The sequence below is a fragment of the Urocitellus parryii genome, chromosome 3 (genome assembly GCF_045843805.1).
Source record: "Urocitellus parryii isolate mUroPar1 chromosome 3, mUroPar1.hap1, whole genome shotgun sequence".
NCBI classification, from domain to species: Eukaryota; Metazoa; Chordata; class Mammalia; order Rodentia; family Sciuridae; genus Urocitellus; species Urocitellus parryii.
In genome coordinates, this window is record NC_135533.1 from 216425605 (window position 1) to 216476177 (window position 50573).

The 50573-nt window shown below is 51.9% G+C and overlaps 4 protein-coding genes across 4 annotated transcripts; 2 read left to right on the forward strand and 2 right to left on the reverse strand.

Annotated features, from left to right (window-relative positions):
• Positions 1-1586: 1586 nt before the first annotated feature.
• Pspn (persephin) lies at positions 1587-2147 on the forward strand. The gene is made up of 2 exons (XM_026404245.1): positions 1587-1743; positions 1828-2147. Exons 1-2 carry the CDS (start codon positions 1587-1589, stop codon positions 2145-2147), a joined length of 477 nt encoding a protein of 158 aa, XP_026260030.1.
• Positions 2148-2411: 264 nt separating this feature from the next.
• On the reverse strand, positions 2412-4122 carry Alkbh7 (alkB homolog 7). Its single transcript, XM_026404372.2, has 4 exons — positions 3839-4122; positions 3000-3173; positions 2787-2911; positions 2412-2628 (listed from the first exon to the last, which is right to left on the reverse strand). Exons 1-4 carry the CDS (start codon positions 4040-4042, stop codon positions 2466-2468), a joined length of 666 nt encoding a protein of 221 aa, XP_026260157.1. The 5' UTR covers positions 4043-4122; the 3' UTR covers positions 2412-2465.
• Positions 4123-9353: 5231 nt separating this feature from the next.
• Positions 9354-14297, reverse strand: Clpp (caseinolytic mitochondrial matrix peptidase proteolytic subunit). Its single transcript, XM_026404354.2, has 6 exons — positions 14067-14297; positions 13909-13980; positions 13341-13437; positions 12288-12475; positions 11041-11146; positions 9354-9712 (listed from the first exon to the last, which is right to left on the reverse strand). The coding sequence occupies exons 1-6, from the start codon at positions 14250-14252 to the stop codon at positions 9543-9545; spliced, it is 819 nt and encodes a 272-aa protein (XP_026260139.1). The 5' UTR covers positions 14253-14297; the 3' UTR covers positions 9354-9542.
• Positions 14298-31409: 17112 nt separating this feature from the next.
• Positions 31410-50326, forward strand: Acer1 (alkaline ceramidase 1). The gene is made up of 6 exons (XM_026404450.1): positions 31410-31502; positions 45545-45659; positions 45746-45887; positions 46702-46839; positions 49794-49931; positions 50158-50326. The coding sequence occupies exons 1-6, from the start codon at positions 31410-31412 to the stop codon at positions 50324-50326; spliced, it is 795 nt and encodes a 264-aa protein (XP_026260235.1).
• The last annotated feature ends 247 nt before the right edge of the window (positions 50327-50573 follow it).

A 50573-nucleotide genomic window follows, 5' to 3' on the forward strand; every position in this document is an offset into this window, starting at 1 on the left:
CCTCGCGGGACGCAACCCCACCACATCACAACATGGAATGACCTGGCTGAAGGCAGAGGTCAGGCCTCGGTCCTACCCTCAGCTGGAAACTGCAGGTGGAAAACTGCCCCACCCCGTTCTGCAGGCCCCTGGCTGCCTCGAGGGATGCCTGAGATAGCAGGCTAATTCCCAGGAATCCCCCGTGTGGTCCAACTTTCCTCCCGTCCTTCTGCCAGGGTTTTGGGCCTCAGGAGAGCAGCACTCACTCCCTACCCGGGAGGTTCCACCCCTGTCGTTCCTGCTGTGTGTATTCTGACCCAGGGTCCACCTCAGGCCAGGAAGCATCTGAGGGAGGCAGTGTCACCTTTGGTCAGGCTAGAAGCCTGGCATTCTGGGGACCTGGGGCTCAAATCCCAGGTGTAGTTCTGGATGACTTAAGTGACTTTTTTTTTTTTTTTCCTGAAAGTAACATAAATATGTACTGCAACAAGAACAACCACAACAATCATGGACGCAGGTCCCTGCGGACCCATGGCTTCCTGTAACCAAGGTGCAGCTAGTATCCCTGGGCTTACAGCTTAGTTCCCAGGTGGAGGAACTCCTGAAGGAGGTTTCCTCAGGTGCTCATGCAAAGAGCTACCAATTTACGCTCCCAATGGTGGGGTGCAGCATCTCCAAGCTTTAACCTCTCCTCTGTGTGGGACCAGGCACCTCCTCACACACAGTGAAGCTATTTGTAATCTCCTGCCTCAAAAGCTCTGGGCAGAGGGCTGGGACTGGGGCTCAGCGGTAGAGGCTCGCTAGCACGGGTGGGACCTGGGTTCCATCCTCAGCACCGCATAAAAATAAAGGGATTGCGTGTGTCCATCTACACCTAAAAAATAAGTATTAAAAAAAAAAAAAAAGCTTTGGGCACCTCCACAGCACTAAACACCGAACACTCACACCAGGTCCCCTGGGTGCGAAGGCCCCAGAACCCATGCCTCGCCATGACTTCCTGCTGGCTTCACCTTGGACCTGGAAGTCTAGCTCCCCTTGGCTGATGCTCTCAGGTCCCAGGACAGGGCTGCAGTTGGGCCCTCAGGTTTCCTTCCAAGACAGGAATCCCTGCCCCGTGTCCCATGCTTGGCCATCCCCAGCCTCTCCCTTTTCCTGTTTTGATGCTGGCTGAGCCAGGCCCGGAGACAGGGGCATGATGTCTTAATCCTTCAGGAGGAAGCCATGCTGGAAGATTCCCCTTGACCTGACCACCTGCCAAGCCGCCTTCCCAGCACTCAACATGGGGGTTCCTGAACTAGACAGCAGGGGCAGCAGGGACACTGGTTGTCCACACTGGGCTCGGGCCTGGCTTCCAGCATGACTCGTAAATCAGGGGGCGACGGGGGTGTTGGAAATGGGTCTGTGGAATGTCTGGATGGGGTGGGGTGGGGGTGCGCCCTTAACTCTTAGAAGGACGGGTGTGGGGCAGAGGGAACTGACGCCTAGAGCTGAGGACTGGGGGACCAGCTGTGCAGGACGCAGGCGAGGAAGAGGTTATTTCCCTGCCTGGCAGGCAAGGGATAAATTCGAGGCACAGGGCTCCCCAGCCTCAGGACCCGCCTGACACAATGGCCACGGGGAGAGTCCTGCTTGGCTTTCTGCTGCTCCTATCACTACAGCTGGGCATCAGCCAGAGCCCTGACACTCAGGGGGCTCCTGTGGCAGAGAAAGAGTTCTTGTCTGAGCGGACAAGAGATGCTGGAGGGACCTGCAGGCCGACACTGGGTAAGAAACCCCAGGGACCCCAGGTGACTTCCCAGCTCCTTCAGGCTGAGAACTGGCCCTAAACCATGCCCCTTTTTTCCCTAGACACTCACCACCCCCATGCCCGCTTACGCCGAGCCCCAGCCAGCCCCTGCCAACTGTGGAGCCTGACCCTACCCGTGGCGGAGCTGGGCCTGGGCTATGCCTCCGAGGAGAAGATCACCTTTCGCTACTGTGCTGGCAGCTGCCCCCGCGGAGCCCGTACCCAGCACGGCCTGACGCTGGCCCGACTGCGGGGCCAGGGCCGAGCCTTTGGTGGGCCCTGCTGCCGGCCTACCCGCTATGCTGATGTGGCCTTCATTGATGACCATCACCGCTGGCAGAGGCTGCCCCAGCTCTCAGCAGCTGCCTGCAGCTGTGGGTGAGAGTGCCCAGCCCAGAGCTCCGGTTCCCTGTGCATGGAGCTCTGGAGGAGCTGGGTTCATTTATTTATAGGAGCCTGGAAGCAAGAAGACAAGAAGGGGTGGTGGGCTGGGTGCTGGCAAAGAGCACAATAAAGAATCTGCTTTCCTGGCCTGGTGACTGTGTGCTAAGCCGGCATGCTCCTAACTGCCACCCTGGCAGCCCTGAGCTTCCCCTGCAGGGGCCAGTCTCAGGAGACAGCAGAGCAAGGAGGCTGCTGTCCCTTCTCCAACTTTATTCACAAATCTAGAGTCTGGGTAAAACAGGAATGGACCTGAGGGTCAGCAGGCTGGCGGTGGCTGTCCAGGTTGCCCTGGTCCCAGCCCCTCAGGGAGAGAGCGGCAGATCACAGAGATGCGTCGGCTCCGTGGAATCCGCCGATCCCCAAAAAATGACTCTTCATCCCGAAGAATCTCATGAGAGAAGTCATAACGGGCTGAGCCCCTGCAAGAGAAAAGAAGGCTATGAGTTCTAGGTAGACCAGGGTTCCAGTCCCCCTGCAGCCCTCAGGCCCGCCCTGGGGTAATGGCAGTCCCTCCTGTGAAGGCCAATGAGAGAAGGGGCAGTACGCTGGTGGGGTGGGGCTCTTTGGCTGGATGCACCTTAGGATATAGAGGGAACCAGGCTCCAGCAACAGTTCCAGCCACTGCCCTGGCTCCTGGGTGTGCACAAGCCGCATGACACTGGGAGACAGTAGGGACAGGCCAGCGATGGTGGCTCCACAGAACTGAAAGAGGCAGCATGGTGGTGGGTCAGACTCTGGCCTGGCCTGTCCACCCCAAGCTGGGAACTCCCAGGTGCTGGCTTCTGCCCACCTTGACACTGTCGACATGGGGCTTGATGTAGCCCTGAGGTTCCAGGTCTAGCACATGCACCCGGGACAGCAGGGTCTGGCCAGGGTCAAAGGCAGCTGACTGCACACGCTGCAGGATGGCCTGGCTGGCCTCTGACCAGCGCGACTTCTCTGTCTCCCGGAAGCCGTGGATGGCCTGCACAGAAGAGCTCCCAGAGAAAATAAGGAAACTGAGGCACAGAGGGACAGAGTCCAGAGCTAAGGACTGGTTTTTCCCAGCATGACCTTTATCCCTGCCCTCCACTCACAATCCCATCCCTAACCTGGCCCCTGCCTCAATGAAGGCCTTAGCTGGGTCTCACTGATACTGGAACCCTCTAACCCAGGCCCCATCTAGATCTGACCTCAGGCTCCAATGCCAGGTCCCCAATGCCGACAGCCCCATCCCAATATCCATTGTTTCTGTCTCCACCCTCAACCTGATCCCACCCAAGACCCTAGTCTGTCCCCAAAAACTGACCCTCCCTCACCTCCTCCATATCCATTTCTGACCCTTGGTCCCAAATACCCCTTAGCTCCCGATCTAGTGAGGACCCGGCTCTCATTTTCAAAGAGCTCTTGCTGTTCCCAGGTTCCCATTCCCCAGGTTCCCATTCCCCAGGTCCCACCCCTCTGCAGAAATTCTCACCCCCGCCCACCCCTCGCATCTCGGCCCCAGAGCCTCAGACCCCAAACCTGTTCTAGGCCCGCCCCCAGCTGATCCCGGGCATTCGAGTGGCTTCCCTGTCCCCGCCCCTTATCCTCAGCCCCGCCCAGATATGGCCCCGCCCCCGACGCGGACCCGGGCCCCGCCCGCCTCACCGCGTCCCAGTGATCATATTCGTAGCGGCGGCGGCGCAGCTCAGGCTCCAGCTCGCGGCTCAGCGTCTCCTCCTCGTCCTTGCTCAAGAAGCCGGGCTGCACCACGGCCGAGTCCTGCAGGCGTCTCAGCACCGCCGGGCCCGAGCCCCGCACCCAGCCCGACCCCGGCAGCGTCCGCAGCGCCAACCTCCCACTCCCGGCCATGGTCCTGGAGCCGGGTCACGGAGGAAGCCGGAGTTCAGGGCAACGCCCTCGCCCTAGAGCCATTGGCTGTGTCCTCTCCAGTCTCCTGCAGCGATTGGCTTTCCCCACGGCCCCGCCTCTTGCTCAAGGCTATTGGTTGCCGCTGCCTCGCCCTGTCCAGCTATTGGCTCTCCTGAGCGCGCCTCCTCTCCACCGCCGTCGGCCCGGCGACCTCGGTAGCTCGGGTTGTATTGGCTGCACCGCGAGTCCGTCTGCCGCCGCTTCTCGGCCCCGCCTCTTTCATTGGCCATGGGAAAAGGTCCAACTGAGCTGGTTCTTGGCCGGGATCTCGTAGGAAGGTCCAGAGAGGTTCTGGCCTGGCTTTCAAGGTAGGAGGATTGAGCCAAGGTCGAGGTTATGGAGATAGGCAGGCACAGGGGTTAAGTGCAGGGGTGAGAGGAAGGGTCAAGAGTATAGGAATCTAGCAGGCTCGGTGACGCACGCCGGTAATCCCCTCAGCTCCGGAGGCTGAGGCAGGAGGATCGCGAGTTCAAAGCCAGCCTCAGCAACATCAAGGTACCCAGCAACTGAGTGAGACGCTGTCTAAATAAAATACAAAATAGGGCTGGGGATGTGTCTCAGTGGTCGAGTGCCCCGAGTTCAATCCCCAGCAAACCCCCCCCCCCCAAAAAAAAAAGTGTTTATGGGATGGGGCCAAGTTTGCGGTTAGGGAGTTGTGAAAGGTCAAAACCAGATGTCATTCATTTCCCCTTGAGAAGTACTGATTTTTGTTTAGGTTTGAATGTAGCAGTGTAGTTGTTTTTCAAAGATTCCTTCGATTATCACGACCCTCTAGATTTTAAAAAACAACCCTGTTTCTCCCTCCAGCTACATACCCTGGACTCTGTTCCCTTTACGCTAAAATCCCTGTAAGACACCTATTGCTGTTTTCCTCTCATTTTTCCTGGATCCACTGTAGCCTGGCTTTTGGTCCCCACAGCATCTAAAGTGCTCTGATTTATGGCCACCAGCAACATCCCCAGTGCCAAATCCACAGCCAGCTCTCAGTCGGGCACCTACTTCATCTGTACACTGATGGCTTCTACATCATTTCAACCCTGACCCTGGGATGCAGAGGCAAATCAGATACCAACCATAACACATTTCCTGCTGCTCCCTCAGCTTCCCACCTCAGTTAACAGATCTCCCCTTTTGGAACTGCTTTGGGCCAGTAGCTTGGTTTGCAGACTGCTCTCACTTCTCTCTGGTGAGCTCTGCCTTTAAATCCTATCTAGAGTCTGACTACATCCTGCCACCCCATTGGAGCCACCATTAATCTCCATCTGGATTATACCAAATCCTAAATGGGTTCCAGAGTTTTGTTTTGCTTTTCCGCAGCACTGAGCTTCAGGCATACGCTACTGCTCAGCCACACCCCAGCCCAAGTTTCTGTTGTTGCTAAGCTCTACCCATGGCTCCTGGGGGTCAGCCATCCTTTTCATCCCTCTTCTCAAACCTTCCATCACTCCCCATCCTTTTTTTTTGGGGGGGGTGGGTAGTGTTGGGGATAAAACCCAGAGCCTCACACATGCTAGACAAGTTCTCAACCACTGAGCTACATCCCCAGCTCTTTTTATCTTCTGAGATAGGTCTTTCTAAATTGCAGAGGCTGGGCTTCAATTTGTGACCCTCCTGCCTCAGACTCCCAAGTTGCTAGGACTAAAGGTCTGCAACACCATGCTTGGCTTATCTCCACTTCTTTATTTGGTGGGCAGGTACTGGGCCCTTGACCACTGAGTCACATCCCCAGCCTATTTTATTTTATTTTTTGCCTTTATACATGTACTTTTTTTTTTTTGCATTACAATTCTTATTGCATTACAATTTGAACCCAGTGCCTCACACATGCTAGGCAAGCGCTCTACCACTGAGCCCCAGCCCAGCCCTAAACACATTTTTTTTTAAAAGTAGTTGATTTCTTTTTTGGAGTTGTCAATAGACCTTTATTTAATTCATTTTATATATACCACAATTTTTGAGTTGCGTGGCGCCTTGCTGTTGCTGAGGCTGGCTTTGAATTTGTGATCCTCCTGCCTCAGCCTCCCCAGCCGCTGGGATTACAGGCGTGTGCCACCAAGCTGGCTCATTTAACATTCTTAACACCCTGAGACAGTAACTGCTTTTTCTTCTGATTGTAATAAGGAAACAGACGGTCAGGACTAAAGCAACTCACCCCAGGTCAGATATCTAGAAAGGGACAGAAGGAGGCAAGCCACGTCGCCTCTGAGCCTGCTTCTCGCCTGTGAAATGGGGCAGTGCTTGTTGCTCCTTCCCAGGATCCTTGTGAACATGCAGTGGCCAGCTGCGGTGCTTCTCCAGCAAGAGAACTTGGCCACACAGGGCAGCGCATGCAGCTGCGTGGCAGGCAGGGACTCCTTCGGAACTCTCCCTCATTGCAGGGCTGCCTCAGAGCTGCTGACTGATGCTGCAATTTTTTTTGGGGGGGGTGTTGAAGCCAGGGATTGAACTCAGGGGCACTTGACCACTGAGCCACACCCCAGCCCTGTTTTGTATCTTAGAGACAGGGTCTCACTGAGTTGCTTAGGGCCTCCATATTGCTGAGGCTGGCTTTGAACTCATGATCCTCCTGCCTCAGCCTCCTGAGCCACTGGGATGACAGGCGTCACCACCGCGCCTGGCTTGTCCGATGCTTCTGGACACAGTCTCTCTGTTGGACCAGCTAGACTGTGCCACAGGAGGTGCCTCCTCTGGCCTCACCCTTTACACAGGCGGCCCTTCCCAGCAGATGGCGTCTCCTTCCCCTTTGCTGGAGGCTTCCAAAGTTTCCCTGGTTAAATAAAAGTATTAAGCCTCATAATTGTGGTGTTGGTTACACAAACCTGTACGCGTGATGAAATCACATCTACACCCTCAGCCAGGCTTGCAGAGCTGTTGAAATCTGAATGCAGGCTCCAGATCATACCAGTCCAACGTCCTGGTTTTGAAATGATATTGTTCTGTCACATGTCACCACTGGAGAAGCCGCTCACAGGGTACTGGGACTGCTCTGCTCTACTTTTTTTTTTTTTTCTTTTTGGTGCTGGGGATCGAACCCAGGCCCCACCAGCACTAAGCACGTGCTGTACCACTGAGTGGCACCCCAGCTCCCGCACTATCATCACACCTTCCTGCAAGACTGTCATTATTCCAAAATAAAAAGATTTTTTTTTTGGAGTTGTCAATAGACCTTGATTTTATTTATTTTTATATGTGGTGCCGAGGGTCGAACCCAGGGCCTCACACATGCTAGGCAAACGCTCTACCACTGAGCCCCAGCCCAACCCTAAACAGATTTTTTAAAAGTAGTTGATTTGGGGCTGGGGGCGTGGCTGGGTGGTAGAGCCCTATGTCAATCATGCTTGAGGCCCTGGGTTCAGAAAAAAGGTTGATTTACATTCCCTTCCTTCTTTCTGTACTGGGATTGAACTCGGCAACACTACCACTGAGCCATATCCCCAGCCCCACTTTTTAATATTTATTTTTTAGTTATAGGTGGACACAGGATCTTCATTTTTTTTTTTTTTTAGAGAGTGAGAGAGAGAGGGGGACAGAGAGAGAGAGAGAATTTTAAAATTTATTTACTTTTTCTTAGTTCTCGGCGCACACAACATCTTCATTTGTATGTGGTGCTGAGGATCGAACCCGGGCCGCACGCATGCCAGGCGAGTGCGCTACCGCTTGAGCCACATCCCCAGCCCAGTATCTTCATTTTTTATATGGTGCTGAGATCAAACCCAGGGTCTCACGACATACTAGGTAAGTGCTGTACCTCTGAGCCCCAGCCCCAGCCCCAGCCCCTTTTATTTTATCTTGAGGCAGGGTCTTGCTGAGTCGCTGGGCTGACCTTGACTTACCATCCTCCTGCCTCCTGAGTCTCTGGATGACAAGCATGGATGTTTTTAGTCAACGTGGGAATGGAGAAACGAAATGTCACCTCTTTGCACAATGGAACATTACTCAGCCTTTACAATCAGGACAAAAATCCTGGCACCTGTCCCAACAGAAGAACCTTGAGAACATTATGCTATAATGCTGTGTTTTCATGTTTGGAAATTTGAACGATTCGAATGAAAATAACAGTACACGCAACTGGTCATGTGAACAGGGACCACACATGAGCAGAGGACTCCAGAATGTCACCAGCTGAGCAGCCCTGGCAACTGCAAGCACTTCCTTGTCCAGAAAGGAGGACTGAGGACAGGAAGGACCAAGGCTGTCTCTGGCCCAGTGTGGGGCCCGCGCCAGTCCTCCCAGCTGCTCAGGAGGCTGAGGCAGGAGGACCGTGTGACCCAGGCGTTTGAGGCCAGCCTGGCAAGGCCGCTCAAGAGGGAAAAATGTGCAATCCAGGATCTCCAGTGAGTCTAGAAGATTCGATCTGGACACACCTCTGATTGCAGCCACATGTGGATTGGGTCAGGACAGGTGACCTCAAACTTCCAAGAAATCCCTCACATGGGCTTCTAATGTGGGTTAACTCCGCAGCTGATCTGGAAAAGTTTTGCCTGATAAAATACAGGACACCCAGTTGGATTTGAATTTCAGTTAAGTTCCATGATGAGTGACTATTTTAAAAGGATGTTTTGAAATTACTGTTTAATTTTTTATGTGGTGCTGATTGATTCTAGTGCCTCACACATCTGAGACAAGCACTCTACCACTGAGCCACATCCCAACCCTATTCTGTATTTTATTTATAGACAGGGTCTCACTGAAATGCTTAGCACCTCACTTTTACTGAGGCTGGCTTTCAACTCACTATCCCGCCTCAGCCTCCTGAGCTGATGGGATTACAGGTGTGCACCACTGCACCTGAGATACCTCCATGTCTTGTCTCATCTCTTCACTCTCCTTCAGCCACTGGCATCCTTGAGGTTCCTCCCCCATGCCAGGCACAGAACTACCACAGGGCCTTTGCACTGGCTGTGCTCTCTGCCTGGACTTCTTTCCCAGGATATCAATGCTTCCCTTGATTCCTTCAGGTCTTGGCTCAAATGTCACCTTCTTGGCAAGGCCTTCTGGGACCATCCCATGTAGAAATCTACACACCTCCTTCTCTCCTTTTAATTGTCTATCTTTCCTCCAAGAATGTGAGTTCATTGATGCTGGCTTTTTGAGTTTTCTTCACAGCCTGGAATGTAGGTTGTGCTCAGGAGTTTGCTGAAGAAAGGGCTGGTCAGAGACTGGGGTCGGGAAAAGGAAGAAGAGGCCTGGTGACATGCACACGGAAGCCCAACATCATGTGGCAGTGAGCAAAGGTGCCCCAGACACAGGACAAAGTACGGAAAGATTTAATTTAAAATCACAGTGTCGCAGCCAGACTGCCCTGCCTGTCAAGGCACCCCCAAATCCAAAGTTCCTCAAGGGGCTCCTCCAGGCTCAGCAGTCAGAGGTGAGCGGGGTGCAGCCTTAGGGTCTGGCTGGCCCAGGCCCTTGGTGCTGCCCTGGAGGGGAGCCCTGGCTTTCAGGTGCTTGCTGGGGCGGGAGGGTCTGTCGGCGTCGCCGCAGGCTCTTTCTGCACCAGCTCTGGCTCATCCTCACCATCCTGCGGGGGGTGGACCAGTACCTTGTCTAGGATGCCAAACTCCTGGGCCTCCATGGGGCTCATGTAGCGGTCCCTCTCCATGGCAGATTCTGGCCAGGAACAGGATGCAGGACACAGTTAGTAAGAACAGAGACCTGGGCCACGGTTGGGCCTCCTCAAATTCAAGTCAAAGTCTCAACCCCCAGGGGACGCGGTCTGAAGTTGGGGTCTGGGAGGTGAGGGAGTTAGTGACCCCAGAGGGAGGGGCTCCCAGGAGGGGAGCAGTGCCTTTATAGACGAGGACGACGCTCCCAGAGGGCAGAGGGAGGACCAGGTGAGAACACAGGGAGAGGGCGGCCTCTGCGGCCCAAGAGAACCCTGCCCAGGAATCCACCATGCTGGACCTTGACCTTGGACTTTCAACCTCCAGAACCCCGAGAAATAAATCTCTGCTGTTGAAGCCACCCGGCCCATAGCATTTGGTTATGGCCGCCTGGGCTAAGACAGGGCCTCGTTCGCCAGTTCCCTGGGTGACCTTGGCCTTCCTGTTCTTTGTGCCTCTGTCTTCCCATCAGTAAATACTTATTTCAAATCTTTTTTTTTTTTTTTACCTTTTTATTGATGATGCATAATATACTTCCAAGAAGGGGCACCTACTGTCAATGGGCAGTGTGATGAATTTCAGACTGAATGGACTCACCTGACTAGCACCCAGATGAAAAAGCACTGCCAGCACCCCCAAACCCTGCGGGGTCCACCTCCGTCCCCCATCCTCCTCACCCCCGTCCCACACCCAAAGCAGCCCGTCCTAACAGCTCAGTGCAGCTGGGCCTGTGCGTGCTGGGGAGTGGTGGTGGTGACTGCTCCCCTCCACAAGACGGCCGAGGCGTCCACAAGTGCGGGGCTTACACAGGACCACCACCAGCATCCCTGTGCCACCATGGTTCACGGCCACACACTGAGTGGGACGCGGTCCTTTCGCGTGTTCAGCTTTAGCTCCTGGTCTGCACAGCTCTGCGGAGGGGCAGACGTCTCCACCCCCACTCGGGGGGATCTCCCCTGCGCTCCACATCCTCTCAGCCTTTGGGTCGTGTTTTATGTCTTAGCCATTCTAGCATCGACGCGGCATCTCACCGGGAGTTTAGCCTGCCTCTCTACTACGCTGTTATTTGCAGGGCGGGGGACAGAGCCCAGGGCCTGGCACATGCTAGACAAATGCCCTGCCACTGAGCCACAGCCAGCCCTTAGAGACGTTCTTGGTTGTCATAAGGGAAGGAGACGATGGGCAAGGATGGGTGGAGGCTGGGGATGCTGCTCCGTACCCCACGGTGCCCAGGATGAAGGCCCACAAGGCCGAGGTGGGAGAGCCCTGGCTTAGCACCAGGCCCACCACGCGGTGTGTGACATAGGGAGTGGCCAGCCCGCCCTGGGCGCTCACCGATCACTTGCAGGCTCTGCTTGGTGTGCTTGGCGTAGATGTTGTACAGCTGTTTCTTGAGCTTTATGATCTCCTCTGCCTGTATGGCGATGTCTGTGGCTTGGCCCTGAGGGATGGCCCAAGGGGAGTGAGAGGGTGGAGGCCAGAATTAGAGTCCACCCCTCCTGGGGAGACTGGAGGCAGGGAGAGCACCCGCCCTGAGGTTTCCAGTTTCCAGGCAAGCCCCCCCCCCCCCAGCACCCCACTGCATTCTGACACCACCAGCAAGGCCTCTCGAGGGTACTGGCTCTTTTTCTTTATTGTTGTTCTTTTAATATTTACTACTTTAGTTTTAGGTGGACACAATATTTTTATTTTACATTTATGTGGTGCTGAGGATCAAACCCAGTGCCTCATGCATGCTAGGTGAGACTACCACTGAGTCACTGGGAGACTTGACCACTGAGCCACAGTCCCAGCCCTATTTGTATTACTTATTGTTTGCATTTTTGCCACGCTGGGATGGAATCCAGGGCCTGCTGCATGGTAAGCACACCTACTACCTCAGAGCTACACTTCCAGCTTAATCTTCTCACCTTTTTTTTTTTTTCTTTTTCTGCTGTTAACTATATTTTCTTATTTTCTGCATCCGGGGCCTTGTAAACAGGTAGGAACAGCCTCCCCCGGGGTGAGATGGCAAACAGCTCACCTTTGAGTGCAGCTTCAGATGGAAACCTACCAATTCAGGGCCCACACTCCAACAGTCCCCCTTGCTGGGCTTTCACTCTCCCAGCCACTGTCACCCTTTCCTAATCACCCCAGGGCCAGGTACCAAACCCCCAGGGATGGCCCCCTGCCAGAGCCCACTGAGCTGATTCCAGCTAGCCAGTGCTGAGCCTGCTGACCCTGCCTGGCCCGTCCCTTCCCACAGACACCACCATGGCCTCCCCCACACTCTGGTGCCTCCTGGATGGCATGTGTGCTGTGCCCTCTTCTCCTGGAGTAACAAGCTCTCAGTTCAGTGACAGCTGTCTCCTGGTCTGTTGGCCTCACCATACCCGAATCATGATGAGATTAAAACACTGCTGCGAGCTGAGGCAGCTCAGGGTGGAGCTCTAGCACGGCATGCGCAGGGCCCGGGGGTTCAGGCCCCAGCACCACCAAAACATGAAAAATAAATAACACCCACACACCTGATTTCTGCCCAGTCATTCCTGTCTAAACCTCCATCTGCATCCCAAGGGTGGCTTGTAGGGGCTGGCACTCACCCGGGCGCCCCCCGAGGGCTGGTGGATCATAATGCGGGAGTTGGGGAGTGAGTGGCGCATGCCGGGGCTGCCGGCGGCCAGCAGCAGGGATCCCATGCTGGCAGCCTGACCCACGCACCACGTGCAGATGGGGTTCAGAATGTACTGCATCGTGTCATAGATGGCCAGGCCCGCGGTCACCACACCACCTGCAGACAGGAGCACAAGTGAGGGGCTGTATCACCCCCCCTTCTCTCAATCACCCGTAGCACTGCAGAGGGCTAAGAGGCAGCCCTTTAAAGCAAGGGCACAAATGAAAATGTCCCCAGGGGTCGGGAGGTGACAAAAAAAGGTGAAGCAGACCTGAAGAAAGGAGAGTCAGTGTCTGCTGTGACATGCACAGGTGGGCTCAAGGGGGCAGATCGACCAAATTTTTAAGAGAAACTAGAAAATGGAAGAGCGCAGTGGTTAAGAGAAAGGCCCCCTTCCCTGGCTGGACAGGTCACCTCTCGGTCTTCAGTAAGTTACTCAGTCTCTTCTCCTAGGTAGAGAGTACTAAATAGTAGCCGCCATGTAGGGCTGTGGTGAGGAGAGGAATGATCTCCAGAGCGTCAGTATGCGTCAAGTACTTCACAAAAGACTGGCATAGTAAGTGCTCATCCAAATGGCTATTCTTTTTTTGTTGGGAAGAGACAAAATCTACAAATTCTAAACTGTGGACCAGATCAAGTTGGTAAAACTGTGTGGAACTAAAAAGGCCACAAACGAGGGGCGACCGGCAGTGGCTGGCTGGTGATCCTAAACTTAAAAGCAAGCAACAGGCAACTTTTGGCGGTGTCGGGGCATGTTTGGGATTCCAAAGAAAGCTCTGTACCTTTTCCCCACAGAAAGGACATCCTGGTAGGGGCTGGGGATATAGCCTAGTTGGTAGAGTGCTTGCCTTGCATGCACAAGGCCCTGGATTCAATCCCCAGTACCAAAAAAAAAAAGGACATCCTGGGCCACAGATGTTGTCCCAAATCACCGAATGTCTCCAGAGGAGTGACCCCAGCACCCAGGGCAAGCCCTGCTCACCAGGGCTATTGATGTACATGTGGATGGGCTTCTTGTTGCTCTCAGATTGCAGGAAGAGCAGCTGAGCGATTACCAGGCTGGCCACACTGTCATCAATCTGCAGGTGGAGAGGGCAGGGGTGTCCCCAGATTGGGGTGGGAGACAATTTTAAGGGAGAGAGTTGGCGGGGACACTGGGTATGGGTCAGAGAACCAGGGAGGAAGGTCAAAGCCCAAATAAGAGGGCTCAGGAAGAACTTAGCACCCAGGAGAGGATGGGAGTGGTAGGACCCCAGGGAGTTTGGAAGAAGGGAGGGGATTGTCAGGGGGCTCAGGACACGGTAAGGGAAGAGGTTAGCATGGTTGGGGACAGGGACTAGAGCCTGGGAATGAAGAGTGGACTCAAAGCTGTCAAGGAGGTCTTCGGAGAGCCGGAGGGGAGGAGCTGAGGGCTGCAGGAATGGGCGGGAGCAGGCGGAGCTGAGGACCGGAGGGGCTCCCGGGGAGGCGGGGAAGGGACGGGGAAGGGACGGGGCGGAGCCGCGGAGGAAAGGCCGGGGGAGGTGGGGGCTGCGAGGGAGGGCGCTCACCGGGCCCATGACGCACACGATGCGCTCCCGCAGGAGCCGCGAGTAGATGTCGTAGGCGCGCTCGCCGCGACCCTGGGAGAGAAGGACGGGGTGAGGGGTCAGGCGGCCGGCGACCCCACCCCCGGCCCCGGGGCCGTGTCCCCGCCGGGCCGCGGTACCGTCTGCTCCACCACGATGGGGATGAGCGGGACAGCCCGGGCCGCCGTCGCGTGCAAGCTCCGCCGCAGGGCCAGGCCGCTCCCGGGGGTCCGCTGCGCGGGAAAGCGAGCGGCGAGGCGAGGCCCCAGCGCCCGGCACTTGCCTGCCGCCACCCAGGCCTCCACCGCCAGCATTCGGGGCCACATGCCGCCGCAGTCCTCCTCGGCTTCCGTTCTCCAGCGGAACTACGACTCCCGGCGTGCTCTGCGCCCGCGGCGCATGCTCACCAGGCCCCGACTTCCGGGAGGCTGGGCGGACGTCGTGGGGCGGGGCCCAAGGGGAGGAGCCGGCGGAGGGAGTGGAAGTTCTCCAGCTGCGGTGTCCCGACCAGTTCGTCAGTTCTGTGCTCTTATGTTTAAAAAATCAGCTCCAGCGTGCTCACAGCTCATCTTGGAAGTGGCGTCCTAGAGAGGACTCAGCCTGGGCTGGGGCCTGGGAGACTTCCAGCCTGGTAGGGTCAACTCTCCTGAGATAACCCCATCTATTTTTTAAAAAATATTTTTTAGTTGTAGATGGACACATTATCTTAATTGTATTTATATTTTTGTGCTGAGGGTCGAACCCAGCGGCACACAAATTCGAGGCAAATCCTCTACCACTGAGCTACAACCCCAGCCCCTCCCCATCCATTTTTGGTAACCTGTGAGATAGAGGGAGGAACCCCACGTGGTGGGAGTCATCTGCGCATGTTGTGGACTCTGCCTGGAGAACCACCTGCAAAGCTTCGTACGAAGTGTAGGTGTGGGCTTCCAGATCCAAGGTGGCACATTTCCAGCCCCAGAGAAGGATGGAGGGTGCACGCCAGCCAGCTGTAGGGTTGGGCTTCAAAGCATGAGTAGGAGTTCATTCGCTGGGAAGTTATTCATATCGGAAGAGAATGGGCAAAGGGAAGAAGTAGGCAGTCCCTGGTGAGGTTTCAGGCCCTTGTTTTCTCCAGATTTTTTCAAGGTGGATTCTTTTTCATCTTTTAATTCTAATGTCACCTTCTGAGAATTGTCCTGTACTTCGCATGCAGAGCCTAGAAAAGTGCCTGATTAAATCACAATTCACACTGAGCCAAGAGACAACGATGTGATAGGGAGGAAGTTTGAGAGCAGAGGGCTTTCCCCGTTGTGGCAGCAAATGCCTGTCATCTCAGCAAATCAGGAGGTTGAGGCAAGAGGATGGCAAGTTAGATGGCAGCCTCAGCAACTTAGCAAGACCCTATCTAAAAAAATAAACAGGGCTGGAGATGGGGTTCAGTGGTAAAGCACTCCTGGGTTTAGTCCCCATTACCAAAAATAATTAGATCAATCGTTCTCAGCTCAAATGTCAACCTCTTGGAGAAGTCTCCCTGGACCACATTTGTCTTGTTGACATCTTCTGTGTGGCACCACTGTCCAGGACAATTCCATTAATTTGTTTGTTTTCTCCTTTGTTGACTGTAAAACTGAGCTGACTGGAGCCAAAGTTTCTGCTGTCTTATTCATCTCTATGATTCTCAGGAAGTATTAATCAGACCTTTTTGATTAGGAATCAGAATAAAATGCATCTTTATTTTATTTTTTATTTTTTTGTAATTCTGGGACAGAACCCAGCACCTTGAATGCACTATCCAAATGCTCTACTGCTGAGCTGTGCCCCCAGCCCACAGAACCACTGACTTAAATCAAAGTGGGTAGTGGACTGAAATCTTTAAAAAGGAGAAGAAGGAATTTTAGAATAGTGCTTGGCACATTGTATTTACTCCAGAAATACTTAAAAGCATTTTGAGCCTGGTGTGATGGTACATACCTGTAATCCCAATGATGCAGAAAGCTAAGGCAAGGAGGATCGCAAGTTCGAGGCCAGACTCAGTAACTTAGTGAGACCCTGTCTCAAAAAGGGCTGGGGATGTAGCTCAGTGGTAAAGTGCCCCTGGGTCCCATCTCTACTACTGCAAAAATAAATAAAGTGTGTTTTGTTGCTTTAAACTTAGTTGGGCTCAGTAAACTCTGAACAAATAAATATTTTGGCTCTCCGCTGCAAATCAGCCTGTTCCACCATTTAAAAAAATTTTTTTTAGTTGTCAATGGACCTTTATTTTATTTATTCATATGTGGTTCTGAGAACCACAATTTCCTAGCAGTGCCTCACACATGCTAGGCAAGTGCTCTACCACTGAGCCACCACCCCAGACCCTGTCCCACCAATTTTAAGTTATCACTTATGGTGGGAGAGGAGCTCTGATTGCTGTTATCTTTGGGGGAGATGAATGCAAACAGGCCTGCTGCATTGATAGAATTGAAAATTAAAGAAGAAAAGGAAATAGTGCCAGAGAGGCAGTAAACAGATACTCTGATGCATGGACAGTGCTACAGCTTTTCTGGGAATTATGTTGACCCCAGATTTGAAAGTTGCATAGTTAGCAAAGAATTGGAAATAAACCAGTGAGGGAGGACTCATAAAATAATTTACATTTAAAACTTTTAAAAAATCCAGTATCGATACGGGGGAATATAACTCATTAAGCGACTGCTGCGGTCTCTACTAGTTAAGCATCCTGTGAGGGCGGAGGCACGGGTGACTAGCTAAGAAGGGAAGTCTTTCTCTTCAGGTAACATGGCATCCAGGGGGAGTGAGGCGGCTTTGTCACACAAACTCCAGGGACCTCCTCTCAGCTCTCACCTCAGTCACCCAGAGAAGGATGGAGGGTGCATGCCAGCCAGCTGTCCCAGAGGGAAGCTGCCACCCCCTCCTCTTATATGCCATTGGCCAGAAACTAGCCACAGGACCTTGCTGCTCAGGTATTGGACAGTGCATTTATTCACTCAGCTGCTACTTGCTGAAGCCTCCGTGCCCTGGAGTAGAGCAGGAATACAGCTCGGACCAGCCCCTGCCTTTCTGGAACTTACCTTGCATGACCTAGTCCTCTTTTGAAGACTTGCAGCCCAGCTGAGGGAACAGTGGTCCCCCAAAGCCTCCAGTTTGCAGCTTTGTGGTCACCTTCAGCTGTAGAGATGCCCCATCCTCCCCCAGGAAGCCGCCCTCAGGGACTCAGCCAAGAGGAGGAACCAAGGTCCGGACATCCTGACTTGACAGGGGTCGCTGATGGGCCATGGGAGACTGGCAGTGGGCTAAGGCCTCTCCCCCGGCCAGCACTTTTATTTATTTATTTTTAGGTATTGAAATGCTTTCTCATTTTATTTATTTACATATTTCTTAGTGGTTTTTCCTAATTAGTTATGCACGATAGCAGAATGCATTTTGATTCATGGTTCATTTCTCTGGTTGTACACAATGGAGAGTCGCACCACATGGACCTATTGTCACTTTCTTCCACAGCTGTTAATCCCCGACAGGCATCTCTCACCCGGGCTCCCCTCGGTGCAGTAGGCTCTGCGGATCCAAGGGTTCCCCAAGATCAACTGCAGATCGGTGGGTTTTCTTTTAAATTTCGTCGGTACTGAGCAGGTACAGGTTTCTCTTTGTCACTGTTTGCTTCACAACACAGTGTAACAGCCCTTATGTGGCACTCACATTGTCTTAGCCTAGAGGTGATTCAAAGTCCCCAAGAGGACTTTAGCACGACACCATTTTATAGAAGGGAATTGAGCCCCTGAGGATTTTGGCACCTATCCTGGAACCGGTCCCCCATAGGTGCCCAGGAAAAACTGAATCTTGCAGAGAACCCAGATGTGACAAGAGTTTCATTACCTTTTCTTAAAACGTGTGTGCCACTCCATGACAGGAAGACCCGTCAATTATCTAGGCTCAGCCTTGATCCTCCGCTCCCTCACCTCCGCCTTCCCGCATTGGTGACCTGCCTCAGGCCCTCTGCCTTCTTGTCTCCAAGCTCTGTCTTCCACCTACGTGTCTCTGCGGCTCCAGACTGTCCTCATATCTTCCCTCAAAGGCCTAGAATCAACCCTCAAATTAATGCATCTGAGACTGCTCCTATCTCCAGGCCCCACTCATCCTCCTCCAGACGCCCCTGCCCTGCGGAAAGCGTGGAGTCGCCCTGGGTTTGTCTCTTCTCGGCTCCGCGGGTCCACTCCACTGGCAGCTCCGGCTCAGCCTTCCACGCTTACCTGGAACCCAGCGCCTTCTCTCCCCACTCCACTGGCTGCTTCCCTGACCCAAGCTGTCACCACCGGGCCACTGTGTCACCTCCTCCCTTTTGTCACAGCATCTACTCCTGCCTCCAAAAGCTATTCTCTCCGTAGCAGCTGGAAGGGGGATCCTTTTAAAACTTGGATGAGCTCATGTCATCCTTCTGAGAACCCTCTGTGGCTCCCTGCCACCCAGCATCCTAATGAGACTCCGCCATGTTCTACTCGATCGACAGCCTCTCCTGCCTGCCGCAGCCACTGATGGCACCTCCCTGCACCCTCTCCCTGGCTCACCCACTGCTGCCCCGCTGGCCTCCGCCCTGTCCTCCAGCTCACCGTCCTGCGCCTGCCTCAGAACTCTTGCCCTGTTTCCACTGCCTGGAATGCTCTTTCTCTATAATCTCCATGGCTCCCTCTTCCCCTCCTGCAAGTTGACACCCTGATTTAAAATCGCAGCCCCTGCTGGGTTCAGTGGTGCACAGGCCCCTAGTCCCAGGAAACTTGGAATGCTGAGGCAAGAAGATCACTTGAGCCGATGAGCTCAAGGCCGGCCTGGGCAGCACAGAGACCATGTCTCTAACAAAATAAATAAATAATAATAAAAATAAAATAAAATTGCAACCCCCAGTGCACGTTATTCCTTTTTCCTACCTTGGTTTTCTTTAGCGGAATTATGAGCATACTATTTTCCTACTCAAAATATACTTTATAGACCAGTCACTGAGATCTAATGCCCCTGAGATCCCGATAGACATACAGACACTTGAAGCTGGGAGCAGTGGTACCTTCCCATAATCTTAGTGACTCTGGAGGCTGAGGCAGGAGGATCTCAAATTAAGGTCAGCCTCAGTCATTTAGCAAGACCCTCAACAACTTAGGAAAACCTGTCTTTAACAAAAAAGGGCTGGAGATGTAGCTCAGTGGTAGAATACTCTTAGGTTCAATTCTCAGTACCCCCACCAAAAAACCCACAAAACCAGAAATATGGACTCTTGGGCTAGGGGTACAGCTCAGTGGCAGAGCGCCTGGCTAGCACCCCAACAAATAAAAGGGACTCTCAACCTCCACCCAGAGCTGCTGAATCCAAATCTGCATTTTGTTTAACAAGACTGCTGAGCCAGTGCCACGTACCTGTGATCCCAGCAATCTGGGAGGCTCAGGCAGGGGGACTGCAAGTTTAAGATTAGCCTCAGTGATCTAGCAAGGCCCTAATCAATTCAGTGAGACCCTAAGCCACTTAGTGAGACCCTGTCTCAAAATAAAAAATAAAGATATGGGCTGGGGATATGGCTCAGTGTTTAAGTGAGTTCAATCACCAGTACCAAAAAAAAAAAACAAAAACAAAAAACAAAGACCTTCAACAAATTCACGTACACAGCGAAGTCTGAGGAGCCTCCCTATGATACCTTGGCTGCTGCTCTTGTTGCTGTCTCCCCTACTGAAATGGAAGCCCGGGGAGCACGGACTTTTCTCTGTTTCACTGCACGTCAGCAGCCGTGACAGTGTTTGACACTCAGTGAAGAAATGGCCAAGAACATGTGCCCGTCGGCTTTGTTGGTTGGAAGCCACAGAAACTGTCTCAAGCAGAAAGAGAATCCTTTGTGCACTCAGGTACCCCAGCACAGGCGGGAATCGAGAAGGTGCCCACGGGCACAGGCAGAGTGTTCAGACAAGCACCGGGGACCGGAGTGTGCACCGACTTGGGCAGCTGAGGGGGCCCCGGAGCCCAGCCCCTAGGAATAGAGCGGAGAGGGGACCACAGTGTGGGGCCTAACCACGGTAGGCTTACCGTCCCACTGTCCTGAGGGCGGCTTGCCCCAGACCACAGTGTCACAGGGCGCCTTGGCGACCTGCCTCAGGCCCTCTGCCTTCTTGTCTCCATCAGCCCCGTTCCTCTTCCTCCTGACCGTCCCTGCCCTTCCCTCTGTCTTCCACCTACGTGTCTCCGCGGCTCCAGACTGTCCTCATATCTTCCCTCAAAGGCCTAGAATTAACCCTCAAATTAAGGCATCTGAGACGGCTCCGATCTCAAAGGGGAATCGACCGAGGGGATCCCTCCCCCTCTTCTGGCTCCTGGCGCTCTTTCTTTGCCGTGGCTTGTATTCGAGATGCTTCGCTCAATCCTGTGTCTGCACTTGACTTCTTCCCGTGTCTCTGTGCCTGTCTGAGCCCCAACGTCTCCTTTGTAGACCGAGGCCAGTCATATTGAATTAGAGCCTGCCCTGGGCTCTTGTTTCCACATCAGGTCCCTTTGTGTTCTCCGACACATCTTTTTGGGGAATGCAATCCAAGTTAAGCCAGAAGGCCCCCCCCCCTTCTCCTTTCCCGTTCTGGGGCTCAGCTTTCTAGAAGAAAGGAGGGGAGCACAGCTGCCATCAGAAGTACAGTGACACACCTAACAGTCCAAACCTGCAGCCTGCAGAATCCCCACTAGCGATGCCTGACCGCCAGCTGCCCTGATCCCCTGCCAAGGGTGAGACAAAAGGGCACCCGGGGCCTGGGGCGTGAGCTCAGTGGCAGAGCACTGGCCCAGCACGTGCAAAGCCTGGGCTCAGTTCTAGGCCCTGAAAAAAGGTTGACCTCATGATAACAACTTGGGGCTTCTGGATTTTGGAAGAGGCAGAAACAGGGAATAACACGGTGCCATTTCATGGCAGCTGTGGTGAACAAACAAACTTACTTTCTTTCTTTTGAAATTGAATCTAGGAGTGCTTTACCATTGAGCTACATCCCCAATCCCTTTTATTTTTAATTTTGAGGCAGGACCTCCCTAAGTTGTTGAGGATCTTGCTCAGTTGCCCAGATTGGCCTTAAACTTGCCATCCTCCTGCCTCAGCCTCCTGAGTTGATGGAATTACAGGAATTCACCACTTGTCCAGGCTGGCACTCTTTTTTGGAGAGAAGAATGGGTCAGGGGCTCAGTTAAAAAGAGGCAGTGGTCCCTGGGTATCCACAGGGAATTGGTACCAGGACCTAACCCCGCTCCATGGATACCAAAATACTGGAGTTCAAGTCGCTTATGAAATGGCATAATCTTTGCATAAATCCTACACATATTCCATTGGACACTTTAAATGGTCTCTAGATGACTTGTAATACCTACGACACACCAGGCATGGTGACGCACGCCTGTAATCCCAGTGGCTCTGGAGGCTGAGACAGGAGGATCGTGAGTTCAAAGCCAGCCTCAGCAATGGCAAGGAGCTAAGCAACCCAGTGAGACTCTGTCTCTAAATAAAATACAAAATAGGGCTGGGGGTGTGACTCAGTGGTCTAGTGCCCCTGAGTTCAATCCCTGGTACCCCCCCAAAAAAAAAAGAAAAAAGAAAAAGAAACAAATACCTAAGGCAATGTGCATGCTGTGCAAATTGATGTTTTACTGTATGGTTTAAGAAAAATGTCTGTACAACTTTTCTTCTGAATGTTTTGAGCCACAGTTGTTGAACCTGCAGGTGTGGAACTGAGGAGACACTTCCCAATTAGGCACCACAGTGTTATCAAATAAAAACACAGGCAACCTATTTAAGAAAAACAAGGAATCATTTTTTTAGTCCAAGTTGGGCCCATGCAACATATAGGGATACATTTATGTCAAAAAGTTACTCATCGCTCAGCTTATCTGAAACTGAAATTTATCTGGGCATCCTGTATTTTATCTGGCAAAACCTTTCCAGATTAGAGCAGAGGACAGCGACCCCAGCCGGACAGCTGTGTGGAAGAAGGAGGAGCAGAAGACAGCGGTCCTGGCCTTCCATCCAGTAGGAGGAGAGTGACCGTGCATGTGTGGCCAGAGGAGAGCAACTGCACTGCGCATCTACCAAAGCGTGGGGTGGCTTTGCTCGTCAACTTCCATCTAGTGACAACAGCCAGGATCACAAGGCCATCATCCAAGTCCCAGCAGACAAGGTGTTGGTGACCTGCAGGGACACTACAAGATTCTACGGTAGAAACTGCAATACCTCGAACCCACACTTCTAGAGAAGAAGACCTGTGGATACCATGAAGAAACATGGGAAGGAATTGCCCAAAACACACCAGCTGATACCCTAAAAGATCCACTGACAGCACCGTGGATGAAATGTCAGAGAAGGAGTTCAGAATGTACTTAATTAAAATGATCTGCAAAGCAAAGAGTGAATTCGAGAGCAAAAGATTACTTCAAGAAAGAGATAGAGACTCTGAAAAAAAAAAAAAGAAAATAATAAACTAAATAAAAATTCAATAGAAAGTATCACCAATAGACTAGATCACCCGAAAGACAGAATGTCAGATAATGAAGACAAAATATACAATTTTGAAAATAAAGTTGACCACACAGTGAAGATGGTGAGAAACCATGAACAGAACTTCCAAGAATTATGAGACAACATGAAAAGACCAAATCTAAGAATTATTGGGATAGAGGAAGGCACAGAGATACAAACCAAAGGAATGCACAATCTCTTCAATTAAATAATATCAGAAAATTTCCCACATATGAAGAATGATTGGAAAATCAAATACAAGAGGCTTACAGGACACCAATTTACAATACTGCAACAGATCCACACCAAGGCGTATTATCATGAAAAAGCCTAGCATACAGAATAAGGATAGAGGGCTGGGGATGTGGCTCAACCGGTAGCGCGCTCGTCTGGCGTGCGGCCCGGGTTCGATCCTCAGCACCACATACCAACAAAGATGTTGTGTCTGCCGAGAACTAAAATAAATAAATAAATTCTCTCTCTCTCTCTCTCTCTCTCTCTCTCTCTCCCCCTCTCCTCTCTCTGAAAAAAAAAAAAAACAGAATAAGGATAGAATTTTAAAAGTTGCAAGAGAGGGCTGGGGATGTGGCTCAAGCGGTGGCGCGCTCGCCTGGCATGCGTGCGGCCCGGGTTCGATCCTCAGCACCACATACCAACAGAGATGTTGTGTCCGCCGAGAACTAAAAAATGAATATTAAAAATTCTCTCTCTCTCTCTCTCTCTCTCTCTCTCTCCTCTCTCACTCTCTCTTTAAAAAAAAAAATTTAAAAGTTGCAAGAGAAAAGTTTCAGATTACAATATGGGGGAAACCAATTCAGATCTCAAATCTCAACCCAGATCCTCAAAGCCAGGAGATCCTGGAACACTATATATCAAGCTCTGGAAAAAAAAAAAATGGATGCCAACCAAGAATCTTGCATCCAGCAAAATTAAGCATCACACTTGATGATGACATAAAAACCTGCCATGATAAACAAAAATTGAAAGAATTTACAACGCAAAAGCCTGCACTGCAGAAAATTCTCAGCAAAATATTCCATGAGGAGGAAATGAAAAACAACAATGAAAATCAACAAAGGGAGGAACTACACTAAAGGAAAATCCAATCAAGGGAAAAACCAAGTCAAGTTAAAAACCAAAAATAGGGCTGGGGATGTGGCTCAAGCGGTAGCGCGCTCGCCTGGCATGCGTGCGGCCCGGGTTCGATCCTCAGCACCACATACCAACAAAGATGTTGTGTCCGCCGAGAACTAAAAAATAAATATTAAAAAAAGAAACTATAGAACTCAATAATACAATTAATGATTTAGACTTAACAGACATATATAGAGTATTTCACCCATCATCAAGCGAGCACACCTTCTTAGCAACACATGGATCCTTCTGTAAAATAGATCATCTATTATGCCACAAAGCACCTCTCAGCAAATACAAAAAATAGAGATATACCCTGTATTCTATCAGATTATAATGGAATGAAACTAGAAATCAATAATAAAATTTTAAAAAGAAGCTACTTGAGACTAAATAATATGATATTGAATGAGCAGTGGATAGCAGAAGACATCAGGGAGGAGATAAAAAATTCTTAGAGGAAAGTGAGAGCACAGATACAACATATCAAAATCTCTGGGACACTGTGAAGGTAGGGCTAAGAGGAAAGTTCACTGCATTGAGCTCATTCATTAAAAGCATAAAAAAATAAATGACCTAACATTACATCGAAAAGGCCTAGAAAAAGAACAAATCAACACAAAAGTAGTAGAAGACAAGAAATAATTAAGGTCAGAGCTGAAATCAATGAAGTTGAAACAAAAGAAATAATTCAAAAGTTCAAAAAATGAAATGTTGGTTCTTTGAAAAAATAAATAAAACTGATAAACCTAACATAGTCACAGTAATAAAGAGAAGGAGAGAGAAACTGAAATTACTAAAAATTTGTGATGAAAAAGGAAATATCACAACAGACACGATTGAAATACAGAAGATAATTAGAAACTATTTTAAAAATTTGTACTCTGATAAAATAGAAAATCTCAATGACACTGACAAATTTCTAAAATACATGATCTACTCAAACTGAATCAGGAGGATGTACACAATTTAAACAGATCAATTTCAAGAAAGGAAATAGAAGACACCATCAAAAGCCTACCAACCAAGAACATCCCAGGACCAGATGGATTCTCAGCCAAGTTCTATAAGACCTTCCAAAAAGAATTAATACCAATACTCTTCAAATGATTTCATGAAATAGAAAAGGAGAGAACCCTTCCAAACTCATTCTATGAGGTTAGCATCACCCTGATACCAAAACCAGACAAACAATAATCAAGGAAAGAAAACTTTAGACCAATAATCCTGATGAATGTAGATGCAACATTCTCAATAAAATCTTGGCCAATTGCATACAAAAACATATTAAAAAGATGGTGCACCATGATCAGGTGGCGTTCATCCCAGGGATGCAAGCTTGGTTCAATATACAAAAATGAATAAACGTAATACATCGCTTCAATAGACTTAAAGAGAAAAATCATGATTATCTCAATAGATGCTAAAAAAGTATTCAATAAAATACAATACCTCTGGGCTGGGGTTGTGGCTCAGTGGTAGAGCACTTTCCTAGAATGTGTGAGGCCCTGGGTTCTATCCTCAGCACTGCATAAAAATAAATGAATACAATAAAGGCCCATCAACATCTAAAAAATATTTTAAAAAATGCAGCACCTCTTCATGTTCAAAACACTAGAAAAACTAGGAGTAGTAGGATTGTATCTCAACATTGTGAAAGCTATCTATGCTAAGCCCAAGGCCAACATCATTCTAAATGGAGAAAAATTGGAAGCATTCCCTCTAAAAACTGGAGCAAGACAGGGTGCCCTCTTTCACTACTTCTATTCAACATAGTCCTTGAAATTCTAGCCAGAGTAATCAGACAGGTGAAAGAAATTAAAGGGATACAAATAGGAAAAGAAGAAATCAAACTATCATTATTTGCTGATGACATAATTCTATATTTAGAAGACCCCCAAAATTCCACCAGAATAATACGATTATGAATTCTGCAGTGTAGTAGTATATAAAATCAATATCCATAAATTAAATGTATTTATATACATAAGTGATGAATCCACTGAAAGAAAAATTAGGAAAACTACCCCATTCAAAATAGCCTCAAAGAAAATAAAACACTTGGGAGTTGATCTAACAAAAGAGGTGAAAGACTTCTACAATGAAAAAACTACAGAACACTAAAGAAGGAAATTGAAGAAGACCTTAGAAGATGAAAAGACTCTTGGATAGGCAGAGTTAATATTTTTTGTCTAAATGGCCATACTACCAAAACTGTTTTAATTGCATTAAAACAGATTTAATGCAATTTCTATTAAAATCCCAATGACATTCTTCATAGAACTAGAAAAAGCAATCATGAAGTTCATTTGGAAAAATGAAAGGCCCAGAATAGCCAAAGCAATTCTTAGCAAGAAAAGTGAAGCAGGAGGCATCAGAATACCAGACCTTAAACTGTATTACAGAGCTATAGTAACAAAAACAGCATGGTATTGGCACCAAAATAAACATGCAGACCAATGGTACCGAATAGAAGACACAGAGACCAACCCACATAAATACAGTTATCTCATACTAACAAAGGTGCCAAAAACATACATTGGAAGGGATAGCCTCTTCAACAAATGGTGCTGGGAAAACTGGAAATCTATATGTAGCAAAATGAAATTAAACCCCTATCTCTCACCCTGCACAAAGCACAACTCAAAGTGGATCAAGGACCTAGGAATAAAACCAGAGACCCTGCGCCGCATAGAGGAAAAAGTAGGCCCAAATCTTTTTTTTTTTTTTTTTTTTTTTTTTTTTTTTTTAAAGAGAGAGTGAGAGAGGGGAGAGAGAGAGAGAGAGAGAATTTTTAATATTTATTTTTTAGTTCTCGGCGGACACAACATCTTTGTTGGTATGTGGTGCTGAGGATCGAACCCGGGCCGCACGCATGCCAGGCGAGCGCGCTACCGCTTGAGCCACATCCCCAGCCCCAGGCCCAAATCTTTATCATGTCAGATTAGGCCCCGGCTTCCTTAACAAGACTCCTAAAGTGCAAGAAATAAAATCAAGAATCAGTAAATGGGATGGGTTAAAACTAAAATGCTTCTCCTCAATAAGAGAAACAATCACGGAGGTAAAGAGAGAGCCTACAGCACGGGAGCACATTTTTACCACCTGCACATCAGATAGAGCACTAATCTCTGGGGTATACGAAAAACTCAAAAAACTTAATACCCCAAACCAAACAACCTAATCAATAAATGGGCTAAGGAACTGAACATATACTTCTCAGAAGAAGATATACATGTGATCAAAAAATATATGAAAAAAAATGTTTAACATCTTTAGTAATTAGAGAAATACACATCAAAACTACTCTCAGATTTCCTCTCACCCCAGTCAGAACACCAGTTACCGAGAATACAAGCAATAGGGGCTGGGGTTGTGGCTCAGTGGTGGGGCATTTGCCTAGCACGTGTAGGCCCTGGGTTTGATTCTCAGCACCACATAAAGATAAATAAATTAAAAAAGATATTGTATCCATCTTCAACTACAAAAAATAATTTTAAAAAGAATACAAGCAATGTAAGTGTTGGAGAGGATGTAGGGAGAAAGGCACGCTCATACATTGCTGAGGGGACGGCAAACTGGTACAACCAATCTGGAAAGCAGTATGGAGATTCCTTAGAACACTTGGAATGGAACCACAATTTGACCCAGCTATCCCACTCCTCAGCCTATACCCAAATGACTCAAAATCAGCATACCATAGTAACGCAGCTATGTCGATGTTTATGGCAGCGGAATTCACAATAGCTAAACTGTAGAAGCAACCTAGATGCCCTTCAATAGATGAATGGATAAAGAAACTGGTAAAATATACACAGAGGAATATTACTCAGCAGGAAAAGAGAATAAAATTATGGCATTTGCAGGTAAATGGATGGAGTTGGAGAATATCATGCTAAGCAAAGTAAGCCAATCTCCCAAAACCAAAGGCCCAAAGTTTTCTCTGCTTAGTGGATGCTGATCTATAATGGGGGAGGGGCGCAGGAAGAACAGAGGATCTTTGAATTGGGCAAAGGGGAGGGAGGGGAGAGGTTATGAGGGTAGGAAAGATGGTGGTATGAGATGGACATCATTACCCTAGGTACATGTATGACTGCACGAATCATGCGTCTCTACACCGTGTTCAATCAGAGAATTGAAATGTTGAGCTCCATTTGTGTATGATGAATTGAAATGCATTCTGCTGTCATGTACAACTAAGTAGAACAAATAAGAATGAATAAATATAATTAAACAAAACTTTTCCAGATCAGCCACGGAGTTAACCCACATTAGAAGCCCATGTGAGGGATTTCTTGGAAGTTTGAGGTCACCTGTCCTGACCACATGTGGCTGCAATCAGAGGTGTGGCCAGATCAAATCTTCTAGACTCACTGGAGATCTTGGATTGCACATTTTCCCTCTTGAGCGGCCTTGCCAGGTTGTCCAGGCTGGCCTCAAACGCCTGGGTCACACGGTCCTCCTGCCTCAGCCTCCTGAGCAGCTGGGAGGACTGGCGCGGGCCCCACACTGGGCTAGAGACAGCCTTGGTCCTTCCTGTCCTCAGTCCTCCTTTCTGGACAAGGAAGTGCTTGCAGTTGCCAGGGCTGCTCAGCTGGTGACATTCTCAAGTCCTCTGCTCATGTGTGGTCCCTGTTCACATGACCAGTTGCGTGTACCGTTATTTTCATTCGAATCGTTCAAATTTCCAAACATGAAAATACAGCATTATAGCATAATGTTCTCAAGGTTCTTCTGTTGGGACAGGTGCCAGGATTTTTGTCCTGATTGTAAAGGCTGAGTAATGTTCCATTGTGCAAAGAGGTGACATTTCGTTTCTCCATTCCCACGTTGACTAAAAACATCCATGCTTGTCATCCAGAGACTCAGGAGGCAGGAGGATGGTAAGTCAAGGTCAGCCCAGCAACTCAGCAAGACCCTGCCTCAAGATAAAATAAAAGGGGCTGGGGCTGGGGCTGGGGCTGGGGCTCAGAGGTGCAGCACTTACCTAGTATGTGTGAGGCCCTGGGTTTGATCTCAGCACCATATAAAAAATGAAGATACTGTGTCCACCTATAACTAAAAAATAAATATTAAAAAGTGGGGCTGGGGATATGGCTCAGTGGTAGTGTTGCCGAGTTCAATCCCAGTACAGAAAGAAGGAAGGGAATGTAAATCAACCTTTTTTCTGAGCCCAGGGCCTCAAGCATGATTGACATAGGGCTCTACCACCCAGCCACGCCCCAAATCAACTACTTTTAAAAAATCTGTTTAGGGTTGGGCTGGGGCTCAGTGGTAGAGCGTTTGCCTAGCATGTGTGAGGCCCTGGGTTCGACCCTCGGCACCACATATAAAAATAAATAAAATCAAGGTCTATTGACAACTCCAAAAAAAAAATCTTTTTATTTTGGAATAATGACAGTCTTGCAGGAAGGTGTGATGATAGTGCGGGAGCTGGGGTGCCACTCGGTGGTACAGCACATGCTTAGTGCGGGTGGGGCCTGGGTTCAATCCCCAGCACCAAAAAGAAAAAAAAAGTAGAGCAGAGCAGTCCCAGTACCCTGTGTGCGGCTTCTCCAGTGGTGACATGTGACAGAACAATATCATTTCAAAACCAGGACGTTGGACTGATATGATCTGGAGCCTGCATTCAGATTTCAACAGCTCTGCAAGCCTGGCTGAGGGTGTAGATGTGATTTCATCACGCGTACAGGTTTGTGTAACCAACACCACAATTATGAGGCTTAATACTTTTATTTAACCAGGGAAACTTTGGAAGCCTCCAGCAAAGGGGAAGGAGACGCCATCTGCTGGGAAGGGCCGCCTGTGTAAAGGGTGAGGCCAGAGGAGGCACCTCCTGTGGCACAGTCTAGCTGGTCCAACAGAGAGACTGTGTCCAGAAGCATCGGACAAGCCAGGCGCGGTGGTGACGCCTGTCATCCCAGTGGCTCAGGAGGCTGAGGCAGGAGGATCATGAGTTCAAAGCCAGCCTCAGCAATATGGAGGCCCTAAGCAACTCAGTGAGACCCTGTCTCTAAGATACAAAATAGGGCTGGGGTGTGGCTCAGTGGTCAAGTGCCCCTGAGTTCAATCCCTGGCTTCAACCCCCCCCAAAAAAAATTGCAGCATCAGTCAGCAGCTCTGAGGCAGCCCTGCAATGAGGGAGAGTTCCGAAGGAGTCCCTGCCTGCCACGCAGCTGCATGCGCTGCCCTGTGTGGCCAAGTTCTCTTGCTGGAGAAGCACCGCAGCTGGCCACTGCATGTTCACAAGGATCCTGGGAAGGAGCAACAAGCACTGCCCCATTTCATGGTGAGAAGCAGGCTCAGAGGCAACGTGGCTTGCCTCCTTCTGTCCCTTTCTAGATATCTGACCTGGGGTGAGTTGCTTTAGTCCTGATCGTCTGTTTCCTTATTACAATCAGAAGAAAAAGCAGTTACTGTCTCAGGGTGTTAAGAATGTTAAATGAGCCAGCTTGGTGGCACACGCCTGTAATCCCAGCGGCTGGGGAGGCTGAGGCAGGAGGATCACAAATTCAAAGCCAGCCTCAGCAACAGCAAGGCGCCACGCAACTCTGTGCAACCCTTTCTCTAAAAAAAATACAAAAAAGGGCTGAGGATGTGGCTCGGTGGTTGAATGCCCCTGAGTGCAATCCCTGGTACCTCCTGCAAGGAAAAGAACATTAAATGAGATAATACTGAATGCTGAACACCTAGAAAAGAGCCTGGTGGAGGTATGAAGTTGGTAAGGGAGTGCCAGTCCTCATCACCATCAAGATCACCATCCCATAGGCTTGCCTTAAAGCTCAAGGTCACCTGTAGTATGAAACACCATTATCATTTAAAAAATTTTTTTAGTTGTAGATGAACACAATACCTTTGTTTTATTTATTTTCATGTGGTGCTGAGAGTCAAACCCAGTGCTTCACCCGTGGGAGGCGAGTGCTCTGCCAGAGCCCCAGCCTCAGCCCACCATTATCATTTTCTTGCTCTTCTGATCCCAACAGGGAGCTTAGCCCTGGACCTGCTGTCTCTGTAACAATCGCATCCATGAACGTCACCTTCCTGTCCCAGGGGCAAGCTGGGGATCAGAGAGCAGCACCCCCCACCACTCCGCTTTCTGTGATTGTAAGACCAGTGAGATCGAGGCTGCTCAGGCTGGCCTCAAACTTGCAATCCTTCTGCCTCTTCTCCTCGGAGTGGGGACTGCAGGTGCGGGCCACCACCCAGTGCGCATGAGGCCTTGACCACCAGGAGAAATGGCTTCCATCCCGCCCAACTTCCCACAGCACAGACGGGAAAACAGAGCTCCTGGAGGGGAGATGGTAGGATGGCGTCTCCTAACCAAGGGCTCTGTCCCTCTGAGCCGAGCCCATTGGAGGGGGTGTCCAGCCGCTGCCCCCGTGCAGGGCTTCGAATGGCACCCAGGCAGTAAAGTCTAATGGTTAGGGGCCTGAGGTTCAGCCTGGTTTTTGCCACCCAGTGGCTTCTCCCTCCGCCTCAGCTTGCTCATCTGTGAAACGGAGAGTGTGGCGCACCCACCGCGGTGAACTCTCGTCCTTATTTCCGTTCTAGAACAGCCATGGCCCCCAAATTCTGCTCCTTAGGAGCCGGGATGGGAGGCCTGCTCCCTGCTCACCTGCACCCCCCCCCCCCAGCAGCAGCTCTGTGGCTGGTGCCCAAGGCCACCACTGTCTCTGCGCAGCATCCGCCAGGCTGCCCTGGCGCAACCGGGGAGCTGCCCAGCAGGTTTTTCCTCTTGGCCTGCCGCGGGGCACGGAGCCGTCCTCTCCCGCCTCACCTGGGCCGGGCCCTCCCGGGCTCCTGGCTCTGCCGCCCGTGGGTGCCAGGCGCAGTGAGCAGGTGGCCGTGGCTGGTCAGGATGCCCAGCATCTTGGCGTACCAGAGCTCTGAGGTGGACTGGTGTGAGAGCAACTTCCAGTACTCGCAGCTGGTGGCCGAGTTCTACAACACGGTGAGGACCGGGCGGGAGGGAGCCTCCTGGGGTGCGAGTTCAAAACCCGGCTTCTCCACATCCTCTCTGGGGAATCTGGCTGGAGCAGTTCGCCTGTCGTGGCTCCGTCTTCTCATCACTTAGGCTGGGAGTGTCGGCTGTCATTCATTGATTCTGTCTTTATTTGGCATCAACCTCCGTGATAGGAAACGCAGCAGAGCCAGGCAGGGAGCAGGCCTCTGCTCTGAGCTGAGAGTACCGAGATGACTTCAGGTGTCTGCCACCCAGGAGGATGGTGCTGTGATGGGGGGCACAGAGGCAGCTGTGAGGATACCCAGAGGAGGCCTCTGAGTCCGTCAAGGTGGATCAGGGAAGGCTTCCTGCAGGAGGTGACTGTGGCTGGCTGGTTCTCATGGCTCTTCCAGCTCAGACACATCATTTGTCTTCCTGGGATTATCCTAGTTTTAGCACTGAAAGCTTCACCTTCCAGAAACCCCCTCGGTTCTGGGCATAGTGAGTTGTTCAGTCACCGGCCCCACACACTGTGCTGTGGCACAACGTTGGAAGTGCTTAAGAATCACGGATGGGTAAATGACCATGACATTGAACCAAAGCTTGCGAGACGGGAGCAGTGGTGGAAAGACTGTGCTGAGCTCTTCCTGAGCAGGGCCTGGGGCCGAGGGGGCCGGGCGCTCTGGAGCCTGGCTGCTGCCGCTGGGCTGGTGGGCAGGCAGGCGGTGCTCGGCTCTGCGCCCTGTGAACACGGGCTTCACCGGGCGCTTGCTGTGAGCCAGAGCTGTCTGGGGTGACACGCACAGGACGGGGGCTAGCCTGGCGTTCACCCCACCTTCCCCGAGGAAGCGCTGCTCAGAGGCTCACGGCCTGCTTGGGCTCGGTGGCTCTTACAGCCGGGTGAGCCTGGACTTGGCAACTCTAGGAGACTTTGGGGACTAAAAAACGCGGGGCGCTCCGTTTAGGCTGCCCAGGCTGGTTCTGACCGTGTTAGCTTCCGACGAGTGGCTTCCAGGAGGCGGAGGCGAGACCCGGGGCTCCTCCTGGCCTCCCGAGCTCGCTCCCCCAGGGCTGGGGAGGCCCTTCTGGTCCTCAGTTGTCCCATCGGTATCCTGGGAAGGGGACCAATGTGCCGCTCATCAGAGGCGAGGGAGAGGAGTGGGGTTCTGGGGCCCTCCTGTCTGCGTCTCCTGGAAGGCCCCAAATGTTCTCTGAGGGGCCCATCCCCACAGGGTGCCCCCCGAGTGGGGAGGGTGGAGCCTTGCACTCCTCCTCTAGCCCACCCATGGACACCCCGAAGGCCAGGGCAGGTCTCCAGCGTTCCCACGTCATGACAGAGACTGGGAAAGAGTCTTGTCTGGGACCTGCACCTCTAGGAACTTCCTTCTCTGTTTCCTGGTGCAAATGTCCTTGGGTCTCTTCTGTGCAGGGCTTGGAGACCACTGTGAAGGTGCCCGGGAGGCCTCACGGTGGGGGCGGGCGTTAAGAAATTCTTCCCAGAGGAGAAGAGTGTCTGCCCAGCCCAGGGTGACCAACTTATCTCGGTTTTCCTGGGATCAACCCTGTTTTTGATACTGAAAGGTCAAAAGAGTTAGCAGTCGAGGAGTGGAATCTCAGCTGGGTTAGAGGGGTTTCCTCCTTGGGCTCAGTGGGGCACACTGGTCATCCTAGTGACTCTGGAGGCTGAGGCAGGAGGATCACAAGCTTGAGGCCAGTTTCAGCAACTAAGCAAACCTCAACATAAAATAAAAGGGGCTGGGGGTGTAGCTCAGTGGTAGAGCATGTGCCTAGCATGTGTGAGGCCCTGGGCTCCATCCCCAGCACGCACGCGCGCACACACACACACACACACACACACACACACACACAAGTGTTTCTTCACAGTTTTCTCCTCCCGGACACAGCTGAGTGATCATCATATCATTCAAGGTGGGCTGGGGCGGAGTGACAAACTTGTCCTGCACAGACCTATTTACAGCTAGTAAATACCTTCAGCCGTATGACACATGGGGTTCATGTCCCAACTCTTCAGCTTTGCTAAAGGTTTCAAAGCCTCCTGGGTGATCTGTAAGTCACTGGGTGACAGTGTTCCAATAAAGCTTTATTTATCGATGCTGCAATACGGATTTCCTATGATTTTCACGTGTTGCAAAATAATCTTCACCATTTGGAAAGGGAAGCGATCTTTCGTAGCTTGCCAGTCCCATGATACAAGGCAAGGGGCTCAATGAGGCTCATGGTCAGGGTTTGCCCACCCCGGACACACTTATGTCAGAAAACCCATTCCAGTGGAGGACAGTAAGATGATGGTATTCTTTGCTCTGAATTTACCGATGAAGATTGAGTATAAGAGGGTTGGGGTGCAGCTCAGTGGTGGAGCGCTTACCTAGCACGTGGAAGGCACTGGTTTGCACCCTCAGCATCACATAAAAATAAACAAATAAAGGTATAAAAATACAATAATTTAAAAAAATAAGTAAGGAGTTTAACTCAGGAGTGGTGACTTTGTGGTCCCAGCTCCTCAGAAGGCTGAGGAGGGAGGATCTCTTGAGCCCAGGAGTTCAAGGCCAGCCTGGACCACAAGTGAGGCCCTGTTCAAAACAACAAAATACACTAAGATAGAATCAAAGGAACAAGTTCTTCCTCGTGATGTGGCCCACCCTCTTGCTGCTATTCCCTGGGTGCGCTTTGGTGACTTGTGCCCAGGGATGAATTTACAAATGATGCCTGTTCCGACCTAGTCATTGCAACTCGGGGAATTTGTACCAAAGAAATCATCCCAGAAGACAACAAGATTTATCCACAGAGTCATCCCCGAGTCATTTGTGACTGTGACAAGTGAAGACACCCAGTGGAGCTGCAGCCGTGGGGCCTGTCTGTGGGGCTGAAGGCTTCCCGGTGACATTCTGTGCAGCTGTCCCAGAGCCTGCTTTTGATCCGGGGATGTAAGTGAAAGACTAAGCCTGCAGCAGAAAGCATTTAAGAAATCTGTTCCCGTTGCTCTCATCGCGACCTGCTTAGGAGTCACGATTCATGTTGAGAATGTGACTCTAAAGAGGAATCTTTCTCTGCTTGCAGAGAGCTCTGAGTCGGGTTAGGAGGCAGAGCCCAGATGCTCACGGTCAAGGTTACAGAAGAAGAAAATTGCAAAGGAGTCAGCCCAGGTGTTGGGAGGCTTCATGGAAAAGGGCACACAGGCACTGGGTCTTGAAGGACGAGTCGGAGCCCACCGAGCGCGGGAGAAGTCTGGACAGGGAGAGCAGAGGAGGTGCAGGATTCGGGAAGTCAAAGAGGAGCTGGGAGATCGGGAAAGGAGAAAGTGTTTCTGTGGCTGGACTGTGAGGAGGAGGAGGAAGCCGAGCTGTCTGTGAAGGTGCACTGAGGGGAGGGAACCCGGGCCAGGGCCCCCAGGCAAGCGCTCCACTGGGACCCGCACCCCTCCTCACCCCCAACAAACAGATTTTACTTGGTACCAGGGATTGAACCCAGGGGCGCTTAACCACGGAGCCACTTCCCCAGCCCTTTTTATTTTTTATTTTGAGACAGGGGCTCACTAAGTGGCTGAGGCTGGCCTCAAACTTTGGATCGTCCTGCCTCAGCCTCCCGAGCGGCACTTGGCTCCCACAGTTTTCCTGCCGTGTTGATCGCTGGGGATCATCCCGTGCTCCTTGGCGAGCTCATTCCTTCAACAAAATGCTCGACACCAACGACAGCAGGGTGACCCTTAGGTTCCAGGAGGCCCAGGGTGCTCCGTGTGTGGGGTGTGTCCAGAATTAGAGGTGCATTCCTGCCCCCCCTGGTGAGTGTGAGGCCTACGGAGGAAGGAGCGGAAGCTGGGGGTGGGAGCCGTGGGGGTGGGGCCTCTTGGGGAGGAGAGGTCGAGGGTGCAGGGTGCCCCGGGTCTCAGGACCCAGTGCGTGTGCTCGCAGGCTACCAGGCAAAGGGCATGACACAGGCAGAGTCCCCGAGGCAAGAAAGCACATCCTGTTGGAAAGTAGCAGGTGGTTCGAGGCCAGAGCACAGGTGCCTATCACAGAGGCACTGAGGGTGGGAGGAAGGACGGGAGGTTTCTGGGCCAGGTCAGCAGTGCCAGGCTGAGGAGGGAGGCCGTCAGGGCACTGATCAGCTGAGAGGTGAGAGGTCAGCGGGTTGTGTTCCACTGTGGGCAGGAAGAGAAGGAGCCGAGGTCGGGGTGCTGGCTGGGCAGGGCAGGGCAGAAGTCAAGGGCAGGGCCACATGAGTTGGCACCCGTCCCTCTTAGCCTGCTGACCTCCTGCCGGGAGACGGAGCACTTGGGAGAGTTCAGATTTCTGAACGGTACAGGTGGAAGGTTCCAGGGCCCTGGGTCCTGGAGGCTGCGGAGATGAGTTCCCCCTGGGGTTCTGCTGCTCGTCCTCTTCGGAAGACTCTTCACTCTGGACAGAGCAAAGGGGTGGCCTCCCTGTCAAGGGAAAGGCGGGCGGTAAGAGGAGCAGGACAACCTGGGGCCACGAAGAGAGACCAGAGCGGGGGCAGTGTGCCCCCTTCTCCAGCACCCTGCCCACCTCCTCCCTGAGCCCTCCGGCAGCTGGCCTCTTCCTTGAGTGCTGTGTGACCCTGAGCCTCGGTTGTGCCCTGGGCAGGGAGCTCTAAGCCACAGTGCACTAGAGACCCGGAGGTACCTTCCTCTTCTGCCTTCTCCCCCACTGACTAGCAAATGATGACCTGGTGCCTCTGGAGGGTGGAGTCCTTGTCCTCAGGCAGGGAAGACACCACAAAGAGAATAGTAAACGTGTAACACTGGTTACTCTTGATGCAACTTGGGTGCAGACCTGAGGTCCCTGGGGACCTCTTTCCTCCTTTGGACGGTGGGTGCTGGCGGCCCAGGCTGCTGGCCCCTGGCGGAGGAGATCCACCCTGGGACAGCCGCTCTCCATTCTGTTCCCACAAGGATGGCCAGGGCACATGGCCTGTGCCAGGCGCTGCCCCGCATTCTGGGGGTTCAGAGGTGGACCCCACCCTGGTGGCTGCTGTGCGGGGAGGCTCACCGCCCTCACCCATCCTGCTCAGCACACACCCGTTGGGCACCCGTCGGTCTCAGCTCAGGCCACACACCTGGAGGTCCCCCTGCCACCAGCAGGAGCAAGGTGACAACCGTAGAGCTGATGGGCCCAGGACCTGGTGCTCAGTGAGAGCCAGACACACAGACGTCCAGGACAGGGGAGCCCAGGGACAGGATGTGGGTCTGTGGGTGCAGGTCGGGGACAAGCTCCTCTGGAATTGGGTAGAGGTGGTGGTTATGGAACTCGAAGTGTGCTAGAAACCGCCGAATTGATTTCTTTCAGAGTGGATTTATAGCACATGATCTAAGTCTCTTTTTAAAAATGGTGGCCCACGCCTGTAATCCTAGCAGCTCAGGAGGCTGAGGCAGGAGGTTCGTGAGTTTGAAGCCAACCTCAGCAAAAGTGAGGTGCTACGCAGCTCAGTGAGACCCTGTCTCTAAATAAAATACGACATAGGGCTGGGGGTGGGGCTCAGTGGTTGAGTGGCCCTGAGCTCAATTCCTAGTACAAATAAATAAATAAATAAATAAATAAATAAATAAATAACAAAACCTCACAGCTCCTGAGACTTCTAAGCATTGAATGTATTGAAACTATTAACATCAGAAGCAAACAGCACAGAAAGGCAAAATGTTATTTGTTTATTGACTTGACATTTATTAATTTTATTTAATACATAGCGCTTCATATAATACTCATAAAAATCCTATGTAGTAGTTACTCTTATGTCCCCCAACGGATGGAGAAACAAGAGTCAGAAAGGGCCAGCTCCTTCCTCAGGGTCACACAGCATGCCAAGACAGCCCCGTCCCAGAGCCTCTCACCTCCCCACAGCGCTGAGGGCCCTGGTTCCCCAGTGTTAGCATCGATGGCGGGCGCCTGATTCCCAAGCCAGTCTTGCGCTGTGGCTGGCGCTGCTTCTGTTCACCCTGCCCAGGACCAGCCCTCGTGGGCAGGTGTCCAGTGGACGCAGGTGACCCTCCTTGGCAGGTGGTAGCGGGGCGTGGGCGGTGGGTTGGGTTCGGCGACGAGGAGAGAGTGAGGCGGCGTTGGCAGGTGCTACTGCGCAGACGGATTCAGCACTGGCTGTGCCGCATGACACCTGCTAGGGACACAGGCATAAAACAGGTGTCCCCTGTCCTCAGGGAAGTCCCCGTCCAGTGGGGGAGGCCGAGGCAAGAAATAAGTCAAGAAACGAGTTAATGGAAAAGCTGAGGTGGAACGTGGCCCTGAGAGGAGGGAGTGGGGGGGACTGGGCTGCACTGGGGGCAGGTGACAGGGAAGGGCCCTGAACCTGAGTCCTTCCAAGGGGGCCGGGGGTTCCTTCCCTCTGGCCGGTCCTGCCACCCTCCCTCTCCGTCCTCCTCACCCCTCAGGCTCCTTCCTGCCTTTGCCACCTTTGTCTTGCCCTGCCAGGTTCCCGCGGTACAAGGGCACAGGGGGATTCCAGAGCTGTCTCGGTGCCCTGTGTCCCTCCTGCACAATCGTTTTCCTCCCCTGCCTGCCTTCTCCCTTTCCTGGGGACTGACCCCAGGGTGCTTGACCCCTGAGCCACACCCCCAGACCTTTTTATTTTTTATTTTGAGGCAGGGTCTTGCTAAGCTGCTGAGGCTGGCCTTGAACTCAAGAGATCCTCCTGCCTCAGCCTCCCCAATCCCCGGGATCATAGGTCTGCACCACTGCGCCTGGCACAAGCATTGTCTTCTACAACAATTGACTGAGCTCCTACTAGGTGCCCGGCATTGCCCTAGAGGCAGGTGTGGGGATGTGGCCAACAGCAAGCTCCCCAGCCTGACATTTAGTTCTCCGACCCTTCCCTGGGTGCTTGGAGATCTGGGAGATCCAAGGATGAGTGGCAGTATAGAGCCGTGGGCACTGGACAGACACCACAAAGGCAGGGATTTTGTTTGGGGGCACAGTTAAGATCCTCGAGATCATGGTTGGGAGCTCAAGGAATGGTTGCAAATGAATGAAGGAGCAAACGAATGAAGGAAGGAGGTGACGCGGGCTCCGGGCCTCACCCAGGGAGCCCAGCCCACGAGAGTCCTAGCTGGGGCTGAGCTGGCTTTGGACAGGATCCCAGACTGAGGCAGCTCCAGCCTCACCAGGCCTGGGTGGGACGAGGTTTAGGGAAACGTGGGAGCTAGCCCCGGAGGCTGGGAGGAGGACCCGGCGTCACTGCTGTTATCAGAGACCCTGGAGCCAGCTGGGCCCTTCCGTCCCGCCGTCCACACACACTGCCCGGTACTGACCCCACATGCTCAGTCACAGTTCTGGCAGGGGTGAGCCCGGAGCCAGAGTGTCCGGGGCCATGCAGACAGCATGTGCAAAGCCCTGGGGGCAGGGAGGCAGGAGCACGGCCTGCCCGTGGGCAGCCACCTCGCGGTCCCCTCAGCCTGGGCTGCAGAGCTGCGGTGAGCCGGGGAGGAGTTTATTAGCCAGGTTTAAGAGGCTGGGTTTGATTACGGGAGCTGCAGGTGTGTTTTAATAGGGGTGCTGGGGTTCGGGGGACTGGTCTGGTGAGCATCTCCAGGGTGAGTTGACTCACATGCCCCATGGCTGGGGTTGGCGCTGGGGCGTCAGGAATGCGTGCGCATCAGCACAGATGGGGCGGGACCCAGGCCAGGGGGACGCAGGCCAGGGCTGGGGGTGGCTCCAGGGTGGGCCCTTGCCCATGTGTAGGGCCCGGGCTTCCACCGCCAGCACCACACTCGCACACAGAAAGGAAGGAAGAAATGCAGGCCGGCCTGTCGTGCAGCTGATGGATTTCCCCGTTCAGTACGTCTTAGTCCGTTTTCTGTGGCTAATAACACAAAGCCGCAGACTGGGTAAGTTTTAAAGGAAGGAGGTTTATTAGGGCTCACAGTTCCGGTCCAAGGTCAAGGGGCGGCAGCGGGCACTGGCCTCCTTGCTGGCGGTCCCACATGGAGAGACTGGGAATGTGTGACTCTCATGGCAGACCCTCCTAGATAACCCTTATCTGTTAACCCCACGACAGCCAGAGGCTGGTCCTCTCTCAGTATCTCATGTGGCAGCAAAATTCCCGTGTGAGGCTGGGCGCAGTGGTCCACGACCGTCACCCTAGCTACTTGGGAGGCTGAGGCAGGAGGATGGCAAGTTCAGAGTCCAGCCTCAGCAATTTAGGGAGACCCTGTCTCCATAAAAAAAGGTGGGGGCTGGGGATGCAGCTCTGTGGCAGAGCCCCCTGGGTCTGATCCCCAGTACAAAAAGAAAAAAGAGTTTCGGGGGGGACGATTCAAGCCAAGGCTCGTACCCATCTCTCAACAGCCAGATGCCCCTCCCCTGCCGGGAATGGTCCTGGTGGCTGTGTACACAGAGTGTCCCTCTCCCTCTGACCAAGGGTGGGATGCAGTCCAGGCTTCAGCCTGGAGTTCGAATCTCAGACCTGGACCTGGGAGCGAGGGCCCACAGAGGCTCAGAGCGGCTCAGCCGTCCCTTGGATGAGTGAGGCCCCCGGAGTGACCGAGCGGATGAGCAAATGAGTGGGTGACCTATGACCGGCTCCCAGCCTGACCAACCGCTGGTGGGTTGAAAATATCCCTGGTGGAAAACCCGTTTAATACGCCTGGAGGGTCAGACCTGGCACCTGGGTGGCACCCTCTGCTGCAGCCGGTCGCTGGCCCTCGGGTGGTGAGGCTCACCAGAGCTGCGACCGCTGACCACTCGCCACCAGCTGGGGAGAAGACCGAAATTCAGATGTGAAGTGTGACTGCCACTGAGGGTGTGTGGCATTGGCACCACCATAAAATCGAAAAATAATCTGAGCATCTCCATAGAGGCACATATATATTTCATAAATGTTCAATAAATGATATTTATTGCATCCTTGCCACCTCTAGGTCAATATTTAGTAGCTGTATGTTATACTTATTTATTTATGATTTTTTTTTAGTTGTAGATGGACACAATGCCTTTATTCATTTACCTTTATGTGGTGCTGAGGACGGAACCCGGGTCCTCACACCTGCTAGGCGAGCACTGTGCCACTGAGCCCAGCCCAGCCCTGTATGTCATATTTATAATATAAGTTTCCACCATCATTTTCTGTTGCTTGCTACCAAAGAACCCAAGCTGACACACTGGTGGTGATGACTGTTGGATCCCAATAACGGAATGCTGGTCTAAGCAAAAAATCAGAAGAAAACAAAAATTTAGAACCCAAACTTGCAGTGACAAGAATGCCATGGAAAGACACCAGAATATCTTAGAAAAAGAAGGAGTGAGAAGCCCACGGCCGGGCAGCTTTGGAGGGCTCAGGAGGAGGGCACGTAGCGTCCTGGGATATTTGCACTTGTTCCCAGCCTTGGTGCCTCATGGCCACAGGTGGTGGGCTGGGGACAGCTCAGTTGGTAGAGAGCTTGCCTCACATGCGTAAGGTCTTTAGATTCTTGTCAATGGTTGACTCCATATTGGTGACTCCTAAGCTGCAGAACTTCGCATTTTAATTCTCAAGTCAGAAGACCTTATCGGCCCGGGGAGCATTAGGGGTCTGTTCCAGTGAGGTAGGGACCTGCTGACCCAGATATCTGGTCATTCAGAGTACCTCTGTGCTGGGCAGGCCTTAGGAACTGACCTGGAGATGGGCATGGCTTGTCCTCCGGCAGACAAGGCCCAGGGTGGGAACCGAGAGAGGGTAGACGTGGCCTGGGAACAGCTGCCTCACAGAGCCCAGGCTAGTCCCCCAAGTGGGCTGTTGGCACTGGTGCCATGATCCCCCTGAGGACAGGCCCAGGAGGACTCCTGCTCTGGGAAGCGTCAGGCCCAGCCCATGGACGCCCCCCTCTGTGTTCTGACTTGGTGAGGCAGCGTCCCTCCGGCCGGGACTCCGAGAGGAGCAGGGCCCAGTTAGCAGGGTGCTGTTTCTTCCCTGGCTCAGATGAAGTGCAGATGACGACGGAGGAGCCTGGTAAGAGGAAGAGTCTTTCAGGGAGGGACGGCTGTCCCCGAGAGAGCAAGCTGGCTGTCCTCAAGTCCGAGGCTGCCGAGGAAAAGCACCCCTGAGCTCCCGAGTTGCCTGCTGCGGCTGAGGCGGACGGGGGAGTCTTTGTGGGGAGTCAAAATCCTGCGTCAGCAGATGGGGGCCTGGAGCCATTGATGGTCGAAATCTGGTGTGAAGGTCTGATGACCTTGACTGCACTGGTAGCTCATGACACCTGGGACGGTCAACAGCGCTGAGAGGAGGTAGCATTGCATGTGTTTCACAAATTGGAGATGAAGGTAATGGGTTTGTGTCACCTTTCAAAGGCACCATCGACCTAGGGAACAGGGAGCAGGGATCCAGTCCTATGTTAGGTCTCTACGTTGGGAAGCATTGATTTCAACAAAACAGCCAACTAAAAACCACTTGCACAGAAAGGAGAACATCTTAACTTTTATGGAAGTGGAAGTCCGGAACAGGCTTACCGCCAAACGGCTGGGTTCTCCCCGTCTTTCTGTTCTGTTCCTGTGTAGTCCTCGCAGTGTTGTCCCGGACCCGGGGCATTCCCCAGACCTTGTAGGGGTTCCTCAAGGAGGGAGGAGGGCGGCTGAACTCCCCAATCCCACCTTCCACCCCAGCTGCTGCGTTCTTGGTGGTCTTTACGAATCATGCGAAGATGTTATTTGCCCTTTTGGCCCCAATTCTCTTCTGCAGGCACAATGGAATCTTCCAGAGGTTACATGATACATAATGACCCCACCCACTCTGGTGCCGAGGGAGTGGGTGCTTATGCAGTCCTGTATTTCTAGAATTTTTAAAAAAATATTTATTTTTTAGTTCTCGGCGGACACAACATCTTTGTTGGTATGTGGTGCTGAGGATCGAACCCGGGCCGCACGCATGCCAGGCGAGCGAGCTACCGCTTGAGCCACATCCCCAGCCTTCTAGAATGTTTTGATTTCAAGTTCTAATACAGTAAATCTCAATTGATGGAATTCATATAAGTAAAATCTCTGGGAGCTTTTTCTTTCTGTTTAAGAATGTAAAAGGGTCCTGAGAGCAACGAGTTTTGAGAACTGCTGTCCTGGACTATTGATTAGATTTTATTCTCACCTTGCTTCCTCACAGGTGCAATATAACTGCCATCTTAACCACCACAACACTGTGTAAAGGTTCTGTTAATGGTTCAAGTTTTAATAAAGAGAACTTCCCAGAAGTTCCCCATCAGACTTTCCTTCATGACTCCTTGGCCAGAATTTTATTACACATCCCTTCCTTAACCAGTGCTTCACCATGAGGGTGATTCATGCCTTGGGGCTCAGACCTGACCCCTTGAAGGCCACGTCCTCCTGAAGACTGAGCAAAATTTGGACTTATTCAATTAAAAAAAATGAGGAAGCATATAACTTAAAATACAGGTTCAATTGTGGCAAAGATAAAATAATAAAATAACAGTGGTTCAATAAAGATAGGAGTCTCTCTCTCTCTCTCTCTCTCTCTCTCTCTCTCTCTCTCTCTCTCTCGGCAGGGTATCAGGAACTGAACTCAGGGGCACTTGACCACTGACTTATAACCTCCATCATTTTTGTTTTTAATTTTGAGACAGTGTCTCATCAAGTTGCCAAGGGTCTCACTCAGATGCTGAGGCTGGTCTTGAACTTGAGATGGTCCTGCCTCAGCCTGCAGAGAGTGGCCAGGATGACAAGCACGTGATGCTGTGCCCCGATATTTCTCCTGTAGATAATGTCTAATCCATAAGCTTTCAGGGCTGGTGGGAAAGCCCCCGATGCCAGGGACCAGGGATATCCCTAGAGTCACTTTGCCATCTCTAGGCCATTGCCCTTGTCTGTGTGGCCCAGGGAGCTATCCCATGACACCTGCATCCCAGCAGAAAGTGGGTAAGGACTGGTCACATACTTTCACTTTAAGAGTGCCACCTGGAAGCCACTATTATGCTCACTCTCATTGGCCAGAACTTAGGACATGGCCACGTGGAGCCGCAAGGGAGTCTGGGAAAGAATTCTGCTATCACAGAAAGGGGAGAACCAGATGGGCTTGCACTGATTGTCGTTCCCTCCCAGGTCTGGGGTTTGTCTCCCCAGAATGATGTGTCTCCTAATACTGAACCAAACCAGTTGGGTTAGTGAGGAAGGAGGGAGGAGGGTGGCTGAACTCCCCAATCCCACCTTCCACCCCAGCTGCTGCATTCCTGGTGGGCTTATTGTTGGTTATCAGTTGGAACCTGGTAAATAGTTTCTGCTGCTCTGATAAACGGAACTCTGCTCCATCTTGTCAGAAATTCACACGTTCTTGGACTCTGGTCTCAAATTCTGGATTTTTCACTTACTGGTCCAATGATGGGGCTGGATGATTTGACCACTCTGAGAATCAATATCTTCTCTATAATGCTGTTTTGAGGATAAGAAGAAAATTCTGGAAATAAGGAACTTTACCTGGGATCTGAAACATAGTAGCTGTCTAACCCTGGGGAGACCCGTTATTAAGCCACAGATCACCTTCAAACCGAAAAGCCATGCCCTCCCGGGGCTCCGAACAGGTGCAGCCGTATTTCCTGGTCTCTATTTTTCCTCCTCTTCCCAAGGAAGATTTTCCTGGCCATCGTGACCCACAGTGATATTTCCTTTTTTGTCTCAGCTAGCTAATACTGCGTAACAAGTTATCCTCAAATCTGGTGACCTGAAACAAGGACAACTTTTACTCATGAATTCATCTGTGGTCTAGGTCGGGCTCGGCAGGGGCAGCTCATCTCTACTTAGCATCGCTGGAAGGCTGGGGTGCAGCTAGAATCATCTGAAGGTTCATTGAATTGTGCTGCCACTGAACTGGGGAGAATCAAACATCTGGGGCTGGAACAGATGTTCCCCAGCATCTCTCTCTATCCTGTGTGGTCTCTCAACATAGTGGCTTCAAGGGTAGCCAGGCTTCTCGCTTGGTGGCTCAGGGGCCGACGGTCTCATACTTTAAGATAAAGAGAGTCAGGGGGAAGCCACAGCTCCTTTTATGATCTCACCTTAGAAGCCGCACAGCCCCACCTTTGCTTCATACGGTTAGGAGGCAGCCATTAGGGTGCTGTGTCGTCCTTCTTTGTCTGTGAAGCTCACAGATGACCACCATGTCGACATTTCAATTCACGGGAAAGGGAGACAACATAGGGCAAGCCTTAAGTAGCTTCTGAAGTACTGACCAGGAGGCAGAGATGTCCTCTAGGTCCTTATCCCAGTAGCCAGACTGGGTCACCAGGTCACAGGAGTTGTGAGGCAGGTGGAAACTGTCTTCTCCCATCGAGTAGCTGTGTGCTCAGCTAGAACCTGTAAGATACTATGATGGTCCCTTGTTTCCATGGGGACTGGTTCCGGGAACCCCCACAGGTACTGAGACCCACGGATGCTCAAGTCCCTGATATTAAATGGCATTTTTATTTGCATAGAACTTACACAATCCTCCTGTAGACTTTAAATCATCTCCAGATAGCTTATCACACCTGATATAATGTAACTGATGTGGACATGGTACTTACACTGTGTTGCTGAGGGAAAAACGACCAGAATAAAAATCTGTACGTGTTCAGGACAGAAGCAATTATTTCCTTTTCCTGAGTATTTTCAATCTGAAGTTGGTTCAGTCGATAGTTACAGAACCTATGGATGTGGAGTTTTTTTCCTAAAAAGAAACGGGGGAGAATATACGGAGAAGGTCAGTCTATCGTCTTTGCCACGCTCCTGAGTGAATGGATGAACCCCTAGAGTACCGGGTGGAGTACTGGGGTCTACTGCTGACCCATGCTTTGTCCACATCAGCAGAGGACAGCGGGTGTGGCTCACTGGTGGAGCATTTGCCTAGCATGCCTGGGCCCTGGGTTCCATCCCTAGAACCATGACAGGCAGAGAGAGGGAAAGAGAGAGGGGAGGAAGAAAGGCAGGCAGGCAGGAAGAGAAACAGCTGGAGGGGTGACAGGTGAGTGAAGAATTGCCCGGAAGGTGGCAGGTGGTCCACTGGCTGGTGACTGAGGGACTGGACTCAGGAAGCCCCCTCCCACGTCTCTGTTCCAGTTCAGCAACATCTCCTTCCTGATCTTCGGGCCACTCATGATGTTCCTCATGCACCCCTACACCCAGAAGCGCTCCCGCTGCATCTATGGTACCTTTGTCCTCTTCACCATCATTGGTAGGTGTGGCTCTGCCGGGGAGAGGAGGTGGGCGTGGGCACGGGTCGCCCACCCCTGACGCCTCCCCTTGCCTCTGCCTCTCCAGGCCTGTTCTCCATGTACTTCCACATGACGCTCAGCTTCCTGGGCCAGCTGCTGGATGAGATCGCCATCCTGTGGCTACTGGCCAGTAGCTACAGCATCTGGATGCCCCGCTGCTACTTCCCCTCCTTCCTCGCAAGCAACAGGTGGGGCAGGGGCTGTCGGTCGGAACAGGGTGGGGCTTGAACTCTCTGTGGACCCTGTGGAGCTCTGTGGATCCTCACCTGTCCCCCACCCTGGATCCTTGCCCTGAGCCATTTGGGGGCCTTAGAATCCCTGGCCAGACCCCCTGGGGGTCTCTCCCCACCCTGCCTCACTTACCTGGACTTCCAGCCCCCTCCCCCGATCCCACCTTGATAGCCTGGGACCTTCTCCAGACTTTGTCTGAGCCACCTGGAGATCCCAGGACCCCGGGCCTAAGCCTTCCTGGGCCCCAGGATCCCTCCCCCCAGTCTTTCACCTGGACTCCTTGGAATCTTTCAGCCTCTGCTCCCGGGCCCCTGGGACCCTCCGACTTGACTGGAGGCCCTTCCAAACCTCTCCTAATCCTGTGTGACCCCACCTAAGGCTTCTAGGATGCCACCCTCTCACTGCCCCAGACACCCCATCGTCACAGTCCCTCCAGGGACCCTGAGGTCTTTTGTCGGACCCCTCATGGATCTTCCTCCCAGCCTACTGGGTTCCCTTGAGCTTCTTGCGGAACTCACCGGCCTCTGGAGCCTTGACCAACTTTCCTGGGCTCCTGAGACCCTCTCATCCTCCTACCCAGCTCTGGGCCCAGCTTGGCCTCCCTGGGACCCCTCGTCGGACTCTCCTGAGCCCAAGCTCAGGACACATCCTGGGCCTACCTGGGCTTCCCGGAGCCTTTCTCCTTCCTTTCCCTCTCTGGCCACCATAAGATGACCAGGCTTGACCCTCCAGGACCTCCTGTCACTCACAGCTGAGCCCCTCTCCCTCCAGGTCCCACTTCACCTGCCTGGTCATTGCCACCACCACGATCAGCACCTTCCTGTCCTTCCTGAAGCCCACGGTCAATGCATATGCCCTCAACAGCATCGCCATACACATCCTGTACATCGTGTACCGCGAGTACCGGAAGTAAGTGGAGGCGACCGACCCTCGTGACCCCGCCCGTCACCCCCGAGAACTCTCGTGCTCTGGGCACTGACTCCTTGACTCCAGGCCCTGGAGGGGAGGCCCCTCCCCCAACATCACCCACTAGCAAGTGCAGGGCCAGGACCTAAACCTAAGTCTATCTGACTGCAGATCTGGTCCTTTTTACAGTGAACCCCTAAAACACGCATCTGAGAGGAGAGAACAGCCCATAACCTCCGCTCACCCATTAACCAGCCCAGCAACCATTGACATTTTGCTCTTGATGGGTGACATTTTTTCCCCTGAGTCTCATATACATTTCAACTCTAAACCTTTCAGGATCTAACTCCACTGATAATTATGGGTTTTAACCCACACTGGGTCTTAGCAGGATAGAGAAGGGTTTCTCAAACAGGGACATTTATGGAAAATTGAATAAAGATTATTCACAACACAGAAGTCGGGGTACAGAAAAATCACTGGGGCTTGTTTAGCATCTCTGTGCTGATAAGAGTGGGATTCTATGTCTAGCTGGAGACCCAAGGCCAGGGGTGATGGGAGAGGAGGAAGGAGGAAGAGGCCACAGGATCCAAGAAGCCCCAGGAGAGAGGAGGCTTAGCAGGACTCTGATTTCTAGTTGCTGGTTGCATCCAGCCTGAGGCAACCCTGCTGCAAGAAGTAACTCTCCTAACACTACCCTCCTTTTTCCCCTTTGATTTCCTGCCCCTGCCAGGGCTCCACATTGACCAACCCAACTGGAAGCCATTAGCTAATCCAGGTAGAAACCACTGGCCAATCCAATTAGAAGACTCTGGTCTAGCCAACTGGAAACTAATGGCTGACTGAACTGGAAGTTCAAGGACAAGGGAGCCCCTGGATTTGGTCTGCACAGGTGGACAGCCCAACACATCCCCCAGATGCACAGGGATAGATAGAGAAGGAAAGGGGCAGTCTCAAAAGACAGATGGGAGGTATAGGGCACGCTCACTCTGTACAAAGTTAACGGTGCTCCTTAAGACAGCGCCTAACGTTGTGTGTGGACATGGCCTCGGTTTCTGAGAGGTGCCTGGTTGTGTTTAATGAGACCTCAGCATGGTCTCGCAGCTCCCCTTTATTTCATAGGTCTCCTCTCCCATCCCCCTTTCTTCGTGCCTTTGATTTTTTTTAAGAGAATTATTTGTCTGTAGCACAATTTATGTTCTGGATTTGGCCAACCGTTTCCTCTAGCATCTTTAAGTTTTCTCGTACCCTGTATTTCCTGCAAATTAATAGTTGGATCTAGGTCTGTTCTTCCTTTGTTTTGGCCAGAATATTTCACGGTGGCATCGGTGGTTCCTGTCCAGCCCCAGAGCCCGCCCTGCAGGGTTTGGATGTCCCCATGGACGGGTCCCCTTGGAGGGTTAGGGCTGGCTAGAGGATTTGGCTGGTTTCACCAACATTTGCAGATGTTTCTCCACCAACTTCCAGCAGCTTGAGCCAAGTTGCTGGGGCCATGACCTGGCTAGCGGCAGTGAAAGGGTGGCTTGCACCTTCTGTTGTCCTTACCTGGAGTTTTTCCACCCAGAAGGACTTTTGCTAATCAACCTTGAAATCCAGTTTGAACAAGTTGCATAGATAATTGACTTTTTCCTTTTATCTATCGACTTCCAGAGTAATGAATTGGTGCCCTAGGAGTCTCTAGTAGAGACCCATGAAGCAGATTTTTTATTATGAACATAAAGGTTTTTATATCTCTGACATGTTTTAATGCATGACAGTCATTAGACTGTTTTTAAAATCTTTTAAATTTTTAAATAATTACAGATTTACAGAAAGTTGCCAATATAGCACGGATTTATCATGTACTTCTCCCCAGTTTTCCCCAAAGGGAACAGCTTATGCAACCCAAGTATATCTCAAAAGGAAGAAATCGATGTTGATATAATGCTGTTAACCAGATTACAGGGTTTAGGCTGACTCTCCAGTTCGTACTCACAGTGCATTTTGATGTTCAGGCTGCTCAGTTCTAGGTGAGTGGACACAGTCTAAGCTTTTAACCAAAAAGGAGCTGTTGTCTCATTTATCCGGGTCACGCTCTTTGCCAAGGAGCCCCGGGGTAGCTCTGTTGCTGGGAAACACAGGCGTGGCCTCCAGAGAGTGTACCCCACCCCAGACACACACTCACTGTGACACACATAGTCACACTCCTGCAATACACAGACACATGTCTTCATGCACTGACCCAGAGGGACACACGCTTATAACCCTAAATACACAAACCTAGAGGGACTTGCGACCTAGGAACACAGGTTACACAATCTGACCAACGAGGATTGGATCCCAGCCCTGCCACATCTCAGCCATGTAACCATGGGTGGGACTTGACATCACCACCTGTACCGCAGTTTCCTCATTGACAAAGGTGCTTGGAGGACTGGGTTAACACCTGCCCCTGGGTCCTGAAAATTCTCAGCAGTTCTCTGCTGCTGGAACACACACCTGACACGAATCAACTGACACAGAGGAGGGGCACGCTCGGCCCACGGCTGTGGCGGTTTCAGCCATGATCAGTTGGCCCCGTGGCTCTTGGGTCTGTGGTGAGGCCCCCGTCATGGCAGGGGCGCTTGGAGTGGCCATGAACCACTCTCCTGGTGGCCGGAGGCAAAGGCAAGAGGAAGAGATCCGGGGCGTGATTTGCTGCAAGGGCCTATCACCTCGTCCTTCCAGGCCCCGCCTCTAAAAGCTTCTGCTCCTCCCAACAGGACCAAGCTGGGACCAAGCCTCTGACACCCAGGTCTGTGGGGAATATTCCAGATCCAAACTACAGCAGGCACCAACTTGAACCCTCAACCCCTCCCCTCCCCTCTTCCCAGCTCCAGCCTCATCTGGGATGGAGGAATTCTGCATCAGCCCCTGGGCTCTGCCGCCTGAGCCCAGCCTCATCTCCCTTCCTCCCTTCCCTTCCTCCCCTCCCCCAGGACCAGCAATAAGGAGCTTCGGCACCTGATCGAGGTGTCCGTGGTTTTATGGGCCTGTGCTGTGACGAGCTGGATCAGCGACCGCTTCCTTTGCGGCTTCTGGCAGCGGATTCATTTCTTCTACCTGCACAGCATCTGGTGAGCACTTGCCCTGGACCCTGGGACCCCACCACCAGAGAGCCAGGAGCTGGGAAGCCGAGTGGGAGGAGACCCGGACACCAGGGCTGGGGAGTGGGGGGAGACGGAGGCTGGGGACTGGACCCAGAAGGCCCCTGGGGAAAGTGAGATCCGCGAGAAGTAAGGAGAGGCGGCGGTGGCGCCGGGACATCTAGTGCCCTCAGCACCTTCTCCCTGCACCCCACAGGCACGTGCTCATCAGCATCACCTTCCCTTACGGCCTGGTCACCATGGCCTTGGTGGACGCCAGCTACGAGATGCCAGGCCAAACCCTCAAAGTCCGCTACTGGCCGCGGGACACTTGGCCCATGGGGCTGCCCTATGTAGAAGTCCAGGGCGATGACAAGAGCTGCTGAGGCTGTGGCCACCTGCAGGGTCACCTGTATCTGAGGGACACTCGCGGTTCCTCGCCTTTCCCTTTCCCAGGCCCCTTGTCCTGCACTTCCCTGCCCCGAGGCAGGGGATGAGCTCCCTAGTGGTCCTGAGCAGCAGTCTACTGACCTGGGGAGGACTGCCTGCACCTCCCCCTGCCATGCCCTGCCCCGGCCTCTTTCTCTTCCTCCTCTGTGTCCACAGATGTCACATGATCTGGTGGGGTGGAGT

Excerpts from the sequence above, each read along its gene's own strand:
- Pspn (XM_026404245.1), top strand. The coding sequence starts at position 1,587 with ATGGCCACGGGGAGAGTCCTGCTTGGCTTTCTGCTGCTCCTATCACTA. Across the intron at positions 1,744-1,827 it reads GACCTGCAGGCCGACACTGG|ACACTCACCACCCCCATGCC; the intron begins GTAAGAAACCCC and ends TTTTTTCCCTAG.
- Alkbh7 (XM_026404372.2), bottom strand. The coding sequence starts at position 4,042 with ATGGCCGGGAGTGGGAGGTTGGCGCTGCGGACGCTGCCGGGGTCGGGC. Across the intron at positions 3,174-3,838 it reads AATATGATCACTGGGACGCG|GCCATCCACGGCTTCCGGGA; the intron begins GTGAGGCGGGCG and ends TCTTCTGTGCAG. Across the intron at positions 2,912-2,999 it reads CCCATGTCGACAGTGTCAAG|TTCTGTGGAGCCACCATCGC; the intron begins GTGGGCAGAAGC and ends TGCCTCTTTCAG.
- Clpp (XM_026404354.2), bottom strand. The coding sequence starts at position 14,252 with ATGTGGCCCCGAATGCTGGCGGTGGAGGCCTGGGTGGCGGCAGGCAAG. Across the intron at positions 13,981-14,066 it reads CCATCGTGGTGGAGCAGACG|GGTCGCGGCGAGCGCGCCTA; the intron begins GTACCGCGGCCC and ends CTTCTCTCCCAG. Across the intron at positions 9,713-11,040 it reads GCAGAGCCTGCAAGTGATCG|AATCTGCCATGGAGAGGGAC; the intron begins GTGAGCGCCCAG and ends GTTCCTGGCCAG.
- Acer1 (XM_026404450.1), top strand. The coding sequence starts at position 31,410 with ATGCCCAGCATCTTGGCGTACCAGAGCTCTGAGGTGGACTGGTGTGAG. Across the intron at positions 31,503-45,544 it reads TGGCCGAGTTCTACAACACG|TTCAGCAACATCTCCTTCCT; the intron begins GTGAGGACCGGG and ends TCTCTGTTCCAG. Across the intron at positions 49,932-50,157 it reads TTCTACCTGCACAGCATCTG|GCACGTGCTCATCAGCATCA; the intron begins GTGAGCACTTGC and ends TGCACCCCACAG.